The sequence below is a fragment of the Apus apus genome, chromosome 5 (assembly GCF_020740795.1).
Source record: "Apus apus isolate bApuApu2 chromosome 5, bApuApu2.pri.cur, whole genome shotgun sequence".
NCBI lineage: Eukaryota > Metazoa > Chordata > Aves > Apodiformes > Apodidae > Apus > Apus apus.
The window spans coordinates 61,894,262-61,964,893 of record NC_067286.1 but is presented as its reverse complement, the minus strand read 5'-3'; the positions used below and the strand labels follow the sequence as shown (position 1 = coordinate 61,964,893).

The 70,632-nt window shown below is 47.6% G+C and overlaps 1 protein-coding gene across 1 annotated transcript; it reads left to right on the top strand.

Annotated features, from left to right (window-relative positions):
• Positions 1-31,232: 31,232 nt before the first annotated feature.
• Positions 31,233-70,184, top strand: TMEM260 (transmembrane protein 260). Its single transcript, XM_051622041.1, has 16 exons — positions 31,233-31,404; positions 37,258-37,289; positions 38,072-38,223; positions 52,260-52,437; positions 54,976-55,089; positions 57,412-57,591; positions 60,155-60,195; positions 60,568-60,651; positions 61,007-61,124; positions 61,820-61,992; positions 63,099-63,270; positions 64,697-64,845; positions 65,744-65,920; positions 66,486-66,539; positions 66,966-67,056; positions 68,148-70,184. The coding sequence occupies exons 1-16, from the start codon at positions 31,233-31,235 to the stop codon at positions 68,418-68,420; spliced, it is 2,160 nt and encodes a 719-aa protein (XP_051478001.1). The 3' UTR covers positions 68,421-70,184.
• Positions 70,185-70,632: the final 448 nt, after the last annotated feature.

Sequence of the window (70,632 nt, the reverse complement as noted above, 5' to 3'; positions counted from 1 at the left end):
GTGGGTTCACTTACACTGATGGGAAATTATCTTGCAGTGGGTTAACTCTGGGAGTCATCTACCTTTCCCAAGAGGGAGGACAAGGAACTTTCATGCTCAAAGGGAAGAAAGTTTGTAACTCAGGTAGCACTTGATGCCTTTTACTCAGCAGGGAGTAGACAGGAACCAACATTTCAATTAAATAAAAAATTAAAAATGCACCCCCTGAAGGTTTCATTCACTTCCTCCTGTGGCCCCCAGAAAGGAGGGAGAGCAGAGATGGACCATTCGTGGGGCAGAGCCAGGACACTTGGGCTGGGCTTGAGCAGCAAATTCCAGGCTTCCCCGTGGTTTTGCCCTCTAAACCCAGTGATTTTGGTGAACATGTGGAGTTTTTTTAGGACGTGCCCATCACTCTGCCAGCTTCTTGGCCCACTCACAGCTCTGACTGCTGGAGATGTTGTTCCCATGTTGGGCTGGACACGTGCAAAAGCAGAGCTCAGCTGCAGAACAGCAAGTTTTGGCTAATCCCTCCTCTAGCACAATATTTCTCTTGCACGTATACACCTCTGCTCTCTAACAATATCAATAATTCTCCCTCTATTTCTCACTCAAACACTCTTTGGAAGGATCATCCAATTTAAATCACAGCTTCTCTAGTTAGCGTGTGTCACCACGAGAGGGCAATAAATCATCTAATTACAGTGATGGAGCCGGTGTCTTTTCATAAAGCCACCCATGATGAACTTAAATGGATTTTAAACATTAATATAAAAGGCATTTAGTAAAGAATGGGAAGGGAAAAGAACATTTGAAACAAGCCAGCAGGTTCCTCTGAACGTATTTGGGATGCAGGGCTTGGATTGGCCACCAAAACCATCCTGATGTGCAGAATGAAAACTGGGGAAGGGAGTCCTGCCTCTTTGAGATGTAATTCAGGTAAAAGCTCATTTTGAGGAGTGCAGACATAGTGACCCCAATGATTGAGAGCTATTTGGAGAGCTCGTGGAGGGTTACTCATTTCAGAGCATAGCATAGAATCATAGAAAGTGAAAGAAGATGGTTCCTCACTCAACTGTCCTGAGGGATGTCTGGGGGCTCCTTCCTGAGCCAGCTGCTGGCTCAGGGTGTCAAAATGTTCTGCCACTTGCATTGCTGGGGTTTGGACCTAAGGAAGTCAAGGAAAAACCACTTTATCCCTCAGGATGATGAGCTCTAACCCATGGCCACTCTAACCCAGGGGGTATTTTTGCTGTAGAAGTTTCCCGCTCTGTCTTGGTGGGGATTTTGTGGCTCCTCTTGGCAAGTCCCTAAAATGAGGCCACCAGGGGTTGCATGAGCAGATGGTTCTCATGGGATGTGGGCTTGAGGTGACCTTGGCTGGCTGCTGGTTGTGAGCTGCTGGAGGAGTGAGGGTGGAAGATGTCTCTGAACCTCCCAGCTTCTGTGAGGTCTTGTCTTGGCTTTCTTTGGTCTCTGGTGGGATCCCAGCAGGTAGAAAGAGTCTCCCTTTTATCCCCACTCATGGGGAAGTCCTAAATTCTGTCTTGGCCTCATCTCAGCCATGTCCTGGGGCAATAAGGCATCTACCCATGGGGCAGGATTGTCTGTTGAAGAGGTTTGAGGGGTTTTAAGGGCTGCAATGCAAGATGTCCCTGGTATATTCGGGTCATTTAACCTCTTCCATTTGCCTTCTTGTATTTGGTTGGTTGGATGCAACATGGAGCTGGTCTGCCTGCCTGCTGTGGAGCTTGGAGAGGGGAAGGACATCAGAGCTTTTGTACAGGAATCCAAAACTACTCTGATGAACCGAGGTCAGAAATGAGCAGATACAAGTCCTCAGCCCAGGGCTTCTGGGTACTGGTATGAGGGAATAAAATAGACACATAAAGAGAAGGATCTGGGGAGACCTTAGAGCACCTTCCAGTACTTGAAAGGGGCTCCAGGAAAGCTGGGGAGGGGCTTTTCATCAGAGAAGACAGTGATAGGACAAGGGGTAATGGTTTTAAACTGAGAGAGGGGAGATTTAGGTTAGACATGAGGAAGAAATTCTTCACTCTAAGGGTGGTGAGGAACTGGAATGGGTTGCCTAGGGAGGTTGTTGATGCCCCATCCCTGGAGGTTTTTAAGGCCACGTTGGAGGAGGTTTTGTGCAACCTGGTCTAGTGGTTCCCTGCTCATGGCAGGGGGTTGGAGCTTGGTCTTTAAGGTCCCTTCCAACCTTAATGATTCTATGATTCTAAAAGGGAGAAGAGGTGGAGAAGCAGAGGCACTGGGGGCTGAGCAGAACAAATTGTAGCCTGAGGCTTATGTAGCACTGAAGGAAAACTTACTTTGGGGTTTTATTATAAAGAGGGTCACATGTGAACTCTGGTGGGGAGTTGTCCTGTCGCATGGGCTCCTACCAGGCATGAAGAGAAGCACCATGTCCAAACTGGGGCTTCAAAACTTTGTGAACAACTTGTAGGGAGTCCAGAAAGGAGGAAAAGAAGTGATCCTGGGCCATGGCAGGTGAGGGGAGATGGGCTACAAGCCTCCTGGAGAAGGAGCTGGCCCTTCTGTTCCTTGGGGAAAGGCCAAAGGAGCAGCCACTGCACTCAAGGCAAAACCGTTCTGAGTCTGAAGAGCAACAACATGAAGGGACCATGTGGAACCTCCATCTTGAAGCTTTCCAGGACAGGGAGCTCCTGAGGAGGGACTGGGTCATTCAGATCTTCCCCAGCACCAACTCTGTGGTCACCAGGAGCAAAGCAAGGCTGACAGGAGTGTTACTATCTCCATCCTGGGGCTGGAGCTGGGGAGGACTGGGAAATGCTGTTTGCCACCACCTTTGGAGGTCCCCAGCAGCCCTGCAGGTGCCTGTTCCTTGCTGCTCTGCATCCCTTCAGGAACAAGGCTGGTGATCAGCCCTTAAACCCCAAGAAAAAAGCCAGGAATCTGATGCTAATCTGCCAATGACACCTACAGCACAGCCAGTGCTTCCATGCTGTCAAGAAGAGAGGGGCTCCAAGCAGGAGAAGGCTTTGGGATGAGACATACCTGTTCTAAGTAGTTCTTAGAAGCAAAGCAAGCCCATGCTACAGGTTCTGGGGCTGGCAAGAGCTGAGGTCACCTTTTTACAGCAAGTCTTCATGTCAGGTCTGTGAGATGGAGGTTATGGGTTAATTATTTATCCTCCATGGAGCATCGAGCATGCCTGGCTCATCAGGGAGGGCACCTGGGTCCTCCTGGCAGCAGTTTGCAGCCTCTTCCACTTGCACGGGCAGTGGGGTGGAGGAGGACAGTGCAGTGGTGTGGGTGCTGGACAGCCTGCCAATTTGTTTACAGCAGGCCTGGAATAATATTTCCCAGTCTTTCTCCCCAGACTGGCACTGGGAAGGCTGCGAGGGTGGAGCATGAAACGGAGGAGGAGGACACAGAGACACAGGGCCCAGCCAAGTTCTGCACTGAATTTTTTCATAACTAATAGAGATCTGGTGTGGATCTTAAAAGACCTCAAAGCTGATTCAGTCTGGTTGGTATTGGAGGGTTTCTCTCCCCTCCCTCCCCTTTGTTAAAGGACAGTCTCCTCCTTCAAAAGTGAGTGATGGTCTCAAGTCTGTAACGCTGAATTACTGCTGAGATTCTCACACCAACGTGGCAGGGAGAGGGGTGGGAGGTTTAGGGGGGGGTGTGTGCTGGAAATCAAAATCCCTGTAGGGTAGTTTAAAGTCGGCATGAGTAGTGTGTAATCTACCCAACAGGATTGATCCAGGTCAGGCATTAAAGGCTAAAATGGATTAAACAAAAGACGTTCCCCCCTTGTAACAAGAAGGAAAAACTTCAAAGGTGGGATTTGTTCTTGTTATGACAAAGGAAGTGGATTTACCAAGTGCCTGGGGGCACACCCCTCCGTGGCTTTCAATTTGCTCCTAGTTGCTCTGAAGAAACAGGACAAAACGTGTGGGGGTTGTGGTGGTGGTGGTGGTGGGTTTTTTTTCTTCACCCAGTGCTTCGGAGCTGCTGGAGCCAGTGGGTTAAGAGGATCTGCTGGGTGCTGCTTTCTCTCCTTTTGTTTGGTTCTTTAAGGGGGGAGGGAAATAATGAAAAGAAGGGGGGAAAAAAACCCACCAAAAAACACAACAAAAAGGAGGGGGTGGAACCAACAAAAGGCCGGGAGAAAGGGAGGGTTGGTGGCACCGTCAGAGGGAAGCGTGATGGTTGAGGGTGGTAGGAAGGGGTGGGAGAAGTGTGGGCAGAGGTGAGATGGGATGGGGAATGGGGCCTTCTAAGCAGAGAAAGACCAGATTGTCCCAGCCAGGGGTGAAGGGTGGTGTGAGGGTTGCAAAAGGGGCTGATCCTGCCTTAAATACCAGCCACTGTCCCCATGGAGGTGCCTTCTTCCTCCTGTTCCTCGCCATGATCAACGTCGGTGCAGATGGTCCCTGGCCAGTGGAAAGGCAGCCATGGGCTGGCACGTCCCCAGTTCTGTCCTCATGGGGAGGAAAAGGGACCTCCAGGCAAACAAACCTGGCAGGACATGGTGGCAACACCTGGGTGGCAGTGAGCCCTGCTGCCTAATGCTCTCTCCATCTTCTCCAGGTCCTGCTACCACCACAGAGGACCTGCTGTGACCCTGGCACCAAACAGCTGTGTGACGCACCAAGAAAACCCGTAACACCCCAAACTATTCCCAGCACTGTGCTTCCACAAAACCTAAAATGCATGTTTGTCTAGACCTAACCTGCATCCAGCTCATCACATGATGAAGCTGTAGACCTCTTCACCATCTCAACCCGGTCTGGACTGAGCTCCTGGGTGATCCTGCAAGGGTGCTGCATGGTTGGACCGTGGTGACTCTAATGGTCTCTGGTACCTCTGGTTGCTGGGATCCAAACTACAGCACAAAGGAGGATCTTTCAAAGAAAATTTGTATAATTTTAAACTATTTCTTTAAGGAAACCTCAAAGAACCTGAAAGACCCAAGCCCTTGGGTCTAACCCACGTGATTACAGCCAGGTTGTGTGGCTCTGTGTGCCCATGTGTGTGCACAAGTTTTCCATATTAAAGCCAGGCCAGTTCTGTCAGGAAGTGGATCCCCACCAGTGTGCAGCACAGGGCTACTACATTTCTATCTAATTATCCAGGTAATGCAATCAGGGGACCTGGTCTAAGCTGCCATCAGGAGGAGAAGTCCCCAGGTGTGCACAGGGAGAAGCCTATGAAATGTGAGGGACTTAATTATTGACATTTGGAAGCATCTTTGGGAAGCTCCACCTCAGTCCATGCATGTTCTTTATATTAACCTACAGATCTAAGCTACATCTCATTTCTTTGTGGAGAGAGAAGAAGGACTTCTCACCTTTCAGTGCCTAATGCACTTAATTAGGCTCATCATCATACCCATATCCAGGCCTTGGAAGCACATTGCCAAAGGCTCTGAACATGAGCTGCTTTTCACCAAGTGTCAAGCTGAGGAGCTGAGAGTGAGGTGACTTGTCTCTGCAGGGCCTTCTGCTTGGGCTCAGCATCAGGGGTGATGATTTTAAGCTGAAAGAGAAGAGATTTTGGTTAGACATTAGGAAGAAATTCTTGGCTGTGAGGGTGGTGAGACCCTGGCCCAGGCTGCCCAGAGAAGCTGTGGCTGCCCCATCCCTGGCAGTGTTGAAGGGCAGGTTGGATGGGGCTTGGAGCAACCTGGGCTGGTGGGAGGTGTCCCTGCCCACGGCAGGGGGGTTGGAACTAGATGATCTTGAAGCTCCCTTCCAACCCCAACCAGTCTGTGATTCTGTGATCCTCCTTTTATACCTTCCTGGGCAAAAAATGGGAGCAACCTTCTCACCTCTGGCTGGGAAGGGCATTGGAGGACTGCTTAGGACTACTGAACAATGAATAAGGAGCAAGGACTGACACCCTACAGCCCATTAACCTCTGCCCACACCCTCTCTCCACAACACTTTATATTTTGGGGCCTTTTTAGGGGTCTCCATTTTATGCTCAGGTCCTGGAAGTGTTTTGCATCTCATGGCAGGGCAGTGGGCATGTAGTCAACCATACCAGCCCCAAACATGCTCCAGCTGGTCTCTCCTCATTCCCAGCTCACTTGGTGCTTTGAAAATCTCCTCCACCTAAAGGACACATCACACAACCTCTTTGTTTGCCTTCTCTCATCACCCATCCACACACAGAGACCACAGCTTGGCATCCCAGAGGGTGTCCCCAAGGGCTGGCAGCTCCTCCATGGCTCCATTGGGGTTTGGCAATTATCCTTTTCCTTCTTATTTTCTTCTCCCTTGGAACAAGCTTACATGCCCTGTGAGCTTGGCACGCCTTGAAAAGATAAACCTGAGTTTGCTGGCTCTGCAGGTGAGCTTCTGCACTGGGTTCAGCAAAGAGAACATTCATCTGGTCATGCTCCACCACCACTGAAGCTCTTGTTTGCACCAGGTACTCGGTGCATTCAACTTTAAAAAGGGAGGAAAAATGAAGAATCAAGCAAAGAGAAGGAAGCACCAAGTTTGTATGAGATGGGGCAGTGGGGGAAGCTCAGTGGTGGTGGTGCTAGAAGAGCAGTGAACCAGGGATGGTGGACACCAGAGGGCAGAGGGTGAGGAGATAACTCCTCATGGCAGGGATACACCATCTGCAGACACCCATTTGGGCTGCTCTTCTGGTAACCAGGGTGGTAAAACTACATTCTCTAGCAAATAATTTAAATATTGCCAGTCACGTCACATTGTGGTTGTTTGGAAATAATTATATCCATATCACAGACAGTAAATAATAGATGTGCTTTCACTAACATTTTATTCATGTTCTGTTTTAATATGGCAAACTTAGAAGTAATTTAATCTCCCAGTAAATTGAACTGGTAGGGGGTTCTTCACACAGATGATTGCAAGTTATTAATTCCAGGCAGTCTTCATCTTGTACAATTAGTCACTGTTTGCAGCTGGAAATGTTTTATTAATTTTCCATAGCAGTTGATTTTCCACAGTTTTCTCAGTTTAAATTAAGCAGTAAGAGCTGCTGTTTCTTCTGAAATAAATTTCCTTTCCACAAAAAATACATGCCTCTGGCTATGTCAATTTTCCCTTTTGATTAAAGTGCCAGCAGGCAATTAATAACTTAATGCATTTTAAAGTACTTTTTGGAAAAGTAATTTGAATAGCCAAACTTGTATCTTTGAATTGATTGTTGCAGAAGATTTAACACACGTTCTGAAATCACAGAACCTTGTAAAGGACAAATGAAGAGTTGCAGAAGAAGAAGGCACCATCTGACACCATCTCCCAAGTACAGAGGGATCCTCTAAGGCTCCTCCTCTTCTGGCAGTGCCTGGTCCTGGAGAAAGCTTCAGCCTTGGTCTTCTGGAGTCCAGGGGCAGGGTTGCAAGAGGAGAAGGGATTTGTTGTGTTGACCAAACTGTCAGGAGATCAGGTCCTTGAGAAGCCCGGAGGAAGGGAACTGCTCTGGTGAACAACTGTTACTGTACTGTGTAGGCTGGGTCATTCCCAGTCCCCGCACAGGCTCCCATTGCCATCAGGAACCTGCTTTCAGGTGGGTCTCAGAGAGCCCTTATGGTGGTTCAGACCAAACTTCATTGCTCATGTTCATGTTCATCCCTGTGCCTATGTTCATACCCTTCTCCGCGCCCATATCAGTGCTCTTGTTCATGCCCATGTCTATGTCCATGCTCCTGCTCATATCCATGCCCATTCTCGTGTCTATTCATGTTCAGTGCAGCAGAGAGGCTCAGAAGGACCAGCTTAGCACGACCACCTTCTGTGACACCAACCCTTCCCTTGCACAGAAGTCAAAACTGAGGCTAGCAGGGACCTCAAAAGACCACCTAATCCAGGCCTGACCCTCAGGTGGGTTCAGCAGTCTCTAAGCCAGACAGATGTTTATCTAACTGGCTCATAAACACCTCCTTTGAGACCTCACCAACTCTCCTGCCCATCTACTCAGGCGTTGCTGTCTCTTTAATGAGCTTAGTAATGCCTCTACCTTTCTTTGGGTGCATCTCCCCATGAAGCTTGTAAGCAGCTGACACCAGGGTGGTGGTTTGTGCCAAGGTCCTTACGGGTGGGCAAGCTGGGTGTCTCTCCTCTCGCTCCTGACACTGTGATCCAGCAAAGAACTTAAGTGCCCTCATAAATATAACCAGAAAAATCAAGCCCTTTGGGTTGGTGGCATCGTGCCTCTGCTTGCTTTTAAGCATGTGCTTAAAGACTTTGTTGGTTTGGATTTGAAGGCTCTGAGGAGACCTCACAGTGGCCATCCAGTACCTGAAGGGGCTACAGAAAAGCTGGGGAGGGACATTTTACAAGGGCTCGTAGCGATAGGAGCAGGGGGGACGGCTTTAAACTGAAAGAGGGGAGATTTAGGTTAGACATGAGGAAGAAATTCCTCACTATGAGGGTGGTGAGACACTGGAACAAGTTGCCCAGAGAAGCTGTGGCTGCCCCATCCCTGGCAGTGTTGAAGGGCAGGTTGGATGGGGCTTGGAGCAACCTGGGCTGGTGGGAAGTGTCCCTGCCCATGGCAGGGGGGTTGGGATTGGATGATCTTGAAGGTCCCTTCCAACCCAAACCATTCTATGATTCTCTGATGATTTATGTGCCTTAAAATCAGCCTTGGCATAGGGCTGTCTTACATTCATTTGGTATTTCTTTTAAGACACCAGCAGTTTTATCCCATTTCCTCCTTTTGCAGAAGTTAACACGTGTCCTCGCACCGCCCGGCACCGTGAGCACCACAAAAGATACCTGTGAATTTCATCTGATGCATCCACCATCTGGGAAGAGATTGTTTTCCTCGATGCTGAGCTGACTTTTCTGACCATCTCCCTGTAGACTTTTAGTCCAGTGTGAGGTCCCAGGAGGCAAAAGGAGGGTGGGGAGGGTTGATGGTGAGGTTATCAGTGTTTCACACATCTGAGAGCCTGGTGGTGCCCCAGCTGAGAACTTCAATTCACTCAGTGCAGGATGAAATGGCAGCTGCTTTGGATTGATAAAACAATGATCATCACAATGAATTAATAGGATTCATGGCAGCTGTTGCTGCTCAACCAAAAGGTCATTTGAACAGATGTAACTTTTATCAGGAAGCATCAAAATATCAGATTTGTCTTTGATTTTTGTGTTTTTTTGGAGAGGGCACTAAGAAGTCAAAGTGGTCCCTCTGAATATGACAGGACTTTTCTGGGCTCTGGCATTTGGCTGGAAGCAGCTCCTGGACTGCAAATGGCAGGTCCTCAGCTCCACGAACACTGTGGCCATATCTCCACTGTGACCAGCACAAGGATCTACTGTCCTGGCTGAGAAACTCACCCACAAACCATGTCCCTTTGGCTGAACTCTCTGGGGTTTTATTTTTCTCTCATCTCCTGAAACTGTGTTCAGGTTTCTGATTTCTGCACCAGAAAACACCTTCCTGCCTGGTCTTGAAAACCCAAGGCAACATTGCTTCAGTTCCCATCTGCCCTTGGTGGCCTGTCTGGTCCCCATATGCAACCTCAGCTCTCCAGGGACTGCACAAGTCATTCCTGCCTGGATTTGCTTAATGCCTGTCCTAAAGATGATGGAGTTAAACTAGATGTAGATGAAAGAAACCTTCATAGAACTCTGCTCCTTGCCCAGGACTGTATCAGAATGAGAAAAGTTGATTGGGAAGACTGAGTCTTTAATTGTGTTTCTCCTTCCTGCCAGTGACTTTGCTGGATCTCCACTGCTCTGCTTTCCCACCAGAGCCTGTCCTTGCCTTCCACTGCAACCCTGGATTCACGCAGAGTCTCACGTCCCTCCAGGAGAAGGGACCTTGCTTCATCCCTCTGCCAAGTGACTGTGTCTGGGCTCTTCATCCTTTATCCTGACATCTCCATCTCCTGTGTTTCTGCCCTCCTCTGAAGGTCAGAGTAGTGTCCTTGAACCTGTTGTTTAAGTGCATCCTCACCCTCACCATAGGTGCTGCGTTGAGGGACGTCACCATTGGCTTCCCCACATCATGACACTTTGCACCCAGGCATGCTCCATCAGCCTCAGACTCCACATTTTGGAAACTCCCAGGCTTCCCTGGCATCCTGGAGCCAGATTTTGGGGGGGGGTTCCCCTCCTGCCTCCTCAAGCTGCCACCTTCCTGCCACTGCTAGTGGTTTCCACCTTGCCAGGCGTGCAAGTAAAGCAGGGCCCAGTTAAAACCAGTGCACCCCAGCAGTGAGGGGAGCGATGGAATTGCTTTATCTTCTCTTTTCCAAGATCCAGGCAACTTCCAGCACAAGCCAAAAGCAGGTCTTCTCTTGGCTTTGGCAGCTGAAGTGTGGGGCTGAGGAGCTGCTCTCCCACTGCTCCTGGATCAAACACAAACAGGAGCCACAGGAGGCCAAGCCCATCTCCGAGCTCATGAATCCATCTGAAGGGAGACAAAATCCTCCAAGCTCGACATAATGACAACAAAGATGGCCAAGTAATAAAAATCTGCAAGAAGCACAATGGCAACATAACTCAGATCTCAGCTGGCTCAAAGAAAACGTCCAGTAACATGGGATTGTCAGGAGGGAAGTACACAACCAAGTCAATAGGAAGTGAAAACACACCACACGGTCACCTCAAATCACAGCCCAACATGGGGTGGGGATGAAAGGCAGGTTAGGATAAGAGTTACTTCAGAAATCCATCAAATAAAACTACCAAGTGCTGCAAAGCCTGCCTTTGGTGGGGAGCCTGGCTTTTAAGAAACCTTGAAGACTTGTAGCTCTCAGAAAAAGGAAGAGCACCTTGTTCTTTTGCTGTGCACACTCGTGTGTCTTAAGGGTTGTGCATCTCCTTGCCCAGTCAGGTCTTGTCTGGACTTGGACCTTCTGGATGCCCTGGTAGCACAAAGAGGAAGAAAAAAAATCAGAGAATCACAGATTGGTTTAGGTTGGAAAGGACCTTTAAGGTCATCTAGTCCCACCCCCTGCCATGGGCAGGGACACCTCCCACCAGCCCAGGTTGCTCCAAGCCCCATCCAACCTGCCCTTCAACACTTCCAGGGATGGGGCAGAGATTGATGATGTTCTCCCCAGCTGCCATTTTTCAGCCAGTCTGAAAAGGCTCTAAACTCTTCTTTCCCTAAATCTGATTGAAACCAGTTATTCTTGGAAAGGCTCTGATGGGTTGTGGAGCATTCCTTAAAAAGCCAGGCAGGAGGAAGCACTGTGTCATTAAACATGGGGAGAGCACAGCGGGGCTGGGTGATCATTTGGAGTCACACACACACTTGCACTTCCATTTTTATTTAGAGATCAAACCAGTGCAGTTCCTCGGTGCTCAAGTCTGCCCAAAACCCCTGTGGACTGCCACAAGCGTTGGGGTCCCTCCTGAAGCCCCCCCAAGCATTAAACCCCATCCCCAAAACCACGTGTGGTTCTACTCTGAGATGGATTTTCACAAGCTGAGCCTGATTTTAGTGACTCTGTGTTTTAACTGGGCTGTGTTAGGAGGAAGGGATGGTGGCCAAGGCCTGGCCACAGGGATTCACAGCCCCTCGGGGGGCTGGCCCAGCTGCATGGGAAACAGGGCCAGGTTCTAAACAGGGGCTTAATCTGAGTTAAAATAAAATGGGCTTAATCTGGGCTTAATCTGAAAGAACACCTCTGGTGTTTTGATGTATCAGCGCTGCCTCCAAGGATTGGTGGTACCAGCCACTGTCCCTCACCAGCCCTGGGTGGTGCTGCAGGCAAGTAGGATCCTGCTGCCTCCTGTGAACATCTCTCAGTGTCTGTGGCCACCAGCAGGTGCAGGAGATCTTGCTGTATACCTGGCCATGATCTGAAGACTAGAGACCTCTGATTCCAAGATATAGAGATCTGTGAATTTGCAAGTTTGTGAACGCCCTCCTGGCCTGCCCACAACTGTTATTCCCCAGTGGAGTCAGTGAAAGTCCTAGACCAGAGGTGTGCTGGATACAGCACATGCTGACTGTCAGGATCTCCCTCTGGGCAGCAGTTCTTGTTGCTGTCACAGCTGTCATTTGCTGTCACAAATGCCATCCTGCTGGATGCAAGTGAAACCCTCTGCCCAAGTCTGGAAGAAAAGTCTGGAAGAAAAGAAAAATAACAAAAACACAGAGTCATAGAGTGTGGATGGGACCTTCAAGATCGTCAGGTTCCAACCCCCTGCCATGTGCAGGGACACCTCCCACCAGCCCAGGTTGCTCCAAGCCCCATCCAACCTGCCCTTCAACACTTCCAGGGATGGGGCAGCCACAGCTTCCCTGGGCAACCTGGGCCAGGGTCTCCCCACCCTCATCTAAATCTCTCCTCCTTCAGCTTTAAACTGTTTCCTTTGTCCCATCACTCCCTGCCCTTGTAAAAAGTCCCTTCAGGTACCGCAAGGACATTACAAGGTCTTGCTGGAGCCTACTCTTCTCCAGGCTGAACAACCTCAACTCTCTCAGACTGTCTTCACAAGATGTGATGGGTACAACAGGGAGAGTAGAGAGGACCTGTGACAGACCTCGGTGGCAGGGTCACAGTGGTGACCCAAGCCAAACAGGACCCTGCTGATGCTCAGCCAGGCCCTGGGATCAGATACATGCACTTGAAATATGAGCAGTAAGAGTAGAAAAAAGGTGTTTCAGGAGCTGATAAGAGGCTCTCCCACCACTGAAGTCCACATTAAGCCCTGGTGAGCACCTCCCTTGACAAGCACAAAAGGATGTTTCAACCAAGGAGTAAGCAAAGGAGGGAGAAAGGGACAGGCAGGACACAACAGCTGGCCGTGGAGCACACTTGTGCCTCCATGCCTCTGGGGACAGGATGAGGCAAAGAGCTAGAAATGGAGAGTGAGCAGATAGATGCAAATCCTGGTGTTATCCCTGACCCCAAGTATGGGAGCTGAACTCTCAGATTCCCATTCGCTTTGAGGCAGAGGAGTTGTGCTCACCTCAGCTGGTGATCTTAGAGCGTGCCACTTGACAAGCCACCACCAGGCCAATGGCCCAAACTCACTGAGGTCAAACAGAAAGCTGGAGCTGACTGACAGCTGCCTTTGGATGCAGCCCTGGGGAGAAGCAACCTAGAGCTGAGCCCTTGTTCCCCCTGACACCATCTCAGCACCCATCAGAGGCAGGAGCAGGTCCTGCTAAAGACCTTTAACAGCTCTTCAAACGCTCACCAGCAAGGGTGGGTGGTGTACCTAAAGTCCTGCACCCAGCACCAGAAGATCAGGGCACATCCAGCTCCTAGGTAGGCTTTTTTCCTGCCAGCTGGGTTTGCAAATTGAAAACAAATGTGGTTCCCAGGACGTGTGCCCTAAATCCTGCTCCAACCTGACAGATTCAGGTACGTGTTGCTTCAAGTGGTGTCGTGCTTCTCTGAGTGGGGTGAGAAGTTCTACAGCTTTGCTTTCCTTTTTGCTTGGTGTTTGGCCTGCAAACAGCTGCTCCCTGGAGAAGAATAGATATTGTCTTGAGGATTTAGGTTTTGCCAGCTGTAATTTATGAAAATCTGCAGGCTCTGCTGGTAGCTTTGTATACTGGAGGTTTTGTTTCAGTGTCACCAGCCACAGATGATGACTGTGAGGGGTGCTTGTCTTTAATCTCATTTCTGAAGGAATTAATGTTATTAGTTTTGATGAATTCATGGTATTTCGGTGTGCAAGGTTGGCATGAATTAATGGCCACCTCTTTCTGTTGTGTGGCTGACTGTTGTAGAAGGACTCTGGTAAGCAATCTTTACACAGTCTCTTTTTTCTTCCTTTTCATTCATTTGTGATGCTCTTTTAGGAGCTTAAAAATACTGTTTGGGATCTTTTTTTTTTTTTTCTTTCTTTCTTTTTCCTTCTTTTTAAGTCAAAAGAAATATTGAAGATCTTCCCCTGGGTAGAGCTGACATTAACTTAGCCATGGCTGAGTCACAGAAGGTTAACAAGCATTTGGGAGCCCAACAAAAGGTTCTGCTTTATGGATGCTGCAGGTGTAGGGATAACTCGTGGCACAGCTCAGCTTTCAGAGGTCTCACGTGGCTGAGAGTTGCAGCTTGAATGGCTGGTGGAAAAGCATCACGAGAGGAGCTGCAGGGTCCCTGTCACCTGCAAAGTGGCAGAGCTGCAGGGCCGTATGGGATCTGCTGCCATAATCCCCTTTATTAGCTGAGCACCTTCTGCTTAAACTGTCTGATTGTCCTCCTGCTGCTCTGATCAGAATCACCCAGCTCTGACAATTCCAGAACTTCCTTCATCCAGGATGAGTCGTGATCAGTTGAACTTGGTGTGTTTGGGGTCCACACTGTCCATCCAACCAAGGACATCTGATGTGTACCTGGGCTTAGATGCAATTGTAGACCTCTGATGCTGTTTCCCCTGCTCTGTGTTAAGTCCTTTGATCTCCTCTCAGAAGAAAGATCTCCAAACCAAGGCTGCTCTCTGTGCCTTGTGCTCTTGGAGTGGGGTTATGATCATGCCTGAGGTCCCCTGCAAGGGGAAAGGTCCTCCAGAAGGAGGTGTGCAGGCTACCTGGGAAGATCATACATCTGGTAGTGCCACCACCACTGTTCACCTCAACACCCACCTCTGCACCCAGCAAAGGGCACCCATGAGAAAACCAAGGGTGCTGTGTTTGCTGTAGGGTGAGGCTGAACATGGACAGATAGTCCTATCTAAGCATGGGTGGACATATCTTGGTCAGCTCAAGTTGGCCTGGCTTCTCTACAATGCTGGTGAGGAAAGACATGACACAGCCTGCAAGCCCTACTCAGAATGGCAGGAGATGCTCTCCAGAGGTGTTTCTCTCTTTCCAGGAGAGCAAATCTGACCCCTAATTCTCATATCACTCACATTAAGTGACATCAATCCCGTGTGTCTGCCTGGATGGAGATGGTAGAGAGGTGGGCAAAGGCTGGTAGCAGCAACAGATTTGATACTCATGAACAGTTCCCTTGACAGCTAGTGTGTGCTTCTTCCACTTCTTTGAGATGATGGTCCAGATTAACATCACTTCTGAGGTGGGGAAAAAAATAACAAATCAGCACAAATAGTGCACACTTGGTGTCCAAGTGGTTGTGCTGGGTCATGTTTTGAATTTCTGTCCCTGGGGTGAGAAGGGGACTTAACTTTGACATGGGTGGGCAATCTGTTGAAGGTCCTCTTTGCCTCTCCAGCCCCAGCGTCCTTCAAAAGGATGGACAGATGGATGTGTCTGCCTGTTTCTCTGTCCATCCTGCAGAGAGCTTGGCAGGGGCATTTTACAAGATTACTGGGGAAAAGATTAGCCTGGTGTCACAAGTCCCACCTTTTAGAAGGTGGTGTCACAAGTCCAACCTTTTAGAAGGTGGCTCAGGACAAACACCCTTTTCTGGAAACAGGCAGCAATATCCACTTCCAATTCTTGAGGAATAATTCTACCAGCAAAATCATTTTCTAGAATAAAATCAGCACAAAATTGACACCTAAATAGATGTGCCATGGACACCAAGACCAGATATTTAGCATTATTTTCAACATGGCATCAGTAGATACAAAAATACTCCTGAGTGCCTCGACCTTGCACTTGTTCCAAGTTCAGTGCCTTACACAAGGCAAAGCAGGTGTCTGCTGTAGTTCCCAGAGAAATGTGTTGAGGAGCTGATTTAGCCCTGGTGGCCACCAGCAATGTTCCTGCAGCAGGACCAAGGGCAGCCAGTGAAGCACCCCAAGAGCCTGTGCTTGTAGCTGCCCTAAGTATTGACCCCCCATGGGAGGTGAAGATGCTGCCCAGAGCAAAGGGGGAAGCAGGTGTGATGACAGATGGTAACAGCAATAGGTCAGGTTTCATGGAGATGCTCTTGGTGAGCTCTAAGGCCACCAGGTTTTATTTGTGGTGTCTCCAATCCTCCAAGTTAAACAAACCAAAAAAAAGTCTGGAACCAGATCCACCGCTCTGCAAACACGAGGCAGCTTCAGAGTCACAGGCTTATTTTTGTAGCTTGTCTTCACCTGTTTTAGCTTTTGGAGTAGGTTTACACCAAGGTTTCAAGCTATTGTCAGCAAACCTGGGGACTAAGAACTTTGATCATTAAACACCCTGAGATTCCCCCACCTTCCCTTGGCTCCAGCAAGCAGGCACTTGCCCTGTCGTGAGACACTTGATAGGATCTTATGGCTTAGCTGCATTATCTTGGTGGTGGTGGCTTTTCATTGAGGATTTTGTTCCTTTCCTAATGACAGTTGTCCAGGAACAGGTAGGGAACATCTGTACTGCTGCAGGGACCCAGGTTTTATTGAGCCTGTCTGGAAGAAATGGCACGTTGTCTGGTGACAACTACAGAGCCTTCCCCACCATTGGGTCTGCTAGAGTGTGCTGGCTTAAAAAAATGAAAGAACACAAACTTTCTGAAACCATTTCCTAGGGAAGCACCTGTATGATGTGCTAGGTTTCTTTCTCCCACATAGGTACATTTAGGAATAACTTAAAGTCTGTGTAAAACTGCCTCAAGCTGTTCTTTAAGTTAATTATCACTTCTTTTGGTACCATGAATGGCTGTTCAGTGACACTGTCAGCGAGTGGAATGAACCAAATTACTTTAATTATGGAGTAATTGCACAGAGTGATGGTAATTAAATCTTGATCAGTTTAAGTGAGTGAATTAATTGCTCCAACTTGGAATGCACACGGCAGCAAGAGGAGTTGTTTTGTAGTTTAATTAACACCAACCACTAAATTCTTATCATATCTAAAATGCAGACAATTAATGAGTTTGATTCTGCTCTCACCTTATTAGGAACCAGGACAGGATGCATGCTGAGAGAGGCAGCTGTGGCAGCAAAATGACAGGAAACTTAATATTCCTGTCAGTTGTGGAGATATATTAGTTGTACTCTCTGCTTTGCCTTCCAGCAAAATGTGCAAATAGAAATATTTCCATCTAATTAACTTCTGGCCCCATTTTGTTTCAATACTCACTGAACAGGGGACTTGACCAAATTTGTTAATGTTTTAAGCTTCAGCAGCCTGTGTTTTCAGGTGATCTTTAGCTTCTTCTCCTCATCCTGTCCAGCAGGTTGGTCCCATGGCTGATAAACGAGCTGATAATCCTTCCCTAATTCGCCATAATTTAGTGGTGTGATGGTCCCACAGACCACTCCTTAATGTCATGTCCACCTTCCACCCCACATGACAGCCTTCCAAAATTGCCTTCTTTCATGGGTAGTGTCTTTGCTTCTCGTCCTTTCACTCCCACCATAGTAGGGAAAGATGGGGAAGACCTTCCAAGCAGGAAAGTTAAGTTAGGAAGCTGGGCATGAAAGCTGACAGGATCTAGCTGTCTGTTGGAGGAGGTCATGGAAGGAGTGCACCGTGGTGAAGAGACTTCTGAAGGACCACAAGCAAAGGGTGAGTTGGCCCTGGGGACAGTGTAGGAGCTGGGGCCACTGCTACACTCCTGGAAGGTGCAGTGCAGCCCCGGGGCTGTGGTAGGTCCCAGTGGTGCCACCTAAGAGACCTCCAGGTGGTGAATGTCCTGTGCAGAGAGCCCAGGACAGAGTGCCTTGTCTCCTAAATACCAGCCACAGGCTTGGCTGGATGGCAGCAAAATACCCAGCCTCCCTTTTACAGGACCTGATCCTGACATGCTACTGATCCATGGGACAGTGTTGACATGTCCTCCTGCACAAGGACTCCAAGACTCTGCTGGGTGAGCACAAAGCTTACACAGTTCCTGACTCTCCCTTCACATGGGGGTCCAAACAAAGACATATTACCTTACACTCACATGGGATCACCTGGGTCCCTTCCTCCCCACCTCTCTTGACCGCTCGTGGGGCAGCTCGTCCTGTGCCACCACCTTGTCCTCCTGCAGGTCATTCATCTGTCAGTCACCATTTCCACCAGGTTATTCTGATTAATGTTTTAGCCAAGTCTTTACAGGATTATACACACGAATCCACGCAGCAGCCGGGAGGCCAAACGGAACCAGAGGCCACCAAAGAAAAGCTAAACACAGAATAAAGGAGGAATTCAGGAGCTGGTCCTTGAGTAAGAGGGTAACATTTCCCTGCAATTACCTACACTGCAATGAAACCACCTTTTAATCAGCTCATCTCTACAGCCTGTAAATGAAAACGGTGTGGATTAAAGGGCTCAAACATGGCCAAGCTGTTGCTGGTCTTCCCAGAAAGGTCAAGCACTGAGTTTTTTGCTTCTGCACACCCACTCCTGTGCCATTGGCTGCCCAGGAGCCAGGTAAGTTTTTATCCATAATTGTTTAGCCCCTTATTTTTCCTTCAGATGGGCAATATGTTCCCTTGGGGCATCTCACCACCAGCCTAGTCCCACTCAGCCTGCCATGGGGTGGGATCCTCTCTTGCAAAGATGACAAGTCCCACCACGTCCCTGTTTCATGCCTTTGCTGTGAAGCTCTTGCTGAAAGAAATATGAGACATGAAGCTGTTGTCTGCCCTTATCCTGCTCTCCTAAGGGAAATCTTCACTCTCTTTGGGTTGTGTGGGAACAGGAGGGATCTTGCTGAAGGACATGGAGGCTGTGACATTGTCTCTGGTGTCCAGAATCCCAAAAGAGAGGCAATCTGAAAATGAAACCCACTGCTGTTTGCCACACTGGTGACACTGCTTAGGAGACACTTAAAGAAGAAGGGAGTTTCCAGCAGATGATGTGGCTACAGGTTCAGAGGAGTAAATTTCATCATATGTCATGGAGGAGATAAGAGGAGGGGGCAATGCCCTGGAATGACACCAAACGAGGCACTTGGCTTAAAGGTGCTTTTAAATAGTAAAATATCTGTCCTGAACACCTGGCTGAGCCCCATAGACACAGCCAGGCAGCTACATCTTTCACTGATAGCACGAGAAGGGGCTAATTTCACTCTGCAGAGAAGCTGGTGGAGGTGTGACCCCGAGCTGGAGCTGCCATCACACCCACCACTGTCTCACCAGAGCACTTCTGGTGGTCACTGACCCGCGTCTCGGGGGGCAGGGCTCACAGGGGGGACCTCATCACCTCCGTGGCACAAAGGTTCAAGAGGGTTTCAAGTACTTCCTTGGAAATGGAGCCCACAAAGTCTCTAAATTTGGTCAAACATGGTAAATACTCCAATACAGAAAAGCAGATGCTGGTGTGCCCAGTGACACTGCCCTGCCCAAGGTGAGCTCTTACTCCAATTTCCCACCTCTTGTTCTGACCTTGGTCGCATTCCCTGACTCCTTCTACATCCCTACTGGGCTGCAGGGCTTGGACAGAGGCCCAGCCACAGGAGGTAATTTCCTGCTGAGTGATATCTCCTCTGATTCAAATTGCCATCAGCTGATGGCACGACACCATCTTTTGGAAACAAAAGAGAGAAGCTGCCGAATTAGAGGTATTTCTCCATCCATTTGTAAGATTTCATGGAGTTCATTCAAATTCATGGCTCCTGTGGCTGCCATAACAAAATCATAGCCTTCTAGATGGCCAAGGATTTCCCATTTGTAGGGATTTTTTGATCCCCTGAGGCGTGCTCAGCTTCTGCTAAGGACACAAGCCACATCAAGGCTTTAGAAAGCAGCTTCCATCAGACTCACAAACCAATTTTAATTTGCTTCAAGGGTTGTCCTACTGTTTTACTGAAAAACCATGGCCAGATGGTGGCTGGGGCTCCCTACCCAGCATCCCAGCTTTTCCTTTTACTCTTTTTTTCTTCCTTCTATAGTGACTTTGCTCATGAACTGGGGCGTGAGGTTTGACAGGGTTAGGTATGTTGGAAACCAGTCACACCCTGAGAATATCTGATGGTAAAAGGGCTTTCTTCTAGGAACTGAACCTTTTGAGTGAAGGTCCCACTGTTTGATTTTGGTGGTATTAGACTAGTTGCCCAAAAGGACCTGGAGTAGCCCAAGGTTGCTGGGTTGAAAGCAGCACCAGCAACTTCTTTCTGTACTGCCAAGTGTTGCCCAAGTGGTAGGGCAAGGTGGGAAATGCCAGATCACTTTGTTCCACATTTCCTTGGAACAGGATGAAAGCCAAAATTTGGATACTAGTTGGGGCCTATCTGTCTCTTCCTCCAATAATCTGCACTGCTATTTCTTCTCTAGGCTCTACACAGTGTCCAGAGAAAGGCAATGGAGCTGGGGAAGTCTTACCAGGAGCAGCTGAGGGAGCTGGGGGTGTCCAGCCTGGAGACAAGGAGGTGAGGGGAGACCTGCTGGCTCTGCAGCTGCCTGGGAGGAGGTTGGAGCCAAGGGGGGTTGGTGTCTTCTCTCAAGTAACAAGAGGTAGAAGAAGAGGAAATGGCCTCATATAATCAGCCTTGGCCCAACAAAGTTGTGGCTGCCCCATCCCTGGAAGTGCTCAAGGTCAGATTGGAAGGGGCTAGTGGAAGGTTCCATGGCAGGGAGGTTGGAAATAGAACTTTAAGGTCCCTTCCAACCCAAACCATCCTATGATTCTCTTAAATTCTGCTAATCCCATGCAGCCGTAGAGAGCTTTTCTTTCATTTGCTGAATGTATGAAATCCATATGTCATCAATCTCTTTCTGGTGGCTGGAGCCTGTTTCTGAAGCTTAAATCTCTGGCATGTGGCTGGGAGCACATGGGCCAAGTCCCAGCATCTGCCAGCATAAGATTCCACCTCCTGCTTCTCCTGCTGCCCTCTTGTCTCCCTCCCTTGGCAGCCAGCACCCCTTGCAGCAACTTGCATTTCCATTTTAGGGGAACCAAATGGTTCCTGTTTTAAGCAGGGTGGTGGTGGAGCAGCCCAGAAGATGGGCTGTTGGAGCAAGGAGGAGGCAGAGCTGGCTGCATGCCTCTCTCAGGGAGAACCATCATCCCGGTTTTGGGCTCCAAAACCTCCTTTCTGAATTGCCTGCCAGCCCCACCCTGAACCCCCAGATACCCAATTAAATCAGTGGCAGCAGGGTCAGTCACCTGGTCGCCACCAATGTTGGAGAGCTGAGGCTGCTAAAAATGATGGTTTCACTAAATTTGCAGGTCCTGAGCAAAAATCAGCCCTTTGTGGATGTTGTCTTTGTTTTAATGCCCAGCTTGGGCTTTCCAGAGCTTGGGCAAAGGAAATTGGAGAAGGGAGCTGGTTTTTGGAAACAACCCAGCACACCACAGTGGGAATATGTGGCTGAGGAGGTCCTGTGGTTGGCAAGGAGGAGGCTGGCAGGGGCTGAGTGTGACGGAGAGGTGACAGACCTGCTGGTCAGGACCAGGGTGCCAAGAATGCAGCCACCACAGCTGCCAAACCATCCCTGAGCCCCAGCCCTGCCTGGGCACAAAGCAGATGTGTTGGGGAGCCCGGAGGGAGACAGGGAATGCCACCATGTAGAGAGGGACATGGGGGAATGGGAATGAAGCCCAGGAACAGGACATGGCCGGGGTGAGGGGAGAATTCACGTGGGGTCAGAGCCCTTCTCCCTTTACCATTGGGAGCTTTGGGTACCTTACTTTATTTTAGTCCCTCACGACACATTTACATAAAGCTGCTTTGGGCTGAGTGCTTCTTACTGCTGGGCTCTGTTCTATTTAAACATAAGTGTTTGAAAGTGCACAGATAGGTTTTTAACAGGAAAAAAACCAACCAACAACTGCATGTGAATTACATTTATTTCTTGTTTACCCACACAGCTCCAGCCAACACTTATCAACAGATTAACTTCCACTAAACTTTCTGTGTAATGTGTTTTAAAAACCCACTTGAAGTGCAGATTCTACGAGTTCCTGACCTTATGTTTTAAGAGGAAAAAAGTGGCTTTACACTCCATGAAATGTGTTAATGCATGGATAGAAGCCCTCTTATCCATCCTGCTTACATTAGGTCCAATCAGGGGAATGGATTATGTTTTTAATAATCTGACATTAGTATTAAAAGTAATATTTAAGGCATTAGTCTCCATAACTAGTGCAGGGTGCTCAGAGCTTTCTCTTTGTGTGTTTGAGAGCACGGCTGGGTTAAAACATATGTTTATGAAACAATGCATTAGCCCAAACTGCCCCAATATATGGGGATAAATTGGGGCAGCAGATTACTGCTGACATCACTTTTTCAATTAGAGGAAGAGGGAAGATTTGATGGGCATTTTCAGACTGATTATGGAGGGCAGGGATTAGAGGCTGTTAGAAACAGGAGGTCTTTTTCTCCTCCCAGCCTTGGCCTCTTGGAGCTCCATGGACCTCAGGAGTGGATGCTGTTTTATGGGGTGGAATAAGGCCAGTGCTGCTGGTGGCAATGGTTGTATGTGAAGGTCATCTGTTAAATATGGGGCTGGACCACTCTGCCTGTCTTAGGTCCTCAGAAACATTGCATGGGACAGAGGAAGAAATCTGGAGTCTCTGTCCCTACAACAAACGCTTTAGTGGAAAGCCAGGTCTTCCCACTGGTCTGGGAATTGGGATACCCTGGTGAGCAAATGCTGAACCCTGCTGGCCTGAACCTTCTGTTGGGCTACTTCTTATTGCCTCTGTCTCCACGTATGGTTTGAGGGACATTTAAGTCATCTCAAACCCTAATATCTCCTGCATCCCCTGGAAAAGTCAAAAGGGAGCTAGAAAAGAAACAGGGAACATCAAGAGGAGGAAGGGAGGTGTGTGGCCATCACCACACAGAGGAGTGGACTAAGACCTGCCACCCCAGGCAAATTTCTCCAGTGTTTAATTCCCTTCACTCAGGACCACTCACCTGACTTCTAGGTGTAGTTTATCTAATTGCAGCTTTTAGCACTTGGGGCTCACTTTGCCTTTGTCTGCTCAATTAATCAGCCTTCCAGTGTCAGAAATCTTCTCCTCATGGGGTACTTACAGACCACGGTCAAGTGACCGCCCACCCTCCTCTCTGCTAAGCTCTAGATTGCTAAATGGAACTGCAAAGAGATTTTTTTGCACCCCCACAGGTGCTTACAGCCATTTTTTAGACCTCTCCTATGTTTTTACAAGTCTCCCTGGGAAGCTTAAACTGAGCCTAACACTCCAGGAATGTTCCCGTCGGTGCTGGACACAGATGTAGCTCCACACCCACTGCCCACACAGGCAGATGCACTCCCTGTTTGCAAGAAGCTGAAGCCAAAATGTTTCATCTTTTATTCCTCAGCTGCTGAGGGAGCATCCTCCCTTATTTTCACCCACACCTTTCACTCCTGCATCTCTTTCACAGCCAGACTCCCAGATTGCAGTGAGACTCTGGTTCTTCCTCCACCGAATGGCAAACAATTCTTATCTTTGCAACATATGTGCAGTAACTGTTGTTTTGTGGCAGAAGGGAAATCCACAAGCTATCCAGCCACTGCACCTGCCTGCTTGGACTGAATTCCCCTACCCGTGTTTGCTCACTGGAGTTAAGCAGGTCCTGGGCTGGGAGACCAGCTGGGAAATCCAGTTATTACAGGCACAAACAAATGAGCAAGGGGAGGGGATGGGCAGCAGCTCCTGTTTGACCACAACCAAGGGAATTTGGCAGCCTGCGGTCCTGACTCTTGATTTTAATTCCAGTCAGTCCATGATGGGAGAAATTGGAGCCAGCCAAAGGAGGTGGGAGATAGGATATCCCCCACCCTCCAATCTGGACTTCTGACACATCTTGTCTGGAGTGCAGGACTAACGCAGCAGTTTGAGGTGGCCACCCTGGAGTCTGCAGACTGTCCTGCCTTCCTCCTGCTCCACCGTGGCCTTTTCCAGCACTGAGGGGCTGTCTGAGTGGTGACTCTTTGTCTCCAGACTCTAGGCAGAATGTCTGGCAGCCTCTCAGAGGTGTGATTTTGGCCAGGAAAAAGGAAGTGCCAGGTGAAGGGATGGGTTATCCAAGGTTTACGGTGTTTAGCAGGCAGCTTTCTTCCCAAGAAGTGCTGTGGAGCTGGGTCCTTTCTGGGAAGGTGAAAGATGAGACCCCGGGTTTTTCTTGCAGTTTTCTTGGTGTTCTTTCCAGCTGCAAGCTGCAGTGGACAAAACCCCAGCCTAGATAAGCTGATAGGTATATTCATGAACAACTGGAGGATATCACACTGCCTTCTGCTAAAGCTTTGTTTGGGAAGGTCAAGTTGTATGGTATTATCTCATATTTATGAGTGAAAAAATCCACAAGGTTCCTAAAAATCAGGAAAAAAAGGGTGCAATTATCTCACCCATTGCAGAAGAATTATCTGTGCTGATTAAGCTGTCGCTCGTTAGCTCACCATGCTTATCAAGCCACCAACCAGCAATGCCTTTGACCCCAGCAGGAATGATAGCACAGAACATTTGGACCACCTTGGATCACAATGCACCCATGTTGCCTTTTTTTTTTTTCCTGCCAATATCATGTGTAAATATATGCACAGCTGACCCTGCTAGAGAGTCCCCTGTCCCCTGCAAGAGGCTTCAGTTCCTCTGCCTTTCCCTTTGCAGTGTAAGTTCAGCCAGAAAGCAGGAGATTTTGTTTGTGCCCTAAATCTTTTCCGTCGGATTTTCTTTAAATGCCATTGAAAAACAGTTAAGAGGCAAATTCTGCTTTTGGTTACACCAAATGGGGAGTAAATCAGCTGAAGGCAGTGAGGGATGCTGGATTTATCCCAGGGAAAGCAGAAGCAGAGCTCAGTCCCCAGCACTCAGCTATTTTCTGCACCAGCAGTTCTGCCCTTTGAAAAATGAGCTGCATTTTTCTCATTTTGGCTTGTGAGGAGCTTTGAAAATACCAGGGCACAGAAAGCAGAGGAGGAGAAGTCTGAGGCTTGTAAATGATAAGCCGTGGCAACATCAGGCACTTCAGCACAAAAGCACAGTTTGTAGTGACTACTGACCATGGAACACTGCAGTCACCTGTCCTGGGCTCCTAGGTGCAGGAGAGGGGGGGAGGAGGAGGCTGTAGAAGCTGTTCCCCTTCAGTTCATGTCACCTGGATGTTTTGAAGGTCTCAAGAACACGTTCTTTCTTTTCCTCCACCTTTGAAATAACAGTTCTAGGACACATAATTATATTCTGCAAAGACCTTGGCCTCTTGCTTTATATCAAGCCTTGTTTTCATGGGATTGCCAACAGCTATTCGGGGTTGAAAAGATGCTCAAGGCAAGGTCACTCTACCTCAAATCCGAGATTGGGCAGTGCCAGTTTGGGAGTCTTCTGTCTCAATGGGACCAGCCCAATAGTCCCACTTCACTCCCTGAAAGGCTTCATTCACATGACAACTTCCTGGAACTCTGGCTTTGGTCTCCCTTTCATGTGCACCACCTGCAGCCCCTTGTCTCAGTCCCCTCAGAGCCTCCAGCATCTCCATCAGCTCTTTTTGGTTAAGAACATATTCCCTGATTTATTTCCAAATCACCACCCAAGCTAGGCATCAAGAGAGGCATGACCAGTGGGAAAAAAGGAACAAAACTCATCCACAGGCATTTGGGTAAAGGTTGTGTCAACACTCCTGCTCTCAGGGGTCATATCAAGTTTTGTGCTGCTGTTCTCTGACTCTTGAGTGCTTGACATACAAAAATTGGTGCATCCTTTTGCTGCATCCCTAGCAGGAAAAAACTCTGACAGCACCTGTGATCTAGGTTGTATTTGACCCTGGGGCCCATACCCCAGATCACCTTATGGCCATCCTACAAGGTTTACCAGCTGAAGCAAGCTTTGGGGCATGCTATGAGAAGACACCTGCCTTGGGGCTGTTTTAACATGTGCTCAGTTGTGTCCCAACTTGTCATGTAGACAGCTTGGGCAGAGCGTGCTTCCCTCATCTGGTCTTTTGTTGTTGGGCTCCAGCTCCTTGTGGTGGCAGATAAATTGAATTTGAGGTCCTTCTTACAACATCTTCTACAAGGCAGCAGGCCTGAACATGGGCCTTGTGCAGTGCTCTGGCCCCATGGGTGCTGAGCAACTGGTGATGGGAATGGGCAAGTCAGGTCTGGGTATATGCCAGGATTTCATCTGGATTTAACGTAATCCATTTAATCTGTTTCCTAGTCTGGCTTTCTACAGGAAATGGAACCAAAAAATCTTGATTCTGGTTTTGTGCTTCCTGACCTCTAAGGAGAAGAACTGCAGGACCTGTGCAGACCTTGAAGCAAGGGGACAGAGCACGTCCAGGAGCTTTGCTTGCAAGAGCATGTACAGAGGGCAGAGGTCTGTCTGAGCCCTGGGGATGCTCCTGTCACCCACAGATCTGGATCTGCTGAGCTTGGACATCCTCCTCTCAGACACGAGCACACTGAAGGAGTGAGGTCTGGCAAAAGCTTGTTTGTTGAAGCTATGGGAATCTCACTGTCCCAGCCTGAATTTTATGGGAGACTTATGCTCAAATGGTCCAGCCATTACTGAGAAGGCAAGAGAAAAATCACTGTGTTTTGCTCCTATGTGACAAAAATACCACCTCTAGGACTGCCACCCACTGGAGCAAGGACTAAGAGGGCTAAGCCAGAGTCTGTGAAAAGCAACCCAGTCCCCTCAGACTAATAACCTCAAAATCCTGCCCATGTGCTAACCCTGCAGCCCTTTCACCCTCCAAAATTTGGATTTAGTACATTAGAGCTCTCCAGGTAACGTGAACTGTCCCAGAAGTGGCATGTTCTGACACACCTCTAGCAGACCTCACCTGTGCAGGGCAGCTAGTGTCTGGGGGAAGCAGAGTTCCATGCAGGCCCCTTCACTGGAAGGTTTAGCAGCATTTTTGGAAGGCGCAATTCTTGTGCTGCTTGAAATTCAAGCAAGTTTCCTGAGCATGACCCTCAGCTAATACAGCTGATCACAGCTTAATAAATAGGAGTGAAACAAAGAGGGCTGGATGCAACATGAAAAATTATCCAGTAAGTTTTACTGGAACTGTGAAAACAAGTGAAGGGAGAGTTTGAACCACTTGAAGACCCCTGAAGCACCATCTGCTATTGCAGATCTTCAGCTACATGCTGTGTTAGGCCACCAAGGCAGAAGATGGCAATTGATGTCCTGTACCTAAAAGAAGGATGAAAAGCACTTCAGTGTGTTTTGTGGTAGTGGAAAGTCTTTCCTTCTTGCAAACACTAAGCAGAGTAACTCAGAGGTCTGGGGATGAAGGGAACGGGGCCCTCATGTGGTGCATCAGCTGCACACGTGAGAAGATGGTTCCTGAGACAACTGTGGAGTCACTGTGCAGATCAGACACCAGACCCGAGTCTGCCAGTGAGACTTGTGAATAAATAAATGACATTAGTTTGAGGAAATCAGGTGCAAAAACATAGAGGTGATTGTCAGAGTTCTGGGAAACCCACCTGAGACAAATGGGATCTGTGACTATTTTCTTATCTGGGGAAGAAAATGCAACTGATTTTTGAAATAATGAACAAGCTGTCCTGTGAGTGGTGGCACCAAGCCCATTTTCCTGTGGATCTCAGCCCCCACACCCTCCCAGCCCTCTGACCATAACCACCCCTTCCCCATGCCAGATGCCAGCCAGCATGATGCCAGCAGCCAGGCTGTGCAGGTAGCCAGGCCAGCAACCCTGGTGACATCTGCCCTCCTCCTTCCTCCCACACTGCACACACTGATTTGGGTATCTCACCTCCACCCAGCTCTGCACGAAATGGCCGTGACTGTAACAACACCTGGGAGACCTTTCTTTTGAATTTTCTTGGGTTCACATGGCACTGGGGGTATCACAGCAGAAGTGCAGTGTGACTGCATGAAGCTTGGTCCACGGGATGGCCAGGGTGAAGAGAAGGAGCCGCCTCTGTGGTGTATCCAGGTTCCCAGGTCCCCCGGTGCTCTGGGTGACCAGCCCTATCCAAACCTGTCCTTGGTGGCCCATCCTGGGCCATTCTCACAGCCCAGTTGGGTGCAGCTGGAGGCCACTTGCTTCAGCAGTATCCAACACGTGCACTTGCAGGACGGGGCAGTGAGAGGGACACTGGCTGGACCAACAGGTGCTTTTATTCCACCTTATTCCCCACAGAAACTCCCTCTACACCACGGCCAGCTACTGCAATCATGTTGCTGTGACCGTGGGATACAAGCCTGCTCTTCCCCCCCCCCCCCCCCGCAACCAAAAACCACCAAACCAACCACGAAACCCCAAGAAGTCATAAAATGCAGCTTATCCAAGCCACTTAAGAACAAACCAAAGCAGCATAATCTTCCTCTCCGTGCTCCGCAGGGCAGGCACACACCGCCCCTGGAAATACTGCCAAACTTCTTGTTCAAACACAGAAGCAGGGCTTAGTTGTATTGTTCATGGTCCCCATGAGGACCTGCTCTCCTTACACAGGGATATTGTTTATGATGAAGACCAGGCTGGCTACTTTGCCATTAAAATTCCACGCCAGCCCAGCGCTGACAATATTGAAGCTTTGCTAAATGTGTAGACACGTCAGTTCATTAAATGGCTGCTGCCTGTTGTTACACAAGTACAGCAGTTGAGTGCTTTCTGTATTAACCTTATCACCCGATGGGCAAAAGAAAAGGTTTAACTAAAGCTTAGGACTAATTGAACAGTATTTTCAGTATTTTCTTATGTAAAACTGGTTCTGGTCTATTGTTTTTATTTATTTGCAATAACCGTGCTCATTCAAGTTTGTAATGACACTGCCATGGGTGAAGAGAATTTGCTTTAAGTATTATTCTCTCTTTTCCTATCTCCTGCCTCCTCTAAACTCTGTCTCTCAGGAGAAAATCTGCAACGGAGCCTGGTAAAAAGACAACTCTCTAAGTACACAGCCATTTGGGGGGGCGGGGGGGGGGAGAGGGGGATATGTCCTCCAGTTGTGGTTTAAAAAATTACTTTAGAAGTTCCTGTTTATTTTCTCTGCCTGCCTTGGGTATTTCCTGTCGGGATGAGGTGGAGCATGGAGGTGCACGAGGAGGAGATAAGAGAGGATAAACCTCCCGTGGAAAGGTGGGAGACGTCTCACCAGCAAGATGCTGCACAAACCAGGAGCACTTTCTTTGCTGAGTTGCCACTAGAGTATGCTCTCGTGCTGCAAGTTCCAGGGATGTTTTTAAAATAAACCACGATGTGTGCACAAGACCATCTTTCAAATGCTTCCTACTTGCCCTAGTGTGTTGTTGTTTTGTTGTTTTTTTTTCCCTCCTAAGCAAACCTTTTTTCTTTTTGACCCCATCCTCAAGGCTTTGAGGAAGGTGGGAGGGTGACTGTGCATGGCTCTGTGGTGAGGAGAATCTATCTTGGCTTTGGACAACTCTCAACTTCCAGAGCAGGAATAAAAACAGGCAAAAAACATAAATCTGCCCGGATCTCAGAAAACCAAAAAAAAGGAGGGTCCAACGTGGCCTTCTCATCTTGGACAGACCCCTGGGTCATGCCTGGAGAAGAAAGGGGAGACAAATCTTGTTAATTGCTAGATTGCTGCTTACAGAAGAAAAATAGAAATGCACTCTCCAAAGTGCTGGTGCCAACATAAAGTGTGTCTCTAATCCTGGCCTTTCAAAGGGTGGGAGTTATTCAGTGAGAGCAAGGCTGTCGTGAGCTTACAGCCAAGTACTTTGTCACTGCCACCCTGAAAGTTCCAGCTTCTGCATGACAAAGATATAAAACAACTTGCAGGGCAATTAAAGAATAGTTTGTCCTTACCCTATTATTACCAGCCATTCTTCCACATTTTGATATTGGCCTTTAAAACTGCTGCCTCCCCCATCGCTATCGTTGTAATCAGTGACGGTTAACATTTGCCTTTGGGTGCCTTTTCCAAGCAAAACACAAAGAAAGCAAAACACTGCCAAGAGAAGAGCCCCATTTCTGGATGAAGAGCCTCGCCACCGGCCCTGCTCTCACACACAGACTGTGCACTTGGCTGCGAAAGTGACACGTTAGCAGCCCCAACGGGTGAGGGAACCACGACCCCTCTGATCACCGCAGGGACCGACGGCTGGTGGAGGATTGCCACGGGGCTTGCTCTTCTCCCCGGTGAACCTTGGCCAACGAAGGCAGAAACCTGCCAAGGCGTGGAGGATCTCGAGGCTCACTCGGTCCCCGCAGAGCCGAGGGGCAGGAGGCAGGCCAGGTGGGCCCAGCTGTTCCTCAGCCAGGGTTCATTCCCTCGGATTCCAGCTCCCTTCAAGCCACGCGATTGTCAAGGAGATGGAGTTAAGCTTTTTTCAGTGATGACCAGTGATAGGACAAGGGGCAATGGGTGCAAACTGGAGCAGAGGAGGTTCCATGTAAACATCAGGAAGAACTTCTTTACTGTCAGAGTGACAGAGCCCTGGGACAGGCTGCCCAGAGAGGCTGTGGAGTCTCCTTCTCTGGAGACATTCAAAACCCGCCTGGACACGTTCCTGTGTGATGTGCTCTGGGTGATCCTGCTCTGGCAGGGGGGTTGGACTGGGTGATCTTTCCAGGTCCCTTCCAACCCCCGGGATTCTATGATTCTATGATTCGCTCCCGCGCGGGTGGCACCTCCAGCTTCTTGTGCAGACCCAGGACGGAGCAGCTGGAGGGCGTAAAAGGAACTTCCCTAAACTCCCTTAGTGCCTTTTTTTATTTCAGATTCTGCCTTTTCGGGGGGGGTTTTGTGCCGCCCGTTTCCAGGGCCCCTTCGGCAGCAGCTTCTCCGTCCCCAGAACGCGACGGGTGGTTTCTCTGGTTTCTCAGTCGTGTCAACCCTTAATCCCGCTCTTTTTCTTTTTCCGCCTTTTTAAGAAACGCAACCCTCATGTTCCCAACGTCTCCGCTTAGGTCTTAAACCCAGAAGGCTGTTCCTTATCCTAGTCCCCCTCTTCCATCCCTTCTCCACCGGGCATCCAAAAGCCTCTCCCTGACCTGCCATCCCGATTCCCACGGGTGTTTTAGGCCTCAGGGGGCAGTTTGCCTCCCTCAGCCGCTCCCGCGGCGGGAACCACGGCTTTCCACGCCCCACGCGAGGACACCTTCCATCCCTTTCCTCCCCCAGCACCACGTGGAACCCTTTTTTCAGGCACCAATCTGTGATTCCCGGCCTTCCCGGAGCCTGGGAGCGACCCGGCCTGGCGGGAGGCGTCCCTGCCTATCTGCGGGTGGGTGTGGAACGGGATGATTTGGAAGATCCTTTTCCCAAACCAGCCGGGAATTCCGGGCTATCCCGGGCCCCGCACCCCCCGCCCCGGGCTCTGGTTCCGCCCTCTCCGCCCGTACCAACCGCTCCGGGGGGGGGGAGAGGGGGGGGGGCAGGGAGGGAAAGGCAGGAGGCCGCCTTGAACGGCCCCACCGGGCCCTTCCGTTCACCCTCCCGGTGCTGCACGGGCGCTCCCGGGAGGAGGCGGGGAGGGAGCGGGGAGGCGGGAGTCTCGAGGTTGTACCTCTCACACCCCCTTCCCACCCCCCCCCGCGGGCAGGTGGAGTGGTGCGGTCCGCCCGCCCCGCGCCGCCCAACCCGGAAGTGGAGGGCAGGGCCGCACACATGGGCGCGGGGAGTGGGGCCGGGCCGGGCCGGGCTGCGGGGGAACCGGGCCGTGCCGGAGCGCCGGGCCGTGCCACCGGGGAGCCGGGCCGTGCCGCCGGGGCGCTGGGCGCTGCCGTGGCCGCTCTCTACACGGCCACGCTGCCACCCGCCCTGCCCGGCGGGGATGCGGGTAACGTAGCCAGCGCCGCCAGCCCGCCCGCCAGCGGGGGAGGGGGCAGCGGGGACCCCCCCTCATGGGGCCGGGGGTGAGCCTACCCGGGAGGTGGGCACCGTGGGGACACGCGTCCCGTAGGAGCTGGGGAATCGCGGCCAGCCTGCGCCGGGTGTGGAGGTGTGGGGGGGGTGTGTGTGTGGGTGTTGCTGTCACCCCATGAGGTTGTTCTCACCCCCTGTAGTTGCTTATTCCCTAGGGGCTGGGGGGGCTTTTGTCATCCCACATGGTTGCTGTCACCCCGTAGGGTTGCTGTCACCCACCCCCCCCCCCCGTCCCCCATAAGGGTTGGTGTGTTGCTGCTGCCCGTGGGGTTGCTGTCACCCCGCAGGGTTGCTCCATAGGGGCTGTTGTGTGGCTGTCACCCTACAGAGTTGCTGTCACCCCGCAGGGTTGCTCACTCCGTAGGGGCTGGTGTGTTGCTGTCACCCCGTAGGGTGGCACACCCTCCCCTCTCCCCCACCCCCCCATAAGGGCTGGTGTGTTGCTGCTGCCTGTGGGGTTGCTGTCACCCCTCAGGATCGCTCCATAGGGGCTGTTGTGTGGCTGTCACCCCACAGAGTTGCTGTCACCCCGCAGGGTTGCCCCCGCCCCCCCCCCCCCCCCCCCCATAGGCGCTGGTGCATTGCATTTGCTCTGCAGGCTGCTCCCCCCTATAGGGGCTGGTGCCTTGTGGCCTCCCCACAGGGCCAGGTGCCCCCCAGGCTGGTGCACCCCTGACACCCTGTCTTGGATTGTGTGTGCATCCTAGAGCCAGGGCCCCCGGGGTGCTGGCCCCACTGAACCTGCTTCATTGCCCCCACGCCTTGGGGGGGCCTGTCCAGCTTGGTCACCCCTTGGGGTTGGACCTCAGGCTGCCCTGATGCTCTTCCCCCACCAGTTTCTCTCACAGTGGCCTGCCAAGGTTTCAATTTAGTGGTTTAGTGGTGGGCTTGGCAGTGCTGGGTTCACGGTTGGAGCTGATGATCTTAAAAGGTCTTCTCCAAACAAAATGACTCTGTGGTGGGTGTTTGGGCCATTGCTGTCTCTGGCCTGTGTGTCTGCAGCCCACACAGCACTGAGACCTCAGGATCTGCCTGTCTGGAAGTGTGGCCTGCCCACAGTGACAAACTATCCAGTGTTTTGTGTTTCGTGCTGCTGATCCCACCAGATGGGACAAAACTCTATTCAGTCCTTCTGTGGTTTTGCTGGTTTAGGCTGGTCTTGCTTAAAAACCTCCTTCCTTCCTTCTTTGGCATATGTGCAGTTGTGGTTTGGGAAAGGGAAGGCTGGGGTTTTCTAGGGGATGCTCTGTTACATTTTCTTTTTTGGTGGATCAGGTACCTTATGTTCCTTCTTTCATACCCCAGAAGAGTGTTGAGTGGGCCTGTTGAACTCCCTGCCTCTTGGCCATTGCTGGTTTCAAATCCAAACCCTGCATAGAATCCCCTGCAAATAAGTGGACTTGTAATGGATACATTTATTTTACAGCTTCAGTGTGTGTAGAGAGAAAGAGAGATGTGTTTTAACTGTGACTCTTTGAAATTTGCTGCTAGTTTTTGTTTAGAGCTACATGAGAAATGTCACTTGGTCAAAGCAGGATGGTTTTGTCTCACTGGGTGTAAGGCAGCAGGTATCCTGTGTAGCTCTTCCCACACAACTGTGAATTTGGGGGTTGAAGGGAGGGTTATTTGATTTAAAAACAACAGGAGGGAGCAGTGTTTTCATTCCATCAAGCTCATCCTGGATTGCAGAGCAGAGATTTTGGCTTGTAGATGGGCAGTGGTGCAACCTTGTGGTGTCCATTTTCACTGTTCCCATGTTAGGATTAGAGGGATCCTGTTGTCAGAGCTGTATTGAAAGAATTTCCTTTTAAATCTCTTCTCCACAGAGCTCGCATCTCGTGCTCTTGTCAAGGTGTGCAAGCATGCCCTGGCTGTACTGCACCTTGGAGGCTTTTGCTGCTGCTCCCAAGTTTGTACCAGGGCTGGCTTGGCTCCTTCTGGTTCTATCAGACAATAGGTGATGATTGATCACCTTTATCACCATTTATCTTTTATCACCATTTTGTCTTTTAAATTGCTCCCTGATGGGAAACACATGTCTATGAGTACACAGGGTGCCCGTGCTCCGAGCTGTTCTTGCTGTGCAAAGCCTCAGGAACCTGGTTTTTAATTGTACTTGAGCTTGAGTTTTGCCTCCAGGATGGTGGTGAGACCCTGGTCCAGGCTGCCCAGAAAAGGGGTGGCTGCCCCATCCCTGGCAGTGTTCAAGGGCAGGTTGGATGGGGCTTGGAGCAACCTGGGCTGGTGGGAGGTGTCCCTGCCCATGCAGGGGGGTTGGAACTAGGTGGTCTTTAAGGTTCCTTACAGCCCAAACCATTCCATGCTTCTATAATTGTATTTGATGGGGTTTTTTTGCATGTTCTTCTAAATCTGCTGCCTGAGTTGCATGTGTTTGCTGGAGATGGGCTTGTCCCCACTGTCCTTTTATGCTTGTCCCAGCCACTAATGACCTTGCCACCTTGTGCTAAGTTTTTTTGAGTAACTTTCCTGCTTTGTCATGGCCTGAAGCAGCCCATGGGATGCTTCAGTGCTGCCACCTGGCCGGGGTCCCCTGGAAGGTCTCTGCACAGCCCCTCTAGAGGTGATTAACTTGCCTATGCCTGTGCACAGGGCTCAAACTTACACCATCAAAAGCACTGAAGCTACTTGAGTGAGTAAAGAGTTGCTTAAGGATTTGCTGTATCTGCTTTCAGGCAGGGAGCCTATTGTTACAGTATTTTTTTTTTAAGCTATCCGTATATTTTAATTGTTCCCAAAGTTTGCAGTAATCCTAAAACGTGGAAGGCAATAGGTATTTTCATTGCCAGCTTCCTCCTCTTACTCAGTGTTATGATAAAGAAACGAGAGAATGAATTTTAGAGCTAATTCAGAAGCATCCACAGAGGTTAAAACAGCTTAAAAAAGGATCAAATAAACTCAAGTTGAAAGAAAAAGAGAAAAAAAAAAAACCCCAAAAAAAACCCCCAAAAATCCCCAACCAGCCCACACCTTCCCTCTGAGGTTTCACACCTCATCTCCCAACCTTGCTTGGGATAAATGAGTGTTCAGGCTGTGCTGGGCCTGTTGCACCTTGCTGGGGAATCAAGCCAGACAGTCAGAAATGTATTTACACCAAGATTACGCAGGAATAAATTCTTCAATTTGAGCCGGCGCCTGGAGATGCCACAGGTCGTTTTCGCTCGTGAGAAGTGTATTAAAATCAAGTTTGTGGGTGCTGGAGTCTGCCTTGGTGTGTTTTGCCATTTAGTAAGAGTGCTCTCCACTTTCAGAGCCCCTATCTCCACTTTCAGAGCCCCTATCTCCACTTTCAGAGCCCCTATCTCCACTTTCAGAGCCCCTATCTCCACTTTCAGAGCCCCTATCTTCACCTCCATAGCCCAGAGAGGCTATAGGTGATGCCCAGGTAGGTATGTGGGAGATGAAGAGTTAACCTGACCTGAGAAGCTGTGTATTAAGTGCTCCTTTTGGTTTTCCCAGTGGAATTCAACAGGTCTGCAACCTGGGAGCTTGTTTTTGCAGGTTTTCTTCCTTATTTACCATCTGAATTCTTACAAGGCAAGGTTGTGCTCTTGGCTTTCCGAGCCTGGCAGTGGCATTCATGGAATTCACCAATATTTTATTAAATTATTTTGTAGCTTTCTTGTTGGCTTGTGCCTGTGTTGCCCGTGGTACCAACCAATATCATGGCAACGTGTGTGAACTTCATCTTTAGCTGGTTTAGGTGCACATGTTGCTCCAGGAAGACTTTAATGAAGGTGAAGCCATGCCTGGCTCAGGAGCAGTGTCCCCACCATGCCACGGGTGATGGACATCCACCATTAGCCACCTGCTGGCATGTTGGGGAACCCCCAGGATGCTGAACACTAGGGTTTCCTTTGTTAGATCTAAGAGGATGAGAGAATCATTTTGGTTGGAAAAGACCTTTAAGATCACCAAGTCCAACCCTTAACCCAGCCCTGCCAAGGCCACCACTGCCCCATGTCCCTCAGCACCACATCTACAGGGCTTTGAAATCCCTCCAGGGATGGGGACTCCAGCCCTGCCCTGGGCAGCCTGGGCCAGGGCCTGACAGCCCTTTGGGGAAGAAATTGTTCCCAAGATCCAATCCAAACCCCCCCTGGTGCAACTTGAGGCTGTTTCCTCTTGTTCCTTGGGAGCAGAGCCCGACCCCCCTGGCTCCAACCTCCTCCCAGGCAGCTGCAGAGCCAGCAGGTCTCCCCTCACCTCCGTGTGTCCAGGCTGGACACCCCCAGCTCCCTCAGCTGCTCCTCCTCACACTTGTGCTCCAGCCCCTTCCCCAGCTCCCTTGCCCTTCTCTGGACACACTCCAGCCCCTCCATGTCCTTCTGGTCCTGAGGGTTCCAAAACTCCATGCAAAGGGATCTGATGCTTCCCAGCCCTTTAAACACTGGAATTCCTGAAAATTAAAGGGGTCAGCTTAGGATGGACAGTTTTCCTATTGCATCTGATTTTTTCAGACTGTCTTGCCATAGGTTGAAACTCTCCTAAAATGGAGTAACTATAAAAATAGCTGGTGTTTGCAAGTGTGGAAAATCCTGCTTGAAGGGGCCTTTCTCCAGAACTCCAGGGCTGTTCCCTGGGCTGGCATGGGGCGATAGCTGGAATTTTACAGCAGTGACAAACAGCAACAGTAGCTTGACTTGCATCTTCCTTTAAAAATACACTGTTTAATTTAATTTTAAGATTTAAAAGTGCCATTTGTACAATTGTCCTGCTTTGTGTTGGATGATAGCTAAGTAATAATGTGCAGAAATTAAAATATTGGGAATTGAGCATTTGAAGCCAACTGTGCCCTTAGTTTTTTGTCTCTAGTGTCTGATGATGGGACAAACCTACCATAACCTTGGCACTCGCAAAATTAGCAGGACCAGTAAGACCAGGCTCCACAAAATAAAATAATGAAATTTGAAGGAAAGAAGGAAAACCAGGTGTAGTTTTTAATTTTGTCACCCTTTGGTTGTGCCCTTCATCCCCGAATGTGCTTGCGCCTATTGAATGTATTTAACATGCACTGTTCAGGAGCGTTGCAAAATGCTTCAGTGTCAAGTGCTCTAAAAAAATCCAGTGTTATTAACCGTTTTGTTAGCATGGATCTTTTTGTGGTGGTTATTTGTCCTGGTGTAAAGTACAAATGAAACCAAAACCTAAATGGTGTTTCTAACAGGGGCGGCTGCTGGATGCAGCAGGTAAAATCGTTGCTTGTGAAGCAGATGCTGCAAAAATTGCTTTAGCAGCAAGGGAGAGCAGCGTTGCCAGATAAATGGATGCAGATTTGCACCATCAATGATTCTATTTTCCCTCTTTAAAACTAGAAAGCTGTGCTTTTTTGCTTTTTTGCTTTTTTTTTTTAATGGGGAACAACCGGGTTGCTTTATAGGCAGCGCAGCTTAAGCGTCGTGAACTGTGGTGCTTGGAAGTTATTGAGTCAAATGGTTTTAAATTAAAGATACATGTGCCCAAATGTCTGCATTTTGAATATCTCTGGCTGTTCTTTACCCAGCCCTACCTACACTTTTGCTTATCTGTTCATAAAAGTCTCGCGGAAACAGACAAAAGATATTTTGTGCAATGACATCAGAGGGAGAAAATATTCTTAGAAAATTTCATGCTGTTAAATCTCTACAGATTTACAGTTTTATCCAGTCAAATTAATGCAAAACCCCAATGCAAGCATTTGGATTTTGAAAACTTTGGAGGAGTGTCATTTCCTAATAGTAATTATTGGTTTTACATTATTTTTTCACAGGGGAGCTGATCACAGCCGCGTATGAGCTTGGAGTAAGTATTAGTTTTATTGTTTAATCAATGCTCTCATTAACAGTTTTAGGAATTAAGGAAGTTTAATTAAGCATGGAGTAAAGTAGATTAATTTATTTTCAAACCACAGTTTTTACTAACTTATAAGTACAGCACGCGACAATTTACTTCAAGTTTTAAATCCAATTAAACTAAATTATAAAGCAAAGGCTTTACTGTATATACAGTAGCTGGCTTATTATCAACCCAAATTTTGTATAAGCTGGGGAGAATAAAATAAATCGGGTTAACAATTTTAATAAGTTTTATTATTTAATAAACTTTATTATGGTGCATGATCCCTTTAGGCAAGACCTTAGGACTGTCAGCGCGGTGGTAATCCGATAGCAGTGTGGTCTTTCAACTTGCTAACCAATAAAATAGTTGAGAAGCTCCTTTTTTAAAAAAAAAAAGATAAAAAATCCAAAAACACGACAAAAAAACCACAACAACCTTAGCCTTTTGAATGACCCTAATATACTGTGATCCCAAACAAGGAGCCCTTTAAGGCAGGCTAATGAAACGTGGCACCTCCTTTTCTCGCCGCCTCATTGTTAGGGGCGAGGCGTGGAGCCAAATCCACTCAGGAAAAGGAGTCGGGGGGTTCACACGGGTGGGAAGGGTCGGGGAGCGGAGCCGCTCGGAGACCCCCCCCCCAGCTCCTGCTGCTGGACCCCGGCATGCTGCTCTCCCTTTGACTCCATGGGCTGATAACACTTCCCAGCCCTTCACTCCTTCTCATCCCCATATTGCTCTGTCCCTAGGTCGCCCACCCTCCCGGCTACCCTCTCTTCACCCTACTGGCCAAACTGGCCATGGGGCTCCTGCCCGTCGGCTCCCCCGCCTGCCGGGTCAATCTCCTCTGCAGCTTGGTGGGAGCAGCTGCTGCCTCTTTGCTTTTTTACACGGTTTTCAGGTAAAGTTTGGGCTGTTTTCTCCTTCGTGTGATGCTGGCAGGGCTTTCCCCCTGGCTCTGGCTTGGGATGTTCCCTCTGTTCCCTTCTGGCCTTCAGTCCGGTGTTTCCCCCCTCCCTTTCCAGCTGTAGTTAGTTCTTTTGATTAACCTAACAGCGGTTTAATCTGAATTTGACCTTCTTTCCTGCACAAAAGCTCCTTTTTTTTTTTTTTTCCTTTCTTTTTGTTAAATAATAATGATAATAATAATGATAATAATAATAATAATGATAATAAAAGTGCACCCTTCCCCGTACGCAGACGTGACAGGTTGTTCAGGCTCATTATCACAAATCACCGCTCGGTTTAACTAACCAGAACTAATGAAGTTTGTCGTTCTTGAAAGATGCAGATGGTCTGTTGAAATTAACAGGATGAGCTTCACCTATCGGGGAAACTGTGAACTGGGTTTAATCGCAGCTCCCGGCGCGGGCGGGTGGGCAGTCGGTGCTGCCCCAGGAGCTGGGCGAGCATCGCTGCCTTCCCCCTGGCTGCAAAGAGTGGAAGGGGGGGACACCCCGACCCCAGCCTATCCATCTCCTCCAGACCTCTAACCTTGGGAGAAGAGGGAACAATCGGGATGCACGCGTGCGTGGGGGGGGGTGGGTTTTGTTAACCCCGCTCGGCTTTGATGTGCGAGTTCTGGCTGCTCTTAACCTCAGCCTGACCCATATTTGAGAGGATTATCGCAACCCGTACAAACAATTTCTGATGTTCTTTTTTTATTATTATTTTGCAGGGAAAATAGGGCAAGTTTTGAGGCTGGAAACAGGGAAATCAGAAATTATTATCGGGGCATTTCGGGATGAGAGAGGGTGAGGTTATTTTTGACAAAAGTCCTTTTCTCTCCCACCCGTTTCCAGAGCCGTGTCTCCCCTCGGGAAAGTCTTCCCAAGGAGTGAGTGCAACCTAGAAATAAAAGCAGGAATAAGTAGGGAGAGTGAATGAGGGGGAAGATCCTGCATAGCCCAAAAGCCCTGAGCTCACTTAAGCTTGGGTCCAGGGGGTCTCTCTGTCTGGCTGCATCTTCCTCTGCACGTCACCTTCCAGACAGGACATCAGCTTCTAAGCACAACATCTGGAATTGCTTAAGTAATTCCTAAATATTACAGGCATTTAAGTGATTGCTTTTACTATTGGGTCATATGTGTAATTAAGTCAACATTATTTAATTTAGTATCCTGTATTTTACAGCCTATTTAGGGAGCTGGAAGTGGGGCTGCCCTCCCGTGCAGTGCCTGGCGCAGCGTCAGAGCACAACTTGGTTTTGTTACATTAAAAACTCCTTCCAGGAGTTACTAAATGTTTTGAATATTGGGTTCTGATTTTTTTTTTAAATTGTGACTGTTCCCATTATTACAATTACTGTGAAGATCTGCCCCCCTTCTTAGTTTTAACACCAACGTGACAGTTTTGTGCCTGTGAAACGATGCCATCGTCACTTTAGAGAAATAAGAATACAGGAGAGAAATGGCAGGCTAAATTTGGGAATCATTTTTACATTTTTAGAGGTTTAATACATTTTGTTGTGCTTTTTTAATGGGATTTGGAAGATGTGACTTCTGTCAAAATTAGAACTTGCACGAAAGAACGGAAAACCAGGAACTGAGTGATGATAGAAATTGTTAGGACTTACAGAAAATTATTTAATAGATACAAGGCACGGACAGAATCAATTATTCAGCCCAGCAGCAATTGATTTTTTTGGAAATGAATTGTAAGGTGTTGTGGATCAGTTTTATTTCCAAATTGCAATGTTAGGTTTTTCCATTGAAGCACCTTAAAACTGATTTATTTTTTTTATGACGTTCATTAATTTAAAAAAAAAAACAACAAACTGTTTCTTTCTATTGCCGTCTACTTTTAAAGGAAAAATGAACTTTCAGAAAGTCTTTACTGGCACCATCTGTGTGAAGACCCTGGGCTTGTCCGTGCCCACAAAGAAACTAACCAGGTCTATCAAATCCCCCCAGAATTTTTGTGCTTTCATTAAAAATGAGCTGACGGGCCGAGCCCCGCCAGGTACGGGAGCAGAAATAAGCACCCGCGTGGCGCGGGAGGCAGGTGTTAATATGAAAATATGGAGATGTTGGGAACACAAATAATTGATGAAGTACACATCCTTGGGGAGCAACACGGTTCAAGTGGCAAATCTCTCTCCTCAAACAATAGCCCCCTTCAGGGGGGAGGAAGCCATCTCTATGGTAATGGGGCTGACGCTGCCCTATTGATCGAGTGGAAGAAGACATTAGACAATGTCAGTTGGGTTGTTACAATTTCATTTGTTGTCTGACCTGAACTTAACCTCAAAAATCTTTCTTTTCTCCCCACCAGCCAGGCAGGGTTGCTATTTCCCCTCGTGGGTTTTTTTTCTGTGCCTCCCAGCATCCCCCTACAGTAAAATCTCTCCCTTTTTTTCCCCACTGACTCTTTTTGGTTAAGAAGCATTTCCCGAGTTTATTCCTTGGCAGGTCGGGACAGGGTGTTGTTGGTTTTTTTTTTACTGCTTAAGGGAAGAGTTGTGGTTTCCTCTGTGGCTGGATGCTGTTTGGGATGTTACCACATGTGTGGGATTAGGATTGAATTTATTCCTAGAACAGATTTCTCCTCTGGCAGGTGATGGCTGGTGGGATGCTCTGTGCAGGCACTGCTGGAATCGATAGGCAGCAACCCCAGCATCTTGTTTCCTTTATTCATTATATCCTATCACATTATATCATATTATATCCTATCATACTATATCACATTATATTATTAATTTCATTATATTATTTTTTTAAAGCCTGGATTGTGCTTCTCAAACCAAAGTTGTGCCAAACCACATCAGTGCAAAAACCCCTTTTGTCGGAAATCCAGACTAGCGCCAAACGAGCAGTTTCTTCCTTTCAGTCAGTTCTGAAACTGGGTTTTTTTTTTTCCCCCCCTCCTCCTCCACACCCTCTATAAATTGCTTGTAATTATCATAAAATGGCATTTACAAAGAGTTTTCTCGGACGGCTTGTAACTGAAGCAAATAATTCATCTCTGCTTTGAAAGAGGGGGGAGCAGCTTTCTGTTTTTAGGAGGCAACGAGTGCGACTATAGGATTGTTTCTTTAAACAACTATTTGTTTGTTTTACTGTGGGAGGCGAAGCGAAGCAAGTTTACAAAGCAAACCAATTATCTTCTCATAATATGATTGCCAGAGTGTCATTTTCTGCACAGAGGATGTGTTCTTTGCATTCTCTGTTGCAAAAGAGAAGCAGGATGCTTTCCCCTGCTTTAAGTGCCTTATTTTTTTTTCGATGTATACCTTTCATAGCTTGGCTGTTTGTCTCTGTCTAAATATGCAAAGCTAATTTACTGCAGGGGCAGGAGCAGAGTAGAAGGTGTCATTGCCCAAGTACTTCTGGTAAGTTTTTGCCAGCTTTATTCTGGCTGATTTGCACAGGGCTTTTTGAAAAGGAGGAAAATGTTGCATTAAATTAAGCAGTTCACATCTCTTTGGTTTGCTGTTCTGTGTATCAAATTAAGTTTGGACTAATATATATTTTATTTGTTTTATATACATATGTATATTCCCTGTCCCCTAAACCTTCCAAACAAAACACTGTGGGTGTGTATGAAAACTGAAGCCAGCTTTCCTCCCACTGCCAATAGAATGGAGTGGTAGGCATGTTGTGTAATGCAAGAATCAAATTATAATTTTGAAATCATCAAGGTGTTTTGGAAATGGCTCTTGACCATCCTGACCACCCTGAGGTTTCTTGCTCCAGTGCCTCCTGGAGCTCTTGTGGAAAAGTCTATGAGAAGGATCAAGTGTGTTGGAGCATCAGGAGGATGGATCACCTTCATGGTCCTCCCCAGAGGGACCTCATGGCTGATGTTCCCCTAAAACTAACTGGTGCTGGAAAAAGTTGTCAGCTATCTATGATGGGTGGGGAAATAATCCATGTCCCTCGGGTATGTGGGTTTGCTGGAGCAGGAGTCGCCCCCCAGGCAGTTTGATTCCTGTTTTCGGGGCATGGTTTGGAGAAGACAGAGGGATGAGAGAGGGTTGATGCTGCCTGGTATGCCTGTGCCACCTCGACCATCACAGGACATCAAAATATTTGGCTTAGGGGAAGGAAGAGTCTCCTTCCAGGGTGTATTTGAATTTTTCCAGATTACAGATTATCGTAGATTATCACCCTTGTAGCACAGCGTAAAGATCTTGGCGGTTTCAAAAGCAGCTGGGCTTAGTAACAAGTAGTGAGAAGTTTGAGGAGGGAGAGAAGAAAGGAAGGTACTCGAGTATTAATTTGCTTTTAGAAGAATATCTACTGTGACCTCTGGCTAATGGATCAATATTTTTTTTTGCTTTTCTTTCCCCCTCTTCATCCCTGTAATAAACTGGCGCCGAGTTCACTCTGTTTGAAGACATCACCAAGTCTGCTCATTTGCATTTTGCTCTAAAGCAGGCCCATTATGCTGCAATAACTGCTTGGTTTTTGAAGGAGGAGGGGGGAGAAAAAAAAAAAAGGCAGGGCAAAAAAAAAAAAAAACCACCACCCAACCCAGCACCCGCTTTTTTTTTTTTTTTTAAAAGACTGAAGAGTCTTTTCTGACAGCTAGTCAGAGTTAGAATTAGTTCAAGGAAATGTTAATAATGCACTGCCTGGCTTAATCCCTTTGATATCACCAGGTATCCTCCTGTTCATGGGTTAATTGCTTTAAAAGCAGAGGCAATATTCTGAGCGGTGGGCCGCTTCACCTTTTCACAGCTGTTACCATTGAGTGACAACTAAATCCCATGTGTAAGATGAGGAAGAGCTCAATCTCCAATTGGGAGAAAATTTATGTAAACCGCAATCCCTTCAGAATGTGCGGAAGTCACAGACTTTCTTGATTTACTCTGCTTTTCCCAGAAAGCTCCATTGTTCCCTTCCCTAAGTCCCATCAACCCTTTGTAGCAGAATATCACAGCGGCGGCAGATAGCTTGAAATATATAAATGCTATCATAGCTCTGATTAATAGCGGCGCTTATGAGTCAAGTCTGATAACGGAGCAGCTCTCCACTCAATTTCAGATACCGCTAATGGAATCTGTCTCCTGCAATTGTAATGTGAGAAGGGCTAATTTGCCATGGAGCTTGGAGCTGTCACCAGCCGGGGATTGGGGGGTCAGATGGGAGCTGCCAGGTTTTTGCCCTGCAGCTTGTATCTCTCGCTTTGAATAGCGCAGCCTCCTGCCTGCCAGGGAGCTGATAGGCCGCCGGAGGGTTTATGCCACTCTCTACAATAGGGAAGGGCTTCATGGGCTGACTTGGTAATTGTGAAACCAGCTCATTTTGTCTTTTTTTTTTTTTTTTTAAATTTTATTTTACATTTTCGTCTTTTTCTTTTATTATTATTATTTTTTTTTTCTTCCGCGGCTGCATAATTTCTAATCAGGGGTTTTTAACGAAATGTCGGATTAGGGAAAAGTTTTTGCAGTCGCCCCAAAAAAATCCCACCAAAAAAAAAAGAACCAACCCACCAACTTAGAAAACATTTAAAGAGCTGAAATCGGTTCCGACCGAGGGTTGGGGTTTTTGGGAAGTAGGCAGTGGTTATTACAGCCACCCGAGATGAAGGCATACCTATTTTCTAAGGATAATGGGTCTAACGAATATACCCTTGCGAAGACACAGGGAGAGAAATCCTCGTTTTTTGTGGCTGGAAGCACAGATTCCACAGCTTGCTGTTGGAAAGGTGTGAGGACGGGGTGGGATTTATGAGGTGGCAGAGCCCTACGTGCGTTTTCTCGACCTGTCGTGACTTGTGCGACTCACGGGAGCTGCTCCGGGATCCCTTGGTGTGGGGGGTTTGCTTTTCATTGCCAAACTTGCTTGGGAAGGGGCTGCTGCAGGCAGGGCCTGCTTGTGGCGTGGTGCTGGTGCTTGGGAGGGTGTGAGGTTTGAGGTTGGGAAGCCCTGATCCTCAATCCCTTCCAAGTCCCCGTGGAGCGGCTCTCCCCATCCCCAGTGTGCAGACCCACCGAGGTCCCTGCTCCTGCCTGGGGCACCTCCCCACAGGGGCAGCTTGGTCCTCCTGGTGAGACAAGCTGAGGTGGCCTCTGAGACACCTCTTGCGTGTACTGGTGACCTTGACAGGCTCACATTTAACAGGGGACTGACAGAAACTCAGGATTATCCTATGGAGGTGGGGTCCTTATGGGACACATCCATCGTAGTGTCCTTACTGAACACCTCCAGTCCAGGAGGTCACACACAAGAGGGTGCAAGGACTAGCTCCTTTTAGCAGAAATCCTCACCAGCTTTGTGCTCCTAAACCAGGCTGGGCCATCCCTTCTTTGACTGTTCAGTAATATAATTTTAGAAAAGGGGTAAAACAGTGGTTGCAGGCCCCAGCTGGATGTGAGGGCTTGTCCAGCAGGAGCAGCATTCAGTGCATGTGGGGGGGGCTGAAGATGCTTCCTGCTTGCCCCCACCCTGAAGACATTGCAGATCCATGGAAATGTCAAACTTGCCTGATGCCAGAGTCCCATTTGATGCAAGGAACAGCAGTTAGCTATAACCAGAGTGCCCACTTTGGGGTTTTTGTTGTGTTGTTTGTTGTTTTGTTTTTTTTTCTGGTGGTCCTACCCATTTGCTTGGTTTCTCTTCTCTCCTGGTGGCTGTGGAGACTCAACCGGGATCAGCAAGCCATGCTGTGCTCTCCTTCCTCCTCCTCCAGCACCAGGAGTGGAGGCTGCAGGCAGGGCTGAAGTGGCTCTTCAGCTCCAGCCCCTTGAGGAAGAATAAAATCTGGTTTGCTATTCCCTGCAGTACCTGTCCTGGCTCTTCAGTGCTGAGAGCAGGAGAAACTGTCTTTTGTCCATGGAGTGGTTGTGACTAAGAGACAGGCAAAGCCAGGGGGATTTTGAGGTTTGGGGGCTTAATTATTATTCCTTAGGTCCTAAACTCACACTTGGATTTTTATTTCTGTTTAATTTTTAAATAGTTTTTCTATTTCAGCACTAGGGTACCTGCACAGTTAAAATGTCTCTGTGGAAAGACTGGTTGTGGAGTCTTCTAAGTCCTGTTCTTTTCAGCATACATGAAAATAATGTGTTTTTTTTTTATAAACAAGTGAAACTTCGTAAAGTTAAATTTGAAATGTTGAATCTTTAATGCACTGATCTGTTCTACCATGAAATGATAGAAGATATGCTATATATTATTAATTAGTAGTAGTAGTATAGAATCATGGACTCATTTGGGTTGGAAGGGACCTTAAAGATCCTCCAGTTCCAACCCTCCAATATGTGGAGTGGAGTGGAATGGAATAGAATTGAATCTTTTAAGGGCCAACTGCATCTGGGCTGCATCAAAAGAAGTGTGGCCAGCAGGGCCAGGGAGGGGATTCTGCCCCTCTGCTCTGCTCTCGTGAGACCCCACCTGCAATACTGTGTCCAGCTCTGGAGCCCTCAGCACAGGAAAGACATGGAGCTGTTGGAGAGGGTCCAGAGAAGGGTCATGAAGATGATCAAAGGGGTGGAGCACTAGGATGAGGGAGTTTGGGCTGTTCAGCCTGGAGAAGAGAAGGCTCTGGGGAGACCTTAGAGCACCTTCCAGTGCCTGAAGGGGCTCCAGGAAAGCTGGGGAGGGGCTTTCCACCAGAGAGGGCAGCGACAGGACAAGGGGTACTGGTTTTAAACTGAAAGAGGGGAGATTTAGGTCAGACATCAGGAAGAAATTCTTCACCATGAGGGTAGTGAGGCATTGGAATAGGTTGTTCAGGAAGCTTTGGCTGCCCCATCCCTGGAGGTGTTCAAGGCCAGGTTGGATGAGGCTTGTGCAGCCTGGTCTGGTGGGAGGTGTCCCTGCCCATGGCAGGGAGGTTGGAACCTGATGATCTTTAAGGTCCCTTCCAACCTGAACCATTCTATGATTCCATGTTCTTTGCTACTGCAAAGCAAAGTCACAGCAGTGCAAAGGCAGAAGCTGCTGGTGAAGGTACCTGGAGCCTGTGCAGGTGTACTGGGAGCTTCTGACATCAGGGTCATCATCTGCAGGTACAGGGAGAGACTGAAATAACAAGACCAAAACCAACCCATTGATTAGTTTATTAATGGAGATTTTAAAAATTAGAAGAGTTTTTTTTCTTATTCCACTGAGTAAAAAAAAAGTAAAAACTTAAAGATGCCAGGCTGAGATCTGCTACCCGAGAAGTTTTGGAGGGAACAGAAGGCTGAAATAATCAGCTTATTTCCTGAGGTACAGGTAGGTTTTTCAAGTGTTTAATACATCAGCTTCAAGTAGAAAATGCTCCAGTTATCTCACTTTTCTTCTTTTTGAATCCAGTGCCTTAAAACCAGCATTTAATGAAAACATTTTTATTACATTCCAGTTCTCGTTCATCTATAGCTTTATACCAATCATTTAATAACTTCTTGCAGATTATTAAATATGAAATGTCTGCCATTATTTGCTTAAGAAAAAGTAAAAAAGCTGATTGAGTTCTTTTTAATGTGCCCATAGATGTGACCTTGTGCTCTTGACTAACAAAAAGTTTTACCCAACTTAGAGAAGAGGCGACATTTTCAATCACAAACCAACATGTTTTAGTAACTGCCACCAAATGAGAAGCTAAGACCTGTAATTACAAAAACAGATAAAAATACCTAATTTCAGCTTTCCCAGTTGTTCCTGCAACCTCTCAATTAAAGCCTGCAGCTGAAATATTCCTGATTAAAGCAATTTTCTGCCGCCTGTGTCCTTGGACCTGAGGCCCAGCTGCACATTCTTTTACTTGGGAGCCTGAAGAGGAAAACAAAATCATCATCTAATTGTTTTTTTAGTCTTTTGCTTTTATGTTTAGGGATGCCATGGGAAAATATTTCTCACAAAGGACTGTGTGACCTCTCCTTTGCTGACTGTTTCTCTCCCCTGGGTGTGTTTTCAGATGATGGGAGTTTCTCCCCGTGTTGGGAAGATTAAGGTTGGTTGCCTGATAGGAAGGGACCTTCTTCCTCCTTGTTTGGTTTTATAAAAGTTCTCCCTGTGCTTTGAGATCTTTCCCTAAACTAGTTATTTTGCAAAATCAAAACCACAAGCTGTTCTCTTGGCTTTTCCTCTGGATAAGATAAACAAGCCCAGGAGGCAGCTTTTATTCAAGCTCAGTGCTTCCATCCTTCTCAAAGTGGGCCTGTTGGTGGGAGCTGTTGCACCCTTGGGAGAAGTTATGAAGACTTTCCCACTCTTCAGTTGGCTGCAAATCTTTCCTTCTTTCATGAGCTGATTTCTGTGTGCTGAGGCTGTTCCAACGATGGGTTGTCACTGCTCTGAATGCTTTCTTCTAGGTGACCCAGCCTTCTTCTCTAAAAGATAGTCCCGCCCAAGCCCAGGATCCACCCCTCACTGGTCAGCCTTATAGCAGGCTTTTGTCCACTTTCTGCTCTCCATAAAGCCTGTCTTCTTCAGAGTCACTGCAAGACAGCTTAATGCCTACACTGGATGGTTATTGCCATTGCCATGGCTTAAGTGTTGGCTCTTGTACCAGTCATCTGAGCTTTCTCTTACTGGATCCAAAGACTGGAGGAAACAGTGGCTTTGGGGGAGGAGGTAGTTACTCTCCCTGCTCCCCAGAAGCACTGGGGTAAAGCCCTCCTAGATATTGCTTTCATATGAGTTAAGGATCCAGCTCTCTTGGGTCTTTGCTGGGTTTTTTTATAGCACCTCAGCTGGGTTTGAAAAATGTGTTCCAAGAAAGAAACACGAGTAGAAGTCAAGTGAGGATAAATCTCTGCCACTCTCTGCTCTGGAGCCCTGGTGAGTGGTCAAAAGGAGAGTCAGAGCTAAGCAACTACAAGTTGTTTTCAGAACCATATTGTTTCCTTCTCCTGACCACAGTGCACCTGCACACCTGGTAGCAGATGGAAGAGTGTGGGTCTCCAGGCTGGCTGACAGAGACTGTGTGTTTGTTTCTTGTCCAGCAAAGCTTCACTGCAGGCGTTAAATGTAATGTTTGTGTCAGACCTGGTGTTTGATTTTGGGGAAGCATGTGTCTCCATACCATGGGAAAACCCCTTCTTACCTTCCACCCAACAAATGGCTTCTTGGCCTTGTTCCCTCTCTGTCTCAACATTGGTAATTGGGTTGTTGAGCTGTTGCTGCAGTGATGGGAAGTCTCTACCTCTTGTGCTGACCTTCCTTTACAACATTCTCTGCCTTACCCACAAAAAAAGTTGTTTCTGCCTTTAAGTAATGCAGCTGTTATCTGCTGGCTTCTGAATGCAACATGTCACCAACAGCAGCTTCAGTTGTAGATTGCACTGTCCTCCTTTTCATTTTCTTTCTTGCTTCAAGCTTCTTCACCTTGGGTCAGGAGCTCTGCCCCATCCCTTTGCTCTTTCAGTTCTTCCCTCCTATATTTTGCTCTCATGTTTGTGCCTTTTCTGTTCTTTCATCTCTTTCTGCCCTACCTGACTGAAGACCCACCAGTGTCTTTCCCACCTTGAAATTGTTCTTTGGTCCAAAGTGCTGTAGGTGTCTGACCTGTATCGTCCGTGCTCAAGATACTTTGTCACCTCCTTGGACAGTGTGTTGGTTTGGGGGCCATCTTGGCACTAAAGCAAGAGGGATACAGTGCTGGAAAAGTCCAGAAAGCTGCCAGATGACAGGATGTGGTGGTGCCTGGGGATCCTCATGCTGATCAAAATGAGCAGTATAACCATGTTAGCCCAGCCATGAGGCAGGGTTGATTTAATTTGGCCCCAGCAAAGTGCTGATACAATTGCATGGGATTAATTTCTGCTTATCCTGCTCGTTCTGCTTTGCTCTGTGAGCTGTTGCATTGGGTGGATCTCCTGAACATGAGGGGAGGGTTTGCCACGTGGTCTTGATCCTCCTCTGGAGATACCTGCTCTGATCACTTCTGCTTCTATTTTCTTCTGAATCAGCAAAGTCATAAATCCCCCATTTCCATTGCTGGTAACAGAACCTGCAAAAAACCTCTTGGTCTCCACCTTGCATTTCCCAAAGGTGCTCTCTTGGTGTCTTTCAAAAATGCAAGACCTTTCCATTTGCTTTTTTAGCACTTGGTGTAATTTCAGGAGCTCAGTTCTCCGTGCATGCAGCCTGCTTTCACAAAGTGGGCTCAGCAGCCTGGTATTCCCATGGGTTTCATGGAAAACTGAAGGTAGTGATGGTTCTATTAACAAACAGATCTATGGGCCGTGCTCAGTGCTGGATCCTGACCCTGCACTGCTCAGTGAGCAGAGGTGTCCCCTGCCCCACATAACTGGGTTAAGTCTTTAAGCTTTGGGTTGAGTAGCTTTTGCTTAAGCCTCGTTTCATAAAACTTGAATCACAGGTTTGAGACTTTTTTATCAAGAGGATGTGATTTCTTTCATCTTATTTGAATTCCTATGGTATCCTCGAGTCTTTTCTGGGAAAAGACAAGGAGAACTGGTAAATGATTGGGCTGTTTGCCTAAAATGCTGCTTTTCATACAAAGGGTTTTTTGGGAAGGTTGTTTTACCTTTTTTTACCTTCTTCCCCTTCAAGAATTTCAAAGGGATTTACCAAGTTGTTTCTGTGTATCTAAAAGTTTGTGCTCATCGAAGGGTTTAGTCAAAACTTCTTGGGATGTTGGTGTATTGGGGAGGTCTCTTGGTTTTGAAGTACACGTGGCCTTGCTGTCCTGCCCTGGCATTATTCTTGAGGAGCAGAATCCACTCTTGACTCAATTCCTGCAGAATTCATTGTATCTTCCCTTTTCTGTTGGGATACCACATCTTCCTAGTGACGGGGAAGGAGGAGAGCACAACCAGAGCCCTTAAGGCTGAGGACTTTGCTGGACAGGTCATGTGTGTCCCGCCTCTCCCTTGGAGGATGTGGTACTCAGGCCTGCTGGGCTGGCTTGGTGGGAAAACTGATGGAGGAATTCATGCCTGTGAACACCTTTTCTGTAGGAACTGGGGTGACTTTAAAAAGTTACGTTAATGCAGTGAGTGACAGGTCTTGCCTTGGAGAATTTAATACCAAATACCTGGACCTGTGATGAACCCCAGTGAAGTTTAGACATTGGAAGTGTCCACCATGGTGGCATCCATTAGTGAGCATAGCAGTAGATACTTCCAAGTTTGCCTGCAGAAGAGATTCCATGTCACCTTTCTTCAAAAGCTGAAGACACAGGCTTGGTCTGACACTTGTGTCCCACTTGCTGCCAGTTGGGAATTTTCCAAATATTTTTTTTCCCCTTCCATTGATTTTTCCACAGTCTTAATGCTGAAGCTCTGTGTCACCCTCAGCTTGTCTTGCTCTGACCTCAGACACCTAAGAGTTGGTTTCTTTTTTCCCCACTATTAACTGAGCTGCCTTATTTCTTGTCCTCCAGCCAACTCCTGCAGATCTCAAAATGCTTTACAAAGGAGATAAAAATCCTTAGTCCTGTTTTGTAGATACGTGGGGCAAAAGCAGCAGAGTGGCTTGTCCCAGACCACTCAGGATGTCTGCCATCAGTGGCAGGAGGAGGAATAGAGACCCGGTCTTCCTGAACCCTCAACCCTGTCCTATATTCCCTGTGAACACTGCTGCCAATTTTCAATGGATGAAAAATTCCCATTCTGACTGCACAAGTCCTTCTTTTACATCTACAGAAAGAGGTTGGCTGTACTGAGGTCGTTGTGAAAAGGTGGAAAAAAAGTGTGACCTAGGAGTGGAGCCCTTGCTGCAGGGTGCTCTGCCAGCAGCTCCCTCATCTCTGTCCGTGGGAGCTGTAGGTTTTGTTTCCTTGGCCTCCTTTTATCTTGGAGTTCTGTGAGGAACCCCATAAGTGAGTCTGACCTGGATGTCCATTGATGGGCAGAACAGGCCACCTGGAGACTTCAGCTGTGCTAGAAGGTATGGCCAGTATTTAGGAGCAAATTACATGTGTGGCTTGATGAAGAATTTGGCTAGCTTATACTTTTTGGTTTAAACCTGTTGGAAATGTCAGGACTAAAGGGAAGTGTGTGCACCTGGAGCGGGGCTAGAAAAATACCCAGTCTGTGGTAGGACCTGGCTTAGTCTTGTGACAGGATTGTGAATTTCTGGAGAGGGGCTCTGATGGTGCCTGCAGCTATTTCTGTCTTTGGACAAGGCTTAATTGGGCTGGTTGTGGTGCCCTGTGTGGTGGCTTTTCAGGATGACTCCCTGAAGGGAGGGCTGCCCCTGTTGGGATGGGGTGGGAAGAGCCGCTATTGCAGAAGGGGCATAATAGATTTCCTGGGCTGAATCCGATCTTGTGGGCTCCCTGTGCCAGCTGCAGCATCCACCTGAGTTGGGCTCCATGGGGAGCATGTGGCATAATCCCAGCTGGGAGCCTCAGAGGTGCCCAGCTTTGGAGCTCCCAGCCATCCCAGCAGCGGGGACTTGACCGGCTTCCTCCGCTCCCTCCCGCTGCCTGGAGCTGACACCCATTGTCCCTGCTCCCGACCCTGGCAGCCACCTCTCCTTGCCAGGACCAGGGGGCATCACAATCCTCACCCACCCCCAAGACACTAAACACCCCCCCAGCACAGCTCTGCTGCTGCTGCCCGTCAGGAATAGCTCTGATCCCCTCTTTATTCCGCGCCTCGATGAAGGGACGGCTGCGCCCTTGCTGGCATCTCCTCCAGCAGAGACCATCATCCTGTTAGAGGATTGACTCCCTGGCTTGACATCCCACGACCCACTGGGCCACCCTTCCTCAGGGTTTCTGAACCACATTCAAGACTGGAAGTTTTCACAGCGCTTAGCGAGGAGCAGCCGACTCTTGGGTGTTGGGTGCCTTGCAAACCAGACACCTGCTCCCCCTCCTTGGCCACCCTTTCCAAAAGGAATTATTAGGCAGACATTAACCATATAATATTTTGGCAGGGTGCTGGGTGGCACTCATCACTGCTGCTGCTACAGGATGTTTAAAAATAAATAAATAAATGATTTTTTAAATATATTTTTTTTTAAAGCACAATAAAGTAGGGGTTTTTTTTTGTTGTTGGAAAAGGAGATTTCATGTTATCTGTGTTTGCAGGCTTTCTGGCTCATATGCTGGAGGAATCCTTGCTGCGGGGGTGTTTTCATTCTCTCGTCTAACGTGGCAATGGTCCATCACGGCGGAGGTTTTTAGCTTAAACAATCTGTTTGTGGGGCTGCTGATGGCTCTCACCGTGCATTTTGAGGAGGCATCCACTGCAAAGGAGAGATCCGAGGTAAAACGTCTCAAGCAAAGTGAATAAGTCTTTTTTTTTTTTTCTCTTTTTTTTTTTTTCAGTTAGTTATCACGGGTCTGTTTAATTTCCTGTTCGTTTAGAATCATAGAATCATTAAGGTTGGACAGGACCCTAAAGATCATCTAGTTCCAACCCCCCTGCCATGAGCAGGGAATCCTACCACATAGAATCATTAAGGTTGGAAGGGACCTTAAAGATCATCAAGCTCCAACCCCCCTGCCATGAGCAGGGAACCACTAGACCAGGCTGCACAAAACCTTGTCCAACCTGGCCTGAAAAACCTCCAGGGATGGGGCATCAACAACCTCCCTGGGCAACCCATTAGTGTTCATTTAGTTTTGTTTCATAGAATGGTTTGGGTTGGATGGGACCTTGTAGATCATCTAGTTCCAACCCCCCTGCAATGGGCAGGGACACCTCCCACCAGCCCAGGTTGCTCCAAGCCCCATCCAACCTGCCCTTCAACACTGCCAGGGATGGGGCAGCCACAGCTTCCCTGGGCATTTTGAGGAAAGAGGAAAGGAGTTTGAAGAAAGAAGGTAAAATTTGGGACTTGGTTCAGCACCTAGTCTGGGTAGTGTCCATCCCTAACCTACCTGGATGTTCAAAATTGCCAAACGTTGACACACCTCTCCACTTTGCTTAAGGGTGGAGCTGGGACCTGTTGGACGGGTTTGGGCTTGGTTGTTTTTATACACACAGGGTGGAAACAAGAGAAGCAAAATAATTTTCATCTAAATATTTTAGTGCAAAGTTTGGTTTCACACATCAGAGACTCCAACTAGGTCCTGGGTGTTCAAGTTTTGATTTTCAGAATTGATATTTTTCCTTGGGGTAAATAGATACATTTTACAGAAAATTTTACCTGGTCAGAACCCCAGGTTTCTACTGAGAAAAAAACAACCATGTTTTCAATCAGTTATTCTTTTGAAATTAAATGTGCCCCTAAAATAATGCCATTGTTAAAGACAGAGACTTGAAATTTCATGCCAGATTCTCTACTTTATAAACAGACTAGGCAGCCAAATGATATATTTACTCAGCAGTCTTGTTCTTCCTGCTTCTATTTGCCTGAACATCTGATCTCTCCTCTCACAGACTTGCCTGCTGTGACTCCTGCAAATTGTGTGAATAAAAGGATTTTTGTCGAGCTAGGCTAGAATTTCAGGAGTCTGCAGTGGTAGTTTACTCAGCTTCAGGAGTTCTCAAATAACATGTTTTATCAGTGGTTATAGAGACCTTGTTTCACCACTGGACTTTACTTCTTTCCTTTTTGATGGCTGCTGTCCCAGGATCCCAACCTGAACTCAGTGAAGATGGGGTTGGGCATTTTCCAGCCTCCTTCCACATTTCACGTGCCCCATTTCCAACAGAATTTTCAGATGTGATTTTCACAGGCAGTGAAGGAGCTTGTTTTAGTGTTTTTTGGGTGTCTGGCATCCCATGCCCTAAAGAAGCCAGGCTGTCAACAGCAAGCTTACAGAGCTTTTCATAAACCAGATGGTCATGCAAACATCTTCAAGGGTGTGCTTGGAGTTCATCAATGTACTTGAAAAATTGCTGAGGTTGTCCTGAGTCCCATAGGGCAGCTCTGAAGATTTCAGAAGTTATTCCAGGTGTTTCCATGGCATGGCAATGTTCAACACCGAGTGCTGGGCAGTCAATTAAAAATTACCAGGTGATCCCATGCCAAGGCAAGTGTTTGTACCTCACACACCATCCTCACCAGTGACTGAAATAAGGGGTGATGCTGTAATGTTAGATGGAAGAGCTCCTCTCCTTGGGGATGGCTAGGGAGGTGAGGATGGGTTCTCAGCTCCTGTCCAACAACATTTGTGGGAGTCTGGTGGCTTTTTGCCCACCAGAGGGGCTTGACTTCAGGTTGTAACATGGACCAAGTGGCCAGTGATGGGAGGAGGAGGAGACAAATTCAAAAGAGGAGCAGTGTCCAATGGTGCGCTGACCCAGGGTTTCCATACAGAGTTTCTCTTGTAGCCTTGTCCTCCCCCAGTCAACAAAGGGGACTCAGCCACCACTCTGAAGTTTGTGTAGCCCTGACTTTAGCCCTTTGTGCCTGAAGAAGAGGAAGAAATGATTCCTGTTTATCTCAAATGAAGTCTCTGTATATAAGGGCATTATTTTAGGGTATGGCTTCTGAAAACGTTGCATCGTTCGGAGCTGACGGCTGGGTGGTCTCCCTGTGCAGCAGAGGTCGAGGAACTGGACCCCATCACATCATTATGATGTGATGGTGCTCCGTGGGATTTCTGCATACATGGAGACGTAGCTGGACACTTTTTAAAGAATGTTTTCTGTTAAACAAGTAAAATCTCCCTGTAAATAGTAAAAAAAGTAGCCTGTGTGGTCCGCATTACAACTGGCCAGCGCTCACCGATGTATTTGCCTTTCTCTAAGAGTCCCTTGGGCTGCACAGAAGTTCTTTTGGTCTCTGGATGTTTTTGCAAACTGTGAAGAGTGCTTGTGAACGTGTTTGTTATTTTTTCTTTTCCCTTTCAGATCTCTAAACTTGGTGCCTTTTGCTGTGGCCTCAGTTTGTGCAACCAGCACACGATCGTGCTTTATATTGCCTGTGTTGTGCCTTGGGTTCTCGCCCGGCTTTTCAGGAAGATGGTGGGTATTTTGCTGACCCAGAACTCTGGTTTTGTGGGCAGTAATTCTTCTTTCCAAGCACTTGTGCCACTTCTGTGTTGATGTACAAAGAGGGACTGTCAATGGTTTATCTGAACTAGTTGGTCATCAACCACTGAAATTAGAGTCCATCAGTCTGACACCAGAGCCACCGATGATGATTTGGAGGCTTTGTTCACACCAACAAGTCTGTGACCTGCTCCTGTCTTCTGGAAAAGGAAGGCTCTGTCCCAGCTGCTTGCAAATGCCCTGTGAGCTACCAGGAGGCTCATACTAATAGTTAAAAACTGCTCAGTGTGCAGGAAATAAGAGCATGTTCAATGACCTACCCAACCGGAAAGGAGATCAGTGTTTGTTGGTGAGAAGTCACAGGTGCTGCTTCTCCTGGCTGATGGCCCTGGCTTTCTTCTGCCATCAGCTTATCTGGAGATGAATTTCTGTGTGTTGTTTTCCCAGTGGTAACACACAAAGCCATTTCCACTTGTTGCAGAGCATCTTGCAGCTGCCGTTGATGGTTGAAGGTGGAGCTGGAATAAGCAGCATGGCAAGAAGGGTGCAGAGGCTTGTTTCTAGGGGGAAGTCCTCTTCAGCATCTCCTTGGGACATGCCTTCAGCTCTGATGCAGCCAAGACATGAGTCCTACAAGAGATTAACTTTCAGGTGAAAAGCACTTTGTGCCAGCTGGAGAAGACCAAAGGAAGGCTGACCTTCAGTGAAATGGCAAGCCTCTGATTTGGTCAAATACATCTCTTTCATCTTCTACCTGAGATCTCATTCTCAAGATGTCCCTCCTTCTACACCTCTTTTATTAAGCTTACTAGTTGTGTGAGAAAGTGAAAACACCTTTTTGCATACCTGGCTTAGGAAGGTCACTTGCATCCATCTAGATGAGGCTCCCAGGTGATCTTCAGGGGCCCTGCCATGCTGTTGTCTTCTATAGGTGATCTTCTGTGAGTCAGTGCATCAGGCTGGATGCCAAGTGTTGTAGAAACTCTGCTTTGCCCAGAAAACAGATGCTCTGATCACTTTGCAAGTGGCCCAGAGAAACCTCCATCTGCTTCCTCCCCCTCTTTTGTCCCCCTGAAGGTGACAGTTGGGCAGGTTCTGCTGTATTTTTCCACCCTCGACGTGTTAAATCAGGCGTGGTTCTGGCTATATCTAAGCTCACAGGGAAGGCATGAGAGATAAGACACAACTCAGACAACCTTGATCCAAAATCTCTTTGGTGCTTCCAGCGAACCCCTTTCTGACTACGTATTGCCTTCAGCACAATGAAGACTCACTCCTGTAGTATCTTTGTGTTCTTTAAACAGCTTGTGTTTTTACCCAGGGAAGTCCAGAGAGACTTCTATGATTTCCAGCCAGGACAATTCTGAGCCAATATAATATTCCTGGGAAGTACTTTAGAGATCCCAGTAGTGCCTGCTGCAGAAAACCACCTAATAAGAAGGGCATTTGATGGAAAACAGTGCCTTTTTCAGAAAAAAAGAGCCAGCTTTCTTCTGAAGGAACTGTGGCCACCACCATTATCAAGCTACTTTTTCTGCTCTGTAGATGATCACTCTGAATGGTGCCTCCTCCCCATAACCCCAGCTCCTGAAGAAGTGCCTTGATTGACAGGGCAGTGGCTGATGATAAAGCAAGCGTGCAATATTCTGGGGTGGGATTTTCCAAAGCACTTAAAGGAGTTAGGCACAGAAGTCCCTTTGAAAGTCTTGTTCTTCCTGACCCCTTAGGCAGTCTTGAAAAATCCCACCCCAAAAGTTGGCCTATCCAATTTAGCCAGGGTAATCACGATGAAGGAAATGGCAAAACTGACTCCTGATGGTGGTGAGTGATGTGTGCAGTTGTACTAGAGCAGCATTTCCCTTTATTTATTTATTTATTTATTTATTTATTTATTTATTTATTTATTTTCTTGCCAGATGGAACACCAGCCAACTCTTAATCGCTGCAAAGTGGGTTATCTCAGCCTTGCAGTGCTTCAGCCATCTATGCATGTCATGCCATGATTTAAATGTGAAAGATGCAATGAGTATGATACTCATGAGTCCTAGCTAATATTATTTGCTTCACTTAAATTTCACCCTGCCATGCAAAGGAGATCAGTTTGATGCAGTTTCCTGGTAATCCACAAAATCGTTGGGTTTAACATCGCGTTTTGGAGGGACTTACTATAAATTGAGAGATCAGCTCTGTGTAAATATATTTGATGTGTGTTTTTTTGCTTTATCTGTTCTCGAAGTTCCAGCGTGATTAAACTCAAATAAACATTGTTATGCAATATGACATATTTTGGTGCAGGAATTGTCCCTAGGCCATTTGCTGAAGTTGGGTTTATGCTTCTTGGCTGGTTTGCTGCCTTATCTCTATCTGCCGGCTTCATCCTACCTCAATCAAGCCCGTTGGACATGGGGAGACCAGACGACTTTTCAAGGATTTTTGACCCACTTTCTCAGGGAAGAATATGGGACATTCAATCTGGTAAATAAGGGTCGTTTTCTAAACTACTCTCTCTTAACTTAAGCTGTTGCAGGACCTTTCTATTTGTGACCATCCATGGCTTGCACGGGAAGACATTGGAAATGTTTTCTTTTTTTCCAAAATGATTTCTGATGTTGACCTTCTGAGGAGTCAGGTCTTCTGGGAATGGGTCACATGGCTGGGAAAATAAGGAAATAATTCTCTTTGCCTTTCTGGAGTGAGCCATGTTATTTACTGGGAGCTGTGCAGGTATCTTGTATTTGTAAAAGTCCAAAGAGCAAACTGGGCTGATGGTGGCATCAATTTTGTGTTTTTCTTGTTTTAAGACAAATAATTTATTTGTTTCTTGTGGTTTTTTTTAATTTCAAGCTCAGCTATTTAAAGAATTCTCAAGCAGTTTTCATTTCTGTATCTTTAAAAAATACTCCTCTTAAATAACTTCTAATATTGAATTGAAATGAATGGGAGGGTTGGGGGGTCTCAGAAACCTCTGATCTGGGTTATTGACAGGTCTGTGCTCTTGCCAAGAGAGGGAGGAGTTGTGTGGTTGCTTGCAGAGTGTAGGGTTTGCACCTTCCTCCTCCAGCCCCAGCTTAGGTGTGTGGCTCTGACCACCCAAGGAAGGCAAGTGCCCAGCTCCCCTCCTGCCCTTCCCACTTCAGAGGTTTCAATGCAGAGGGCTGGGAAATCACACCACACTGGGAAAAAGGGGTGGTTTACATATTGGGTCCCTTCTTGGTGTCTTGACACCCCATGGCCTCAGAAATTTGAGATGCTGGAACAGGTTGCCCAGGGAGGCTGTAGATGCCCCCTCCTTGGAGGTGTTCAAGGCCAGTTTGGTTGTGGCCTTTAGCAACCTGATCTAGTGGGAGGTGTCCCTGCCCGTGCAGGAGGGTTGGAACTAGGTGATCTTTAAGGTCCCTTCCAACCCAAACCAGTCTGGGATTCTATGAAATTGAGGTCCCTGGTGCAAGCACCATTGCCGTTCCATTACAGCCTTCCTGGAGAGATGGGTGGCTGTAGGATGTGAGGCGACAGACTTGATGGTTCCTGGTGCTGCCACTTAATCTTTCCAAAACTCCTACAGCAATAAGATTCACTCTCTGAAGGGCTGAGATTTCCCTGGTTGTCCTATTCCCAGCCATCTCCTGAGAATGATACTCTGCTCAGCAGAGCAGTACCAGGGGACACAAATCCCTTCACTCCATTCTCCATCACTCCTTTCTCCATCAAGTGTGATGAATTCAAGTGGATGTTCAGGAGGCTTAGGGATGTTCAGCATGTAATCCTGCACCACAAATCACATTTCTGATGAACTTGTCAGAAGCAGGAGCAATAAATTCTGCAAAATCCAAGTATTTGGTCCCGACGCCAGTTGGGCAAGTGCCAGAGCCCTGCCTGGATGGACAGTCCTTGCTTCCTGTGGCTCTGTTTTAAGGGCAGACAGAGTCAAAACCAACCAACCAACAAAACAGTGAAAAGACTAAGGAGAGGGTTCTATATATAAGCCAAGGATCTGGCAGGGATGTGTCTGGGGCCAGCAGCTGTCAGGTGGGGCTTTGCAAGAAGCAGAGATGTAGCAGTGGGGCTTCAGGAGCTGTGGACTGGTTCTCTGTCCTCTAGCACTTCTGTTTTTTAACTCACCTTGAATGCAATTAACTATTCCATTTTTCTTGGGGTTAAATATTCATTCTAGACCTCCTGGATCAATTTACCTTATCTTTTATTTGGTAGCCACCACTTTTCCAACAAGCACCTATGAAGGTAATTCCTCACCTCCACCAAACATCTTCTTTCCCAGACTTGTGCCATGAATTGCAAGTGTCTGCCATAAAAATCCTCATATATTTCCTATAAATATCATACAGCTCTGCCCCCATCAGAGTAGAGGGGACCAGAGGAAGTCTGGTGGGCAAACAGGAATCGAGTCCTACCTGCTTGTCTCAGGCTGTGGGGAGATGTCCCAGAAAATAATTGTACTATGCAGATAAACAATGAGAGGCAATGGCTTCAGGTTGTGCCAGGGGAGGTTTAGATTGGATCTTGGGAACAGTTTCTTCCCCAAAAGGGTTGTCAGGCCCTGGTCCAGGCTGCCCAGGGCAGGGGTGGAGTCCCCATCCCTGGAGGGATTTCAAAGCCCTGTAGATGTGGTGCTGAAGGATATGGGGCAGTGGTGGCCTTGGCAGGGCTGGGTTAAGGGTTGGACTTGGTGATCTTAAAGGTCTTTTCCAACCTAAGTGATTCTGTGACTCTATGATATAGTGGAGCTCTTACCTAAACCATATGATGTGCTCTTGAAAAAATGCTTATCCAGATGGTAAACCCTGCAGAGGCATAGTGTGAAACAAGGATGTAGGAGAAAATGAAGGTCCGAGCAGAGTTTGCTGTCTTTTCATTGTTTAAGCAGTTCCTGTTCCCTGTGATCACCTTGAGGTACCACCTGAAGGATTTTTGAGGAGTCCTGTGTTCTCAGGGCAAACAAAAAATGAAGAGACTTTTTCTTGCCCCAGGGATAGAGCAGCCAGTGTGTGGGTTTCTCACGGGTTCTTTTCTTTTTATCTAGGCCAAGTCTGAGACAGGATCCACTATGAGAGAGATGCTGATGTGAGTAAAATCTTGATCGTGCCTTTTAGTGGAGAGAAACCTGTTGCTGCTGCTGCTGTTATTTGGGCCAAAGTGGCTCCTGTCCTGCTTTTCTTTGGCTTGGGGCAGAGCTGGGGGCATGTGTGTCCAGTGCAGGGACAGCCTTGCATGTCTGTCTGTCTTCCTCGTTGAAGAAGAAGTGCTGGATCCCCTTCCCCAGTGATTTTTCATTCCAGATCTTGACTTGTAAACTGACCTTGTTCCCATTCCCGGTAGACTTCACAGGAGAACGGGAACATGTTATGTGGTGCTTATTCCCTCCTTCTTGTGCCACTGTAATTGAGTGCAAGGGGTGATTTGGGGATGGCACATCCATGCACTGATTTCTTTCAGTTTTCAGCTGGCACAGATGAAGTCGGAGCTCTCCCTTCCTGTCCTTGCCCTGGCACTTGTGGCCTGTGTGAGCGCGATGCTGCCGTAAGTTGGAGACCAGTATTTGCTCTAATGGCCCTTTCATACTGGCTTTCTTTGCCTTCTCCTTGCTGGTGCAAAAAAAAAAATCAGCAATTGGCTGTGGTCATCTACAAATTAAGAGCAAAATATCCCTGTTCCTGAAAGCCCTGTGGCTTGGGAGATGGCAAGCTTAGGAATCTTGAGATCCTGACGGTTTAGTGCTTTTGAAAGCAGAAGTTTCATAAATTGCAAAAGCAAAGAAAGCCTCATCCTTGTATTAAGTGCATTTAGGTATGCAGAGAGAGAGTTGTTTTCAAGCACATACAGCTTTTGTCTCCCTTTTCATCATGTCATAGAGTGCTTCTTTATTTTTTTATAGGACAAAGCAGCAGAAGTCACCTGTGATCTGGCTCTTCACTGGCATGCTCTGTCTTTATTCCCTTTTCTTTGCTTGGAGAGCAAATTTGGATATTACAAAACCTCTCTTTCTGGGTGTGGTAAGTTACACTCCAAAAATTCCCCTGACGTGTTGATTTTTGGAAGAAGCCTTCAAATATGTCATCATAGAATCCCACGCTGGTTTGGGTTGGAAAGGACCTCAAAGATCATCTAGATCCAAACCCCCTGCCATGGGCAGGGACACCTCCCACCAGCCCAGATTGCTCCAAGCCCCATCCAACCTGCCCGTCAACACTGCCAGGGATGGGGCAGCCACAGCTTCTCTGGGCAACCTGGGCCAGGGTCTCACCACCCTCACAGGAAAGAATTTCTTCCTAATGTCCAACCTAAATCTCCCCTCTTCCAGTTTTAAGCCATTACTCCTCACCCTCTCACTACAAGCCCTTGTCCAAAGCCCCTCCCCAGCTTTCCTGGAGCCCCTTCAGGTGCTGGAAGGTGCTCTAAGGTCTCCCTGGAGCCTTCTCTTCTCCAGGCTGAACAACCACAACTCTTTCAGCCTGTCTCTAGAGCAGAGCTGCTCCAGCCCTCAAATCATCTTTCTAGTTTCTCCAGAACTCTCCGTCCTTCTTGATGTGTATATAATGGTTGGACTTGGTGACCTTAAAGGACTTTTCCAACCCGAGTGATTCTGCGATTGATTCTATTGTCTTGAAGGTGCAATAATACAGCTCCTTATTCCGTTTTCTGATACCTGGGGAAACAGAAGGAGGTTCTGTGGGGTTTTGTGTCCTAGGTGGAGCGATTCTGGCTGCAGAGCAACGCGGTGGTGGCCGTGCTGGCCGGGCTGGGACTGGCCGCTCTTGCCTCTCTCGGAAGCGCCGTGCTGGAGGGCAGCCGGGTGCTGCTGTGGCTGGAGCAGCTTTCTGCCCTCATGCTTGTTGCTTCTCAAGTCTGGGCAAATTATAGGTAATAAACCCTATCTGGTCGGGGTGCTGCTGTAAACCCTTCACCCTGCCCTGCTCCTTGGGTTTCCTTGTCTGGAGGTGGGAAAGGTGCTTTTCGCATCCCCCCTAAGCTTGATGGCCACAGCTTGGGGGACTCCCTTGTCTGATCTCCCTAAAAATCACCAGGCACCAACTCCAGGCTGTTAAGGGAGGTGTTGTGTAGGTTCAAGGAAGTAAATGCATAAATTTCTAATGAAATAAACTCAAAAATCTGTGCTTTATTTGCTAATATCATTTGCAGAATTCATTTGACCTGGACAGTCACTTCCTTCCGTTGCTTTGGGAAACCTTATGCCCTGGGTCTTTTTTCTTATTTTATTTTACTTTTTGAAGAGTCACATCTGTAGTGTAGGTCTTCCTTACCCCATAACCACACCAAAGACTCAGCAGTGGCTTGGGTGGGACTCAGTGTAGTAGTAGGGATGCTCAGGTGGAGGTTGACCAACTGGTGACGTGTAGAACTTGCAGAACTTCATACTTGGGAATCCTGTCTTTGCACACAACTTTTCCCAAAGGCTGCTCTGTAGGTGAGCCAGTCAGAGCTCATGTCCTGAGCCTTGTCATGGGGTGTCCTCTTCTTGAGTCTGTACCTGGAGTGTGTACAGCGCATGATGGTGTAACAAAAAGGTTCTAACCACAGCTATTGTAAATCCACTTTTGCCTGATGCTACAATAACTTGGCTTTTAGTGCTTAATTAAAAGGATGGGGAGGGTTTCAAATGCTTTACAGAGCCATCATTCTACTGGCACTTCCAGCTCCAACTAGTAAGTCTGTAGGTTTAGCCCAAGGAAACATCAGCATTACAGTGAAGGCATTCAAGGAGCACGTATTTTGGCAAAACTATAGTGGCTTGTGCCTCTGGTGCAGGTTTCTGGGGGACTAGAGTCCAAATGCTTCATTTCTGTGCCTGGGTTTCTCTGTAAATGGAGATGATGCTTTTCAGCAAGATCTGACTAGGGTGAAGGACTTCACCTCTCCATGCCTATTGCATACAATTGTCCTGAAGATGTGCAAAGCCATGCAAATGCCTGCTTTTAAGATGCTGGTTTTTTATCTGTTCTCTTAAGTGCTTGTGACCAGAGCAACAACTATGTTGTTGATAAGTTTGCAAGGAATCTGCTGTCCTCTATGCCACCAGGGGCAGTGATCTTGCTGAGAGGAGACTTACCTGGGAACGCTCTTCGTTATGTTCATTATTGCGAAGGCATGAGACCTGATATCACCTTAGTGGACCAGGAGGTAGGTTGAGAAAGTAATATTAGAAGAGACAACAAACAGATGTAAAAGTTCTTGATTTCCTTTCTCTTCTTGAGGGGGGGCTCTCTTTGCTCAAATACAACTCATGACGCAGAAATAAAATTGAATCTTTTTAGAAGTGTTGTGGGTGCCTCTGGGGTGGAACATGGTGTGCAAGCCCCATCCAAGCCCAAAAATCCAACAAGGAGGCAATAGTAGGTAGAGAGAAGGGGAACTCCAAGTTCTTCATTATGGCAGATAGCCAGATGTGGCACAGGGCTGATGTTTGCCTCACTGAAGAAGCATTGTCCCTGATGTTTTCTGTGGTTGCCCCAAAATACAGATGCTGGGGCAGCAGAAGGCTGCTGGGAGCAGAGTGGAGGGTGGCAGATCAGCAGGTGCCCTGTGGGCAATGAGACTGTGGGGCTTCTCCCAAGTACTTTATCACATGGATGCTTATTCCTTGCATCCCGTTATCTTAGAATTGCAAAATCATTTTGGTTGGAAAAGACCTTCAAGATCATCAAGTCCAACCATTAACCCAGCCCTGCCAAGGCCACCACTGCCCCATGTCCCTCAGCACCACATCTACAGGGCTTTGAAATCCCTCCAGGGATGGGGACTCCAGCCCTGCCCTGGGCAGCCTGGGCCAGGGCCTGACAGCCCTGTGGGGAAGAAATTGTTCCCAAGATCCAATCTAAACCTCCCCTGGCACAACTTGAGGCCATTTCATCTTGGTCCCTCAAAAGTGGTTTTACAGATTTCTGCCTCTGGTTTCTTACATTAAAACAGGTGCTGTGTGTCCTGGGTGATGTTTGCACTCTTTCCTTTTTTCCTGAGAAATGGAAGAAGAAAAATCCCCCATTACAGAAGGGGACGCCACCACTTCTCCTGCCACATCAGTCCTTGCACTTGGCTTTGCAGCAAGGGTTTGTGACTTGTTGAGAAACCCAAAACCTCATATCAAAGGATTTTTAGGCCCTGGCCCAGGCTGCCCAGGGCAGTGGTGGAGTCCCCATCCCTGAAGGTTTCTAAAAGCCATGTAGGTGTGATGCTGAGGGACATGATTTAATGGTGGCCTTGGCAGTTCTGGGTCAATGGTTGGATGTGATTATCTTAAAGGTCTTTCCAACTAAAATGATTCTGTGATTCTGTATTTAACCAAACGAAAACTATGTCCTGTCTCTCACCACCAGTAGCTGTTTTGTTTCTTTTGGCCCCTTAGCAGAGAGGACCACTTGCCTCAGACCAGAAACCACTGGTGACCTGGTCTCATGCTGTGGTCCCAGGCAGTTGCTGAAATGGGAGGTGCCCTGACAGAGCAAATTGAGTCATTCCTTTTGCAGAAACCATTTCCTGCAGCTTCTGGATGTAAAATGGACGAAAATTTTGTTTCTTGCTTTCATTTGCCTTCTGTTTTTGGTGACAGATGATGACTTATGGATGGTATTTACCCAAGCTGGCAAAACATTTACCTGATGTTCATTTTCCTGGGAGCCGGTGGAACCCCGTGGAAGGAGTATTACCTGATGGGACACTTGCTTTTAATCTCCATCATTTCCTCAAAGTAAATAAACAGTAAGCATGTCTTTCATATGTAACAGCTTCCCTGAAATTCTTCCACCTTTTTATTTTTTTGTTCCTGAGATTGTTTATGGAACAGCTTGGTACTGCATCCGAAAGACCAATTTTCTCCTCTGAATTCCTTCCCTGGTGGCGAGATTATTTTTGCAATTAAAGCAAATATTGATGCAGAAGTAACTCCATCTGGATATAATGTTGCTTGTTGTTTTGAGGTTGGTTCGGGTTTTAGGAAGGATAAATAAGAAGGTGATGGGCAGAGAGTATTTGCTGATTATTTTTGTTGTTGATACAGTTCATCACAAAGAAAGGAACCTTCCTGTGTACTCAAATGATGATAGTGGGAGAGCAAATTGCTGCTGCTTCTCCTTCGTGAATGTTGTGGCTAAATGATTAGCAAAGAATGAATGTATTCCAGGAATAATCGTCATATAAAAATAGCTTAGGAAGAGTGGAGAAAGGATTAGATACTCACATGAATAAGAACAGCATCTGCATTTAGACTAGCCAGGGTGAGCGGTGCGAGGGCAGGGAGGCAGAAGAAGCATTGCCAGGTGCCATGGGGAGGAAATGGGCTTCTCTGACAGCTTCTGGCAGGTTTTTGAGGTCCAGCATTGGGGAGAGGAAGTGTCTGCTGTCCTGGCTGCCCAAGACGTGCTGTGCCAGATGGGGTTATTCAGTGGCAGCTGCAGAGCTGCTTTGCAGACTGACCCAGAGACATGCCCTTTCTGATGTGACCTGGTCTTAGCCGGGTGAAAAGAAAATGTGGTGCAGCTGAAGACCTGCCTGCTGCACTGGTGTGGTGTGTGTGGCCTGCTCAGGCATGAGGGGTGGCCCAGGGTCCCTGGCATGGCTTCACCATTGCTCTCTCTGGTTTTCTTTCTTTTTTTGACAGTAAGGAGGTGTTTGTCTGCATAGGTCTTCATGAAGGGGACTCAACCTGGAGAAGGGGCTATTCGCTCTGGCCGTGGGGGACGTGTGAAAAGTTGGTGCCTTCTGATGTGGTCTTTGACCCAGCAGAGTGGATTCGTCTTACAAGAAATCTCTATAACTGGACTGAGGACTATGGCAGGTACAAGACAGGGGCACGACTCTGCTGCTTCCTGCTCATCATTCTTCTGCCAGCAGCATAACCACGTCCATGGCAGTACTACAGAAATGAAACACAAGCAATAATCATAATATTTTGTGGTTTGGAATATATAATAAATCTGCATGTGGTATTTTTATTAGGTTTAAAAATAGAGGGGATGTTCCCAGTCAAATGTCAGGTCCAATTTCGATCTTAAACCTTGATCAGGAGTCAAATAACTTTGAGGACTTGGGACATCCAAAGCTATAAATGTTGTAGGCTGAACTGTGATGGATGGTAAAAATCATCTCTCACTTTGAGGATAGCTCAGGTGCTGTGAAACACCTGATGTACCAGGGTCTCCTTCTATGGACAGAGAGGAATAAAGTTTTATGACTGACTGAGGACAAGATGAATTCCCTGCTGTCAGAGCCTTAGCCTTCATAATGGGTTTCCTTCTGCCTGGGAGGTTTGTATCTGCCTGGGTTAGAAGGGTTGATTGTGCAATAGGTGAAACACAATGATGTGGATCCAATGGCTGAATTTTATTCTCCTTCCCATTTAGTTTCAAGCCCTCTTCCTGGGAAGCTGTCGCCAACGAGGAGATGTGGCAAGCCAGGTGATGCTCCTTTGCTCCCTTCCAACAGCTGGTGGGCAGTGCCAGCTCACTGGTGTGGGAATACACACCAAGAGCAGGCAGCTTAGTGGTGCGTGGCCTTGTTGGATCTAAAGGTGCCAAGCTTTGCAAGGAACAGGTTGACAGAATGAGATGAAGGGTGCATGACTGCTGGCAGATCCTTCAGGAAAGTGGTGGGTTTGTTCACCAAAAGGTTCTGCTTAAAGGAGCAGAGAATGGTTTGGACATAGGGTGAGAAAACACATCATGGGGAGAAATTTGTGGCCCTGACCACATAAATGGAGAAGCTGGTGTGCTGTCCCACACAATGGAAAAGCTGCATGGACGAGTTGAAGATGTGTATAACCATGTGATGGGAGCTGGGTATGTTAAGCAGTTATTACATGGAAGTTTTTCTTCTTTTTCTAGGATGAAAACAGCTTTCTTTGTATTTGACCTTGCAGAAACTGCCAGTGTGACTCCAGAAATGAAATCCCAACTTTACACCTTTGCCTACACTGTAAGTCATATATTTTAGTTAGGAATGATCCCTGCAGTCTCCATAATTTTCTTCTTTCTTTAAATTTCCTGATTCCATAGAAATAAGGCATTCCCATACATGTTGGCAATCCTGTAATGTGCATCCTCCTTCGTTCATCCAAACCGGGAGCACAGCAAATTCAAAGAGATTAGTTCAGGGATTTTATCCATTCCTGCTTGCCCCCTCGGTCACAGAGGATGCCAAAATCTAACCAGTTGCCAGTCTACTTCTGCAGTAATTATGGTGTCTGTGCTGAGCTTCCAACCCAGAGATTGCCAAGAGCTTTCTTGTCCTGAAGTCCCCTCTCTGCCCTTGTCCTCTCTGTCATTACACAGTCATACATCTGAGCCAGCAAGTGCAAAATCTGACAGTCTTCTCACTGCAAATTAATTCTGCTGCATTTCACACCAAGGAATAACACCCATAAGTGGGTGTAGCTATCTCTGGGAATACTGGGCTGCCTGAGATGCCAGCAGATGCACAAAATGATCAGTGTGTGTCAGCAGAGAGGAAGAGTTTCACACCCCAGCAAAGAGTCAACAAATAGTTTCCTTTCAACTCCTGCCCATTTTGCTGTGATTTTTGCTGTTCTGCAGAGTTCTTGGGCACGTGCCTGCTGTTGAGCTTATGAATATTCCCTCTCCAGTTAACAGACTGCTCAAGTCCTACGAAAGACATCCTGATCTCCTGAAATACTGAGTAAATCTCTTGCCAGGCACAGCAGTTAAAGCTCTTTTTTTCCCCAGCCCGGTGTAACACCTCTCTTGGGGAGGTGCCTAATGTGTGGTGGGGCTAGCACCATCATCTGCAACGTTTGTAAACAAACAGCTGCTGTAGGAAGGGAAACGTTTCAGCCCCCCCTTGGATTTCTGATTCACACGATTGCACATCAAACACAGAGTGTGTTACAGAAATACTCCAGCTCTGGGCTTGGACATCTAATAAACAGCGTCTGTTCCTTTACAGTTTTGAAGCACTGTGAAGAGCTGTTGGTCTCCTTCGTTCAATTAATTTGTGTCCCTCCCCTCACCCCTCACCCCCCCTTTTTTTTTTTTCCCCCCTTTTAACAGTCTTACAAAGAAATTGTCAACTCTCATCCCAATCACCCAGTGAACTGGCACAAAAACTACGCCATCGCCTGCGAGAGGATGTTGCGTCTCCACGGGGTGGATGCGGATCCCGAGGCCTTGCTCTCTGACACGGTGAAACATTTCCTTCTGTACTCTGAGAAAGCAGAGGATGATCCCCAGAAGCAGGATATTCTGCAGGCTGTGGAGCACCTGAAGAAAGAGCTGCAGGGACTGAGGAAAATGAAAGAAGGTCTGAGACGGAGGCCTGGGTAGCGCCTGGTCCTCCACCCACCTGCTGAAGTGCTGAAATTTCGAAGTCTTCAAATCTGAATTAGTCCTTGATGACGTGAGGGTGGTTTTAACAAGCAATAGAAATGGCAGTGGAGAGGAAATCAAGGGTGATTCCCTCCATGGAATGTACCATTAGTTGGGTTTTGGCTGTTGGTGCCAAATGAACTGTTTGTGTTGTTTCATGCATGGGGGGGTGTGTGGGGAAATCTCATCACTAAATAAAATTCCTGGTTTTCCAAAAAGAGAGTTTTAAATGAAACCTCTGAATTGGATGCACTGGGAAGATCTTTTGAATTATTTTTTTTATGAGGGTAGCATCCTTTATAGATGGAAAAAATGTATTTAGCCTTTCAGTGTGACTTCTCTTCCTGAACCAAGAGGCTTTCCACAGCCATGTTTCTTTAGCCGTGTTGTGTCTGTGTGTTTTTATGGTCACAGGGCAGCAAGGTTGGGTAGGTTTCCATCAGGACAAGCATGTGGGACAGTGTCCTTTGCAGGAGCCTGGTTGCTTACTGCTCCTTGGCTGTGCCTGTGCCTGAGGTGCTGCAGACAATGTGTCCTTCTGGTGTGGGAGGGTAGAGACCACCAAGCCAACTCTTCCTGCCTTCCTTGCTTTGCTGGGATGGTTATTTTCTTTACATTGGGATTTTATGCTGGGGTAGACTTTATTGTACTAGTTTTCCAATAGTGAGCAAGCAACTTGTATATTTTCCATTGCAGAGCACTGTGAGTGTAGGCAGCAGTGTGGCATCTCCTGTGCTGTCTCCACTGGGGCAGAGGGACTGTGGTGCTGAGACCCTGCATGGGGACACAGGAGCAGATCCTCTGTGACATCGCTGTCCCCATGCCTCATGGCATCTGTGCTGTGTCCTCCTTCCATGTGAGCCCATAATGGTCTTCTTCTGTGCCACATACTTGCACGTGCTGGGGGTGCCAGAACTGCAATGTTAGAGATGTCGAGAGCCTTAACCAAAAGAATAGACTGTGGATCCATCCTGCTTTTCAGCCTGCCTCCAAGGCCAAGCAACTCAGTTAACAAGAGCTCAGATATGTGTTTTCCAAAAAACTGACATAGGACAGCATGTCTTTCAAAGTGTTGTCTGTAGGCATGTCCTTCAAGTGCTTAAGATAGACCCAAAACTCTTGTATTGTTAGTGGGAAGTTGTACTTGTTAAAGTGTTCATATTTTGTTCTGTGGTTCTGTGAGATCTCAGCCCAGTGTTTTTAGACAAGAGAAACAGCTGCCAGTCCAGGATTTAATTTGGACTAGTAAAATTTTCAGAGAAGAAATCAGTAACTTCTGTAAAGATCATGTTATCAAGTGGCACCTCTGGAAGCTTCCTAGAGGCTTGGAGGAGCAGATCAGGATGTGTGCAGGAGCTGGGGGTGTTGCATGTGGATGTTCTCTTGGTCTGGGGCTCGAGGTGCAGGCAGGTGCAGATTGAAACTCGTGTGGCTGCTAATCCTAATAGATCCCTTTAAAAGTATAAAATCCTTTTTGGTTGTTTCTCTCCCAGTGCTAAATTTTCCCAAGGTGACTTTCATTGAATGCTGCCCGTATAAAAATCAAGCTGCCATCTAGGAATCTCTAACTCTGGTTGCAAAAAAACATTATTTCTCTCCCTCTTTTTCTGACTTATTTGTGTTGTATGATTCCTGTGGCAATTCCCCTCGTTACTTCTAGAAACAATTCCCATATAAACAGAGATGAGCAATAAAAAGGAATAAAACTAAACTTATTTCAAACTTGATGAGCTCTGCTTTGTGGCTTCTGGGTTGCGAAATGACAAAGCAGAGGAGAGAGAAGGAAGAGGAGAGGTTCAGGGGTGTCATTTTAACTCTTTGTGTTGTAATTGGCTACATTTCAGGTCGACTGTGCCTCACTTAAATCTCTTCCTTTCCCTCAGTCCCTGCAGAAGTGTTTGTACAGAGCAGGGGAATATCATACATTCCTCTGGGCAGCTTTCTCAGGGCTGGCTTTCTTCTCCCTTCTCAAAATCAGTCCTTCAGCCTAGCAGAAAAGCATGAGGAATCCATTTTTTCAATGCTTTTGTTACCTGCATTATTGGAAATCCATTCAAGCAAATATAGTGAGCTGAGGGTTTTCTTTATCTTGATTAGATGCCCCTCCTTAGCTGCATAGTCTTGAAATAATTGGAAGCTTTTGTGGATTCCACTATCTACTTGGGAGAAA

Coding starts and splice junctions, on each gene's coding strand:
- TMEM260 (XM_051622041.1), top strand. CDS start 31,233: ATGGGCGCGGGGAGTGGGGCCGGGCCGGGCCGGGCTGCGGGGGAACCG. Junction 61,993..63,098: donor CAAGTCTGGGCAAATTATAG/GTAATAAACCCT, acceptor TGTTCTCTTAAG/TGCTTGTGACCAGAGCAACA. Junction 65,921..66,485: donor TGGACTGAGGACTATGGCAG/GTACAAGACAGG, acceptor CTTCCCATTTAG/TTTCAAGCCCTCTTCCTGGG.